The 57,818-nt window shown below is 39.1% G+C and overlaps 4 protein-coding genes across 4 annotated transcripts; 3 read left to right on the forward strand and 1 right to left on the reverse strand.

The window, feature by feature from the left end:
- The first annotated feature begins 18,092 nt into the window (after positions 1-18,092).
- Positions 18,093-21,133, forward strand: LOC110702835 (WAT1-related protein At3g18200-like). The gene is made up of 7 exons (XM_021880577.1): positions 18,093-18,325; positions 18,473-18,535; positions 18,635-18,751; positions 19,110-19,371; positions 19,653-19,811; positions 19,894-20,045; positions 20,673-21,133. Exons 1-7 carry the CDS (start codon positions 18,132-18,134, stop codon positions 20,836-20,838), a joined length of 1,113 nt encoding a protein of 370 aa, XP_021736269.1. The 5' UTR covers positions 18,093-18,131; the 3' UTR covers positions 20,839-21,133.
- Positions 21,134-23,638: 2,505 nt separating this feature from the next.
- On the forward strand, positions 23,639-25,957 carry LOC110702958 (glutathione S-transferase T3-like). The gene is made up of 2 exons (XM_021880722.1): positions 23,639-23,781; positions 24,623-25,957. The coding sequence occupies exon 2, from the start codon at positions 24,632-24,634 to the stop codon at positions 25,775-25,777; it is 1,146 nt and encodes a 381-aa protein (XP_021736414.1). The 5' UTR covers positions 23,639-23,781; positions 24,623-24,631; the 3' UTR covers positions 25,778-25,957.
- Positions 25,958-26,371: 414 nt separating this feature from the next.
- Positions 26,372-27,706, forward strand: LOC110703011. The gene has a single exon (XM_021880769.1). It carries the CDS (start codon positions 26,372-26,374, stop codon positions 27,704-27,706), a length of 1,335 nt encoding a protein of 444 aa, XP_021736461.1.
- A 5,235-nt stretch (positions 27,707-32,941) lies between these two features.
- LOC110702959 (T-complex protein 1 subunit delta-like) lies at positions 32,942-35,003 on the reverse strand. Its single transcript, XM_021880723.1, has one exon. It carries the CDS (start codon positions 34,857-34,859, stop codon positions 33,255-33,257), a length of 1,605 nt encoding a protein of 534 aa, XP_021736415.1. The 5' UTR covers positions 34,860-35,003; the 3' UTR covers positions 32,942-33,254.
- Between the last annotated feature and the right edge of the window lie 22,815 nt (positions 35,004-57,818).

Consider the following 57,818-nt stretch of genomic DNA (forward strand, 5'->3'; position numbering starts at 1 on the left):
GGGCTTGTGGTATGCTCGTGGGCCTACGACAGCTGGTGTGGGCTTGCGGCAAGTGGCCAGCAGGCCTAGCCTTGTGGCGCAAGGCTGGCAGCGTGGCCTTGCTGCCCAAGGCCGGGCAGCTGCCCTTGCTGACCGAGTAAGTTGGGGCAGCCCCTTACCTTGTTCTCCAAGGCCAAGGTGGTCCTCCCACCTACTCCCTCTCTTGTGTGTTGACACTTGTCATTTGATTATTGTTCATACTATTTAATTTAATTTAGAATTAAATTAATACATTCTTTTTCACATTTCACCAACTCTCCCACATGCAAAGTTGATGGAAACTCTTGGGAGTATTTCCCTATAAATACCCACCTTAGGTATTGGGAAAAACTCATGAGTAGAACTCAAAAGGAATCTCCCAAAGTGTGAGAAAGCCTTAAATTCGATAAAACTCTAGTTATTTTGGTCTAGCCCCGTCTAAGCTACGGGGTAGGGGCCGGTTCGGTGATCGAAGGTGTGAGACGTTGGAGGTCTTGCAATTGCGAGGCTTGAAGTTTTTCAAGTCTGAGCTCGATTAGTGAGCGAAGCACGCGTCAAGGGTGAGCTTCTTTCTTTCTCTTCTCTTTATATGTGTTTGTGTTTTCTTTTTTTGCATGTCATTTTTTTATGTTGTAATTATTATGCATGCGATCCGATTTATCGAGTTTTATTACCGTGCGGTGTTGGACACCACAAAACCCTACAGATATAACATACGAGTATTATAAATACTTTTTATAAACCGTACCAAATGTTATCGTTTGTATAGAGTATAACTAGTGGTAGTTAACTAGTTACACCTAGACCTGGCAATCCTGACCCGACCCGTGACCCGAAATTGACTAGAAAACATAAACCCAAAATTCACCCGAACAAGAAACTGACCTAACTCGACCCATACCCGACCCAAAGTGGAGTTGACTCGAACTTGACTCGATACACGAATTGACCCGACCTGAATTAACCCGACTCGAAGTTGACCAAATACCCGAAGTTGACCCGACCCAAAATTGACCCGATACCCGAAATGACTCGACCCGAATTGACCCGACCCGTTCTTGACCCGAATTGATTGACCCGAACAGACCCGAAACCTGAAGCGACCCGAACTATACCCGAAATGACCTAACCCAAAATTAACAAACACTCAAAATGACCTAACTGATTTAACGCAATTACTTTACCCGAATAAACACTTATAAAAAATAACATAAACATTATAGTCTTTTATGTATAGTACTGTTAGAATGTCCGTGTCATTTAGTACTCGTAATTCATAAAGAGTTCCACTTGATTAGGAACACTTGTTATAGTGACCATACTTATGAAACAATACAGTCTTGTTTATATAGTATTGTTTGAATTGTCTAATGAATATATTATTATAATACTTTATACTAAAGGTGTGCATCGTGCCGGGTCATGCCGCCGCGGGCCGTGCCTGGCGGGCCTCGGTCTCCGGCGGGCCGTGCCGTACCGTGCCACCGTGCTGGAGGAGGCGTGCCGTGCCGTGCCACCCAATTTCGCAGGCCAGCCCACGGCACGGCTGGCCCATGTGCCAGGTGGGCTCGTGCCGGGCTGGCCTACGTGCTGGCCTGCTGGGCTGGCCTGGCGGGCTGGCCTACGTGCTGGCCTGCTGGGCTGGCCTGGCGGGCTGGCCCGGTGGGCTGGCCTGCTGGCCTGCTGCCTTTCCTTTCCTCTTTTTTTTTTTTAATTTTTATTATTTATTAATAGTTTATAAATTATAATCTTATATTATTAATTTTCTAAAATAAATTAAGTTTAATATTTATGTTTTATTATTTTTTATATTTAATATTTATATTTATATATTTAGTTTATACTATTACTTTATAGTTTAACGTTTATAATTTATTATAATTATATTTGTATTATTAATTATTAATTATTATAATTTTTTTTTGTTATTATAACTTAACGGGAAAAAAAGGCAAATTGGACTTTGGATGTGAAAAATGCATACTTCATATTATTATTACTTGAAAAAATTGTACAATGATAATAATGATAAAAATCGTACAAGGATATTAAACAAAAATTGGATAATGATAAAAATCGTAAAATGATAATATTGATAATGATAAAAATCGTACAATATACAAAAATTGTCTATTCTTCTTCTTCTCCTTGTTCGTCTTCGTCTTCGTCTTCAGCTTCGGTTTCAAGGTCATCGGCTAGTTGTATAGATTAGGAACTAGCCGAACCCGAACGGTCGGAAGCGGAGGTTCCTTCATCGTTGTCGTTGTCGTCGTAAGAATGGTCTTGTGAGCAATTTTCCGTATCCAACCAATCTTTGAAACACACGCACATTTCAAGTGTTTCGAGTTTTAGACTTGTTCTTCTATCGTCTAAAACCCTTCCGGATGCGCTGAAAGCTCGTTCGGAGGCAACGGAGGAGACTTGGATACAAAGAATGTCTCGTGCCATTGCTGCCAAAGTTGGATGTTTCGTGCTTTGTTGTTTCCACCATTTAAGGAGGTCGAGACTGTTTATCTCATCATCGTCCATGCCCTTGGTGAAGTCGTAACTCGGGTACATTTGCAACTCCGAGACATCGCTTTGCGTTCTCCTTATTGATGAATCACCTGAAACCTTGAAATCAAGTTAGTAGCTTGTGAAAATAAATGTTTGGCCTTCTTACTTACGTTTTTGGATGGTTGGGAAGGGCCTGAGCGAGGAACGGTGCCATATTTGGTTTCATAGACTCTAAATAAAGCAAAAAACTGATCCTTCACATTAGTCTTATAGGTATCTACATCATCGTCAAGAAGCATACATTGAAAGTAAATGTCAACTAACATAAATGTATTTTCATACTTTTGCCTAGGATCTAATATGGAAGCAAAAATATAAATCAAAGGAATTTCAGTATAATATTTACGCCACTTTGTTTCCATTGCTGGAAGATACTGATCATAATCACTTTGGTTGCGATGATCAGCGAAAAGTTGGGCGAGTAAACATGCATTTGAAAGAAAGTTTTGAGCACAAGGATTATAAACAGAAGAAAAACAATACGTCATGTTATATAATAACTGTAAAAATCGCATATATGTTCACATTTATCCCAATCATCCTTATATATAGCATTGTTTGGAAATTTTTTGTTGTAAAAAATTGTCAACGGATTCTTATACTCAATTGCCTTGGTTAACATGTCATAGGTGGAATTCCACCTAGTTGGGCAATCGGTTTTGATATTTATTGCCCTTATCTTTTGTTGTCTTAGAAAACTCTTCCATTCTTGGTATCTCATGTATGAGCTATTAATAGACATAATAGCATCTCTAATTTTCGTGTAGTATGGACCAATTTCTCTAATTCCATCATGTACACACAAGTTAAGAACATGGCAAACACATCTCGTATGAAGTGCGTCACCATCTAATATTATATCGGTCAAGTTTTGTTTGACATAATTAGCAGTATATGTCATTGTGATTACATTGTCAAATGTCATAGACATGATTTTTTCTCGAAGGTTGTATTCATTTATTGCTTCCATTAAATGGTGAGCAATGTTAATACTGGTGTGGGGGTATTCCGGCATTTTGAAATGGATTATTCGTTTTTGTAACAACCATTGATCATCTAACCAATGACAAGTCACACATAAATAGTGATATTTATAACCACTATCCCAAGAATCAGCAGTCAAAGACACTTTACAATTAAGTTTACTCAATTCGTCTTGTAACCGTGTTAATGTAACTGTTAAATGGGTCACTTTTGGAGAAAAGAAAAGGTTGTTCGGCGTGTACTATCATTTTCCCTAGTTCATCCCTATCCCTCTCATAATTGTAGGTAAAGTCGTGTGGATGGAATTGGGAAATTTTTGGCTGGGTTAGATCACTAGCTGGTTTTGCACAAGTTCTCATGTGTCTACTTAAGTGTCCCTTCCCGGATTTGGATTTTGCCGAGTATGTATGACCACATGTTTTACATTTTGCTCTTGTGTGGTCTTTATTTAGGAGGAAATAACGTCATACATCATTTTTGCGACTTTTGATATGTACCATCTCACTTTCGGTTAACCATTCCTCATGTGTGTTTGGGAATTTGGTGTTTGTACATCGGGGATTTGTTGGTTAGTAGTAGAACCGGAGGCATTTAGGGTATCTTTTTGGCTACCTTGGCTAGAATAAAAATTTTGTGGGTCAAAGAAATTAGGTGGGAATTGACCGAATTGTGGAAATTGGTTTGGTGGTGGAAATGGTGTCCTTCCAACAAGTGTATTCTTCCGATAAAGGGTTCAGAATTATTACAGAGCTAATTCTTCAGTAAGGTCAAGTGATCGGAATGCCTAGGTGGAGGCCGCTTCCGATCAGTAATATCGAGGTACAATTGATATTACAGCTTGATCTTAACTGAACCCTTCGGGTCGAACCCAATCGAATCACTGATCCGAAACGACAAATTAATCCGAAAGGATTTGATGAGTCGACAGAGTTTTACGAATACAGACGTCGGACATTGAGCCTAGGGCGTCGAGGTCGAGCGTCGCAAAATCACAATCGACAAGTATGAGCGTAGCCATAGCTAGGCTAGGCTACCTAATCATAGGCACTAGGCGCGCCATAGCATCCCTAGCATCATGCCTAGGCGCTGTCGCAGCCCTAGCGTGATGGCTAGGCACCATGGCTGGCTATCGCTAGCACCAGGCGCGCCAACACAGCCCTGACATCATGCCTAGGCGCTATCGCAGCCCTAGCATGATGCTAGGCGCCATCGCAAGCCAGCAGCATCACTAGGCGCACCTTGCGTGGCCTAGGATGGCTGGGCGCCATAGCAGCCCATCGCAGGCCTATGCGCATCACTAGGCGCACCATGCGTGGCCTAGGATGGCTGGGCACCATCGCAGCCCAGGCAGCATCATTAGGCGCACCATGCGTGCCCTAGGATGGCCTGATGCCATAGCAGCCCTAGCATGATGCTGGGCGCATGGCAGGACCACACGCACCAAGCACAGCTAGTGTAAGGCACTGGCGCATGCGTGGTGCGTGGTGCCTAGGCGAGGCATGTGCGTGCATGGTGCACATTGCCGGGGCTGATGCGTCTGGCTGTGCGAGAGTGTGTGCGAGGGGCTGGCAAGATAGCAAGCAACGCACCACATGCGAGGGCCTGGGCGCCAGCATGGTGCTAGGCCTCGCACAGCAGCAAAGCATCACCACGCATCAAGACTGTCGCATGATGCGTGGGTAGTGCGAAGGAGGCTGCGAGGCGTGTGTGCGCATGGTGCGAGGGACAATGCGGCCAGTATGTGTGGCTCGCTAGCAGCACGCATGCTGGTTGTGCTAGCAATGAGGCGCGAAGAGTGTGCGTGTGTGCATGGGGCTGCTGGGGGCCAGTGCCAGCACTAGGTGCTAGCAGCGCCCAGCGCCAGCACATAGCACCACCACAGCCCAGCAGAAGCATGCACTGGCTGGCTGGCCGGGTGCTGGGCAGCAAGGCCACGCTAGCTGGCAGCCCCAGCTGGCACACTAGCTGGCAGCCAGCTAGCACACCTTGACCCGGTTTTGGGCATGGTGTGTGGGGACCAATACATGGCCTTGGGGATCAAGGCAATGGTCCCCCCAAGCCTTGGTCCTCACTTGGCTTTCTCTATAATTATGCCAAGTGTCGATTTGTGATTGAGTTGATTAATTATTTAATTTTGGAATTAAATAATTGTCATTTTACCAACTCTCCCACATTGATGGGAGATTGGAAATCAAGGGATCATTTCCCTATAAATACCAAGCTTGGTATGTGGATTTGATACAACATTGAGTGGAATTAAAAAGGCAACTCTAAGAAAAGAGTAAACCTTTGATTCGTAAAACTCATAGTTATTTTGTCCGGGTCTTGACTAACCTTCAAGACTTAGGACGCTCAGGTCGGGTCGAGGGTACGATCCGTCGGAGATCTCGGCTTTTCAAGATTTTGAAGTAAGAGCTCTTTGGGAGCGAAGCACGCGTCAAAGGTATAATTCTTGTTCTTAATCTTGTTTGATTAAGTTTATTATGCTTGTTTAATTGCTTTAATTAAGGGGCGGGTCTTGGTGGGTTTCCTTCCACGTAGTGACGGGTCATCACGAAACCTACAGCGGTATCGGAGCCACGCTCCTTTTAATTTTTGCAATTATTGTTTAATTAAGGTGTTTTAAAGAATTTAATTTTCTGGTTCATGTTCATCTAATTAGATTAGATGCTCGTTTTAATTATTTTTTAAAACTCGATTTTATTTTCGATTTGGCTGTCGAACTCAGATTTTGGCTCAAAAATAGTGAATTTTGGGTGAAATCGACATTCTGGAACTGTTTCAATCCTTCTAGGGTTGTCCAGAAGCCAAATTCGAACCAGAAACCCAATTTTTCTGGGGTTTTTCGTTTTTCAACGAAAATTTTAATTCTTTTTAAGCCTTGATTAATCTAAGCATTACAAGGTTAGATTAAATGCACTTTTGCATCACTAATCTGCTGGTTTTAAAATATCCTTGAGCATAATAATGGAGTGTTTATTAGTGCTTAATTTGATATACCAAGTTATCACATAAACTTGTTTTTCACAATTTTGCAAATAAATTGCAATAAGGTGTGAAAACTTGTTGTGATTTTGTATTTTAAGTACCCAAATAATGTTAAAGTTCTAATCTTTAAAGGTTTAAATGATTGGAACCCTAACCCTAAATTCCATGTTGAACAAAGTTTGGATTTTTTCATGTTTTGGTTGATTAAAATCCATCAAGTTCAAATTACTTGTGAGTAAAATTTGATTAATCTTCATATTGGAAGATGTAATCTTGGTATTTTACACAAGTATGCAAGTTGGAAAATTTTTATCATTGGATGGTTAATTTGTTTTTCCAACTCCCTTTTGTCAAATCCATGATTAATTTGCATATTGGCAAGATTAATTTTGGACATAGCTCATTTTATTTTAAGCATAAAGTTTGACCTAATTTTTGTTCAAAATTGAAATTTTGGATAAATTTAGGCTTGTGCACCAATTAAAATAAATTTATTTAAGTTAGACTTAATTTTTAATTTTATTTTCCCTAAAATTAATTCTGAAATATAATTTGGAATTAATTCATGTCACACGTAAATTGGGATTAAAATCCCGAGTCATAGCACGCAAATCAAGGCAAAACACCCAAGTGCCACCAAGGCTAGCCGGGCTGCCTAGCAGCCCACATGTGGCTGCCTGTGGTGCGCACAATGGTGAGCCATGATGCTGCTGCTATGCGCTATTGTGTGGCGGGGAGGCATGGCTGATGTGCGTGGGGTGGCTGGGGCTGGCTTGCGAAGGATGTTGCTGGGCAGCAGGGCAGCAAGCATCAGCCCAGCGCACCACGAGCATCAAGAGGTGCCTGCCCAGCAGGCCAAATGCTCGCAGGCACCACCGTGCTAGCAAGCATGCGCAGCATGCTAGCAGGCAGCTGGGCTTGCGGCACTGCTTGCTAGGCACAGCAGGCCTCACCCACGCACCATGGCGCCATGCCATGGGCTGCCTAGCAGCCATGGTGCACACCCACCAAGGGATTTGTTGGATGATTTTGCTTAAGGTTGAGCTATGATTTTGCGTTTTTTTCGTGTTAATAATTTTAATTAATTATTTTAACGAGGCTAAAAACCTCGATTTTTGATTTTGCAAAATTTTGACAAATTACGGGTTATGCCGACTTAATTAATCAGATTAATTAAGTACGGATGCGGAATTTAGTGGGAGCTTAATTAAATGCGTTAGCATTTTGCGTTTAGAAATAATGGATTAAACCACTTTGACTAGTTTTAATTAGGCGCGTTAATTGGATTAACGACCTAAGTTAGTTACTAGTTTTGCGTGTTTAATTATGTATTTGGTAAAATTGCATGGGCCGTTCACAAATAGTGAACGGGTGAATGAAAGATTGCTTTCAAAACAGGTTCTTTGAAAATGGCAACTAGTGGGGCCCGACTAGGATAGAAAATACGGACTGCGTTCCGTTATGTATTTTTGTAAATCTAAATACGGTCTGCAAACTGTTAAGTATTTTTGTACTATTAGATTAATCTTAGTCGTTCTAGCTAGCTTCTTTTATTTCATTTTGGCCAAGATATCTCAAGACGGCGTTTTCGACGAAGACGAGCCAAGATGAAGACCCGTGGAAATTGAAGATTTCAAGGGGTCATGCTAGTTGCCAAATGCATCTAATTTTATGCCTTATATATTGTTACTATATATGATTGCTAGATGCATGTCTAGGTTTTCTATTATGTTGCGACGATTAGTTAAGTTCACTTAAATCAACCAACATAGAAACCCTAGGTCCCTTAATAATATTGAGCTAAAATTTGCCGTTCCAAGAACAACACTTACCGAACTAATGCGCGTATGTGATGGATTACGCCAAAGCGAGGCATCACTACTTCCCTAAGAACGTAAGGTATACTAGGTATACAAGTTGTCTTGGTTAAGCTCAACGATATCAGTAAGGAGTCCTTAGATGTCGTGTAAAAAGAGATAAAATGTCAAGTATGCATTAGATGCGACATTTTATCAAACCGAGAGTAGCTTGGAGCTATTAGCAATTGGATTGCTTACCTTAAGATATTTAATGGTTAAGACAAGCCAAAGCATGCTTAACCATTACTTGATCTTTGGGATCTCGGAATCATTTTATTCTCGCCCATAAGGGACAATTTTAAAATGCGTGGATAAAATGTTCAATAAGTTTGAATATGTGCATAAACGCTTTAAATTTCAACTTATTGATGTATGAATGGTTTTTCACTTCAAATTCTTTCAATTGTAGAATCATGTCTGCAAGTAACTCAAACAACAACCAATTCTCTTTGCGCTCAATTCTCGACAAGGAGAAGTTGAGCGGGCCAAACTTTCTTGATTGGCAAAGAAATCTCCGCATTGTACTAATGTAGGAGCAAAAGGAATACGTCCTTGATGAGGAAATGCCCGACGCTCCCAATGAGGAGGTCACTCAGGCTGCCCTTAACCGATGGCAAAGTGCCAATCGGGATGTCAAATGCATCATGTTGGCCACAATGTCTCCGGATCTTCAAAAGACTTTCTTTGAAAAGGAGACAGCTTTTGAGATCATTTTTGAGCTTCAGAATATGTTCCAAGAGAAGGCCCGAACTGAAAGGTTCGAAACCCACAGGCAGATCCTTGAGAGCAAGCTCAAGAAAGGAGAGCCAGTCAGCCCGCATGTTCTCAAAATGATTGGATTATTTGAAAACATGGAAAGGCTTGATGCTTGGTATTCAACCGAAATGGCAATTGACATCATTCTCCACTCCCTTCACAAAGGCTATGATCAGTTCAAGATGAACTATAACATGCATAGTATGGAGAAAACCCTCACCGAGCTTCATGGTATGTTGAAGCAAGCCGAGCAAACCCTCAAGGATGAGGGCAAGCATGACATGCTCATGGTGAGGAAGGGCAAGCCGTTCAAACGTGCGGGCAAAAAGAAGAGCTTTAAAGGGAAAAAGAAGAAATTCCCGCCTAAGTCAAAGTTTGCCAAGGGCAACAAGGAAGAGAAGGCAGCTTCTTCTAAATCTGATTCCGAATGTTTCTACTGCAAGAAGAAGGGACATTGGAAACGGGACTGCCTCAACTTTAAGGAAGATAAGAAGAACGACAACGTTGCTTCTTCATCAGGTATTTTCGTTATAGACTTAAACTTCGCTAGCAAAACATCATGGGTATTAGATACCGGATGTGGCTCACACCTTTGTTCCAATGCTCAGGGACTAAGGATAAATATGAGGCTAGAGAAGGGAGAGGTCGAGCTTCGGGTCGGCAATGAAGCAAAGATGTCTGCCGTCTCCGTTGGAACTCTCAGTTTGTCTTTGCCCTCAGGGCTTATTCTAGAACTTGAAAACTGCTATCATGTTCCTAGAGTGACCAAAAACATTATTTCAATATCGGCGTTGGACGCCAAAGGATTCGAATTTCGAATAAAAACAATAGTTGTTTTATTTATTTTGATAATGTTTTATATAGTAAGGCACATTCATAAAATGGTCTTTATGTGCTTTCACTAGACAAACAGGCTTATAACATCGAGAATACTGCCAAAAGGGCTAAGACCATCGAGTCGAATCAAACCTACTTGTGGCATTGTCGTCTTGGCCACATTAACATCAAACGCATCAAGAAACTTCTTCAAGAAGGTGTTCTTGACTCATTCGACTTAGAGTCGTTTGAAAATTGCGAAGGATGCTTATTAGGCAAGATGATAAAACAACCATTCTCCAAGTTGGGAGAAAGGGCAAGTGACTTATTAGGTCTAATACACACGGATGTATGTGGACCTATGAGCACACCCGCAAGGCAAGGTTACCGATATTTCATCACTTTCACCGACGATAATAGTAGATATGGCTATATCTACTTAATGTCGAATAAATCTGAATCCTTTGAGAAATTCAAAGAATTTCAGAAAGAAGTTGAAAATCAACTTGGCAAGAAAATTAAATCACTCCGATCGGATCGAGGTGGCGAATATTTGAGCTATGAATTCGACGATCACTTGAAAGAAAATGTCATTCTTTCAGAGTTGACACCTCCCGGAACTCCTCAATGGAACGGAGTGTCCGAACGGAGGAATCGGACCTTGTTAGACATGGTTCGGTCAATGATGGGTCTTAGTGAACTCCCTATCTCGTTCTGGGGACATGCGCTACAAATAGCAGCACTAACACTGAATAGAGCTCCGTCAAAAGCTGTTGAAAAGACTCCATATGAATTATGGACTAAGAAACCTCCTAGGTTGTCTTTTCTCAAGATTTGGGGATGCGAAGCATATGTCAAGCGATTAATTTCAGACAAACTTCACCCCAAATCGGATAAGTGTTTCTTTGTGGGATATCCAAAAGAAACCAAATGGTATTACTTCTAAAATAAATCCGAGAACAAAGTGTTTGTTGCTCGTGATGGTGTCTTTTTGGAGAAGGATCACCTTTCCAAAATGACAAGTGGGAGGAAAATCGAACTCGACGAAGTTCGAGAGGACGAGCAACAATGTCAACCTGAAAAAACTGACAATCTAGATACTTTGGAAGCATCTAAGAAGATTGGTCAGAGTCAAACAGACAATGTAAATGCTCAACCGATTACCCTACTTAGGTCGCAACGACAAAGATCTCAACCAGACAGATACCTCGGTATCGTCTTAACCGATGATCAGGACATCCTAGTCATGGATGGTGATGAGCCGGCGACATACAAGCAAGCTATGACGAGCCCCGACTCTCCAAAATGGCAAGAGGCCATGAAATCCGAGATGGACTACATGTCTGAAAATCAAGTCTGGGACTTGGTGAATTTGCCCGAGGGTTATACACCCATTGGTTGCAAATGGATCTTCAAAGTGAAGACAAACAAGGATGGAAATGTATCGATATACAAAGCTAGAATAGTGGCAAAAGGTTATAGACAAGTCCACGGGATTGACTATGACGAAACTTTTTCACCAGTTGCAATGCTAAAATCCGTCCGGATCATCCTAGCGATTGCTGCATATTACGATTACGAAATATGGAAAATGGATGTCAAAACCGCCTTCCTTAATGGGATTTTGGAAGAAACTGTGTATATGACACAGCCAGAGGGTTTTGTCGATCCAAGCAACGCTGGAAAGGTTTGCAAGCTGAAGAAGTCCATTTATGGACTAAAGCAAGCCAACAGAAGTTGGAATCTGCGATTTGATGAAGCCATCAGCAAGTTTGGTTTTATCAAGAATCCAGATGAGTCTTGTGTATACAAGAAGGTTAGTGGGAGTGATATTGCATTCCTAGTCCTATATGTCGATGACATACAACTCATTGGAAACAACACAAAATTATTGGAGTCCGTAAAGGGCTGGTTGGGAAAGTGCTTTTCAATGAAGGACTTAAGAGAGGCACAGTACATATTGGGCATCAAGATCTATAGGGATAGATCTAAGAGGATGATTGGATTAAGCCAGAGTACTTACATTGATAAGGTACTGGCTCGATTCAACATGGAAAAGGCCAAAAGAGGGCATTTACCCATGTCCCATGGCATAACTCTCAGCAAGAAACAGTGTCCACAGATCCCGTATGCTTCGCTAATCAGATCGATCATGTATGCCATGATATGTACAAGGCCAGATGTATCATATGCCCTGAGTGCAACGAGTCGATACCAATCGAACCCAGGAGAGGCGCATTGGACTGCGGCCAAGAACATCCTTAAGTACCTGAAAAGGAAAAAGGATAAATTCCTGGTGTACGGAGGCCACAAAGAACTAGTTGTTGAAGGTTACACCGACGCTAGCTTTCATACTGATAGAGACGACTTCAAGTCACAGTCAGGGTATATATTATGTCTGAATGGAGGAGCGTTTAGCTGGAAGAGTGCCAAGCAGAGCACCACTGCAGACTCTACAACTGAAGCCGAGTACTTGGCCGCTTCGGAAGCTGCCAAGGAAGCTGTTTGGATTCGCAAGTTCATTAGCGAACTTGGTATTGTACCCTCAATTAAGGGGCCGATAGACCTCTATTGTGACATTAATGGAGCTATCGCTCAGGCCAGAGAGCCGAGAGAACACCAGAAGGTCAAACACGTGCAAAGGCGATTTCACATGATAAGGGAATGGAAATCCGAAGGTGAAATCAGAATTTGTAAGATCGGCACAGATGATAATGTAGCCGATCCTTTGACTAAACCTTTGCCTCAAGTGAAACACAACAAGCACATTGAGGCAATGGGAATCAAGCATGTTGGATACTAGCTTTGAAATTCCATGTACATGTGTTTTAATTAAATAGGATATTTAATGTAAGACACTGTATCAAAACCATTCATTAATGGAGTAATTAATTTTTGTGCAAAATTATCATTCACTCCATTACTATTTAATTGTGGTTTAGAATTAAATAATGAGTCCATTCGATTTACGGAAATATTCAAAACAGGGTATCAAGACCATGTCTTGGATAAAGAAACACCTGTTAAGTGAACATTGAATATTAAATCGAAAAGTATCCCTAATAGAGGTCATCTAACAGATGGACGATTGATGACCGCCATAGATTAGTGTGTAGTATGATTTACAGCACCGTTTCTTGTGCTGCGAGGACGTGACGGTCATAAATCATTTGCACAGGTACAGTTTTGAACTGTACTGGATAAGACCTATGAGAGTACTTTAAGAAAATTTAAATTTTGTCATAAGTACATTTCTCATTATGACTATCGGAACTTATTTCCTCCGACCATGAGTACTGTGAAGTTTTCTTGTTTGAGTACTAGGCTCTTTGATGTTTCCAAATGTCTGTCGTAACTAGGGATCATAACGGGAACACTCGTGAGTCTATGTCCTCTTAGTAAGAAGAACTTACAATACAAGACTGGGATTGTCCCCCTACTAACAATAGGGAAAATGTTTTGTTGTTTATAAGGCCGCTCGAAGAGTGAGATTGTGAAAATGCATGGTCGTGCTCAGATGGATTTTAGAAATCATCTGCTTATTGACAGTCGAACTCGGAGATCGAGAAACACTTCTGAACGTAATAAGGATGACAAAGAATCTTACCTTATAGTTCACGAAGAAACATTAAGTGACATAGGAAATGAGCTATACACAATATGCACACTTGTCCGAAAGGACAATTGGGAGATTGAAAGGAATGGTGCCCTTCCAACAAGTGTATTCTTCCGATAAAAGGTTCAGAATTATTACAAAGCTAATTCTTCAGTAAGGTCAAGTGATCGGAATGCCTAGGTGGAGGCCGCTTCCGATCAGTAATATCGAGGTACAATTGATATGACAGCTTGATCTTAACTGAACCCTTCGGGTCGAACCCAATCGAATCACCGATCCGAGACGACGAATTAATCCGAAAGGATTTAATGAGTCGACAGAGTTTTACGAATACAGATGTCGGACATCGAGCCTAGGGCGTCGAGATCGAGCGTCGCAAAATCACAATCGACAAGTATGAGCGTAGCCATAGCTAGGCTAGGCTAGCTCATCATAGGCACTAGGCGCGCCATAGCAGCCCTAGCATCATGCCTAGGCGCTGTCGCAGCCCTAGCGTGATGGCTAGGCACCATGGCTGGCTATCGCTAGCACCAGGCGCGCCAACACAGCCCTGGCATCATGCCTAGGCGCTATCGCAGCCCTAGCATGATGTTGGGCGCCATCGCAAGCCAGCAACATCACTAGGCCCACCATGCGTGGCCTAGGATGGATGGGTGCCATAGCAGCCCATCGCAGGCCTATGCGCATCACTAGGCGCACCATGCGTGGCCTAGGATGGCTGGGCACCATCGCAGCCCAGGCAGCATCACTAGGCGCACCATGCGTGCCCTAGGATGGCCTGATGCCATAGCAGCCCCAGCATGATGCTGGGTGCATGGTAGGACCACACGCACCAAGCACAGCTAGTGCTAGGCACTGGCGCATGCGTGGTGCGTGGTGCCTAGGCGAGGCATGTGCGTGCATGGTGCACAGTGTCGGGGCTGATGCGTGTGGCTGTGCGAGAGTGTGTGTGAGGGGATGGCAAGCTAGCAAGCAACGCACCACATGCGAGGGCCTGGGCGCCAGCATGGTTCTAGGCCTCGCACAGCAGCTAATCATCACCACGCATCAAGACTGCCGCATGATGCGTGGGTAGTGCGAAGGAGGCTGCGAGGCGTGTGTGCGCATGGTGTGAGGGACAATGCGGCCAGCATGCGTGGCTCGCTAGCATCACGCATGTTGGCTGTGCTAGCAATGAGGCGCGAAGAGTGTGCGTGTGTGCGTGGGGCTGCTGGGGGCCAGTGCCAGCACTAGGTGCTAGCAGCGCCCAGCGCCAGCACGTAGCACCAGCACAGCCCAGCAACAGCATGCACTAGCTGGCTGGCTGGGTGTTGGGCAGCAAGGCCACGCTAGCTGGCAGCCAGCTAGCACACCTTGACCCGGTTTTGGGCATGGTGTGTGGGGACCAATACATGGCCTTGGAGATCAAGGCAATGGTCCCCCCAAGCCTTGGTCCTCACTTGGCTTTCTCTATAATTATGCCAAGTGTCGATTTGTGATTGAGTTGATTAATTATTTAATTTTGGAATTAAATAATTGTCATTTTACCAACTCTCCCACATTGATGGGAGATTGGAAATCAAGGGATCATTTCCCTATAAATACCAAGCTTGGTATTGGGATTTGATACAACATTGAGTGGAATTAAAAAGGCAACTCTAAGAAAAGAGTAAACCTTTGATTCGTAAAACTCATAGTTATTTTGTCCGGGTCTTGACTAACCTTCAAGACTTAGGACGCTCGGGTCGGGTCGAGGGTACGATCCGTCGAAGATCTCGTCTTTTCGGGATTTTGAAGTAAGAGCTCTTTGGGAGCGAAGCACACGTCAAAGGTATAATTCTTGTTCTTAATCTTGTTTGATTAAGTTTATTATGCTTGTTTAATTGCTTTAATTAAGGGGCGGGTCTTGGTGGGTTTCCTTCCGCGTAGTGTCGGGTCACTACGAAACCCTACATATTATTCATGTTATAGGGTTGAAAACCGGAAGTACCATCGTGCCTAAATTGGTCAAAGCCTAGGGGGACGTTACCGGGGTTATTGGTTAGAATGGACGGACTCGGAATTTGGGGGCTCGGTTGATTAGGTGATTCCCTAGAACTACTACCACGGACAAGTCGGGCTTCCCCCCTAGATGATGGGTTGTTCGATGCCATAATTAACAATAATAATTTTAAAAATAACTAATTATAACAATAATAATAACAATAATAATAATTAATAACAACAATTATAACAATAACAATAACAACAATAATAATTAATAACAATAACAACAATAATAAATTAAAGATTAGTTAGATCTTACAACCGTGCTTCAACGCTTTCCACTAATTACGATTACAAACTTTTAATTTTTTTTCGATATTAAGAAATAATATATAGAGAATTTAAGAGAATTATTAGAGAATATAAGATATTAAGGATTATTAGAGAATATATGAGATTAAGAGAAGAGATTGTGAATTTGTGATTTGGGAAGTGAATGAAATTTGGTATTTATAGGGAATTTGGGAAAGAATGGTGGAAAATATGGTCGTTTTATGGCCGTTGGCACGCAGGCCGTGCCTGCGGGCCAGCATGGCGGGCCCAGAGGCGGGCTCGTGTCGGGCCGTGCAGGAAAAACCAACTCCCTGTCCGTGGCACGGCCCACGGCACGCCCGGCGACCAACGTGCCAGGCCGGGCCAGCTGGCGGGCCGTGTCATGCCGCGTCGGAGATTGTGTCATGTTAGGCCGCCCGCGGGCCACTCGACCCGTGCCCAACTTTACTTTATACTTATTGATAATTATAATATATTATTGGTCAAATTTCTACATCAACATAGATGAAGATTGACCCAACCCGAATTTGACCCGACAATTGAACCCGAAGACTAACCCGACCTGAATTGACCCGACCCAAAATGACCCAACCAGAACTCGACCCGACCTGAATTACCATTGACCCGAAACTGACCTGAAACCCGAATATACCCAACCCGACCCAAACCTGACCTGAATATTGATTGACCCGACCCAAACTGACCCGATCCGTACCGACCCAAACGATCCGTTTGCCAGGTCTAGTTATACCTAGGTGTAACTTAAAAAGTTCACTTATTTATTAAATTATGTTTATTTTATATATAAAAGAAACTGGGTCTTGGTAATCCGAGAAAGAGGGTGTATACCACCTAGGTGTAACTAAAAAAGTTCACTTATTTACGTTATGTATAAACTCTTAATTAAACTTGGTTTACATTAATTTATTATGGACCAGTAATATTAAAGACACTATGCTCGTTTTATTAATGAAAAAAAAGGTCAACATGTTAAAATAAAGATTATTATGTTAAGATAAAATCATTGTGTTATCATAAAGGTCATACGAGGGTTTTTTTAATGAAACTTTTAGTATACTGGTCAATATGAATAATAAAGGTCCCTATATTAAAATTAGAGTCACTATGTTCAACATAACATCATACTTTAGATTCACAATAATATAAAATGTCACACGAGTTTTAATAAAGGTTACCATGTTAGAATTAAAATTACTATATATGTTAAAATTAGGGTTACTATATTTGAAATACAGTCAGTTACGTCCTTATAAATCTTAGGTGCATAATAATATTATTGTAAACCAGGTCTACGCAAGTTTTTTCTTACATTAGGTTTATTTAAAAAAAAAAAAAGGGTGTTGGTGATCCTAGAAAGAGAGTTTAGACCACCTATAAGCCTAAAAAAGATTTCATTTCAAAATCAATTTACAATGAATAAAGTAGCTCATGAAGATTGCAAATTTGTTAACAATCTTAATGTTGCTGATTTTCTCCCATGTAGAACAACTCATATGTGGACAACATCGGATTTCAGTATATTACTTGATGAAACTGATATGATATCATTCAATAGTTGTTTTTTTTTTAAGAAAAGAAAAACAAATAAACAACCTTGTAAGAAAAATTATTGTCGAAAATACAATCAATAACAATAAGTAATGATAATTTATGAAGTCAACGGTACAAATCTCACTCATAAATTTGTTGTTGGTACGTAATAGAGAAATCAATTTGGGCATAACACATTGAACAATGATTGGTAATTCACCTACCTGTACAACATGCCATGCTTCAACTTTGTCTCCTAATAAAGATTCAATGTTTTAGAAAATTTGTTATGCAATCACTTGAGAATAATTCCATGCTATGAATTTGAGGAACCTAATTAACTGCCAAATCAAATCAACAAAAACAACTTTTTATTTATTAAATTATTTTACTTTTAATTTGTAAGTTGTAATTCATAAGATAGTATGCACATGAAAATATTCTAAATTTGCATTTAATTATATTGTATGCATTGCATGATGGCTATGCTATGATGTCAATTTGGGATTTATTATTTTATTTTTTCATTAATAATTTATTTATATATTTGTGTATATTATATAATTTATTTATTTTTTCGGGTTGAGAAGTTGGTCCATTAATATTATATAAGAAAACTTGATCAATATAACATAAGCTTCAAGCACAAAGTGAAAAAATATAGCTGCTAATTTAGCCAAAAAAAAAAAATGGCAAATTTGAGTAAATGTTCAGAGAAAATGAAGTTGTTAATGGGATTACTTGCACTTCAATTATGTTTTGCAGGGTATCACATAGTCTCTAGAGTTGCTTTGAACATTGGTGTTAGTAAAGTTGTATATCCAGTTTATAGGAACATCATTGCTTTGCTCTTATTAGGTCCTATTGCCTATTTTCTCGAGAGGTAAATGTTCGTGTTGCTTCTTGTTGTCCCTTACTTGCATTATGTGTGTCTCGTACGTATAATAGACACTTATGTTTAATCACATATATTACACTTATGTGTTCGATATTGGTTATGAATCGTGTACTTCCATCATATGTATTGCAGGAAAGAAAGACCGCCTTTAACTTTCTCCTTGCTGGTGCAATTTTTCTTTCTAGCACTTCTGGGGTACGTCGTAAAAACTGGTACCACTTAAATTACTAGCCCTGTTTTTTTTTTCCAAGATGTTTAAAGAAAGTCTTACATTATTACTTGTTTGTGCAATAGAGTCACTGCAAATCAAGGATTCTATATTTTGGGTTTGTATTATGCATCTCCTACTTTCGCATCAGCAATGCAAAATTCAGTTCCTGCAATTACGTTTGTTTTGGCCACTTTTTTAAGGTAATTAACTGGTTCCTTAACTAAAGAGTAGTTCTTCTTGACTTCAATTATCTCCCCCTCAATAAATAAATAAAAAATAAATAAATAAATTATTAAAAAAAAAAAAGGCTAAAAAGGAATGCTTTACGTAATTTGTAAACGTTTAAGGAGACTGTTTATAGAATTTTATGGAATTACTTAACAACACCCGTTATTGACCTCTTTGTCTTATGAGTTGCAATAAGACAGGCTTACTCAAAACCTGTCAAAATTTGAGTCATTATTCACTTTGACAATACTATGTTTTATTTGGTCTCTCGGTATCGTGAGTCTACTTCAAAAATTGATTGTATTTCTTATAATGTGTAAAATTTTGTAGACTAGAAGAAGTGAACATATTCAGGAGACATGGGCTAGCAAAAGTTGTGGGAACGATTGCAAGTGTTGGTGGAGCAACCATCATAACTTTGTACAAAGGCTTTCCTCTGCTGCACCTTACAGAGCAGCCTCATGCGAATAATTTTGTGGCAGAAAATGGAGATATGGCAGTAGTATCTCCTATTACAACGCAGAACTTTACTTGGGGCTGCATTTTCCTTCTTGGACATTGCTTCTCCTGGGCTGGTTGGATGGTTTATCAGGTTATCCTCTAAAACTATAACACTCGGTTAGTTGGTAAAGTATTGGCGGTGAAATTAAAACAACTGAATTCGTAAACAGGAAATCTCCCTCATTTTTCTGCGCATCAATTAACAGTTGCATATGTTTATATTATGAATTTTAATCTGTTCGAACGCCAATATACAAAAATTAGTAGGTCTCATATACAACCAGAGATTGGTTACAGAATTCATTAAGATAGTTTCAACCAAGTTAAAAATGATTAGTATATAACAGATCAAAATGAATTCATTTTTGTCAGGCATCAGTGCTGAAGAAGTACCCTGCAAAACTATCCCTTACATCATACACATGCTTCTTCGGATTAGTACAATTCCTGGCTATTGCAGCCTTCGCAGAGACAGATATCGAGCACTGGAAAATTGCATCAGGAGAGGAGGTTTTAACCATTCTGTACGCGGTAAGTAATTCTTGCCTATTTTTAATAGTATCAACATAAACTTAACTGATTCTTACATGTATTATCAAATAAAAATGTGCAGGGGATCATAGCATCTGGAGTGGTGATTTCCCTACAAACATGGTGCATTCATAAAGGAGGCCCTGTATGTGTAGCTGTATTCCAACCTGTACAAACAATATTAGTTGCTATTATGGCTGCTCTCTTTCTTGGTGATCAACTCTACTCTGGAGGGTAAGTCATTCTTTTAAGATTAATGTGTTATGCATGATTATTTCAATATTATTTTTCACATTTTTCTGACCACTCGTAACAAATATAAACTCAATTTTGCAAAATTTTCTTTTCAATACTTTTTTTTAAAGAGAAAATATAGAGTAGTTTAGTGATTTTGATCAACTCCCCATAAAATTTTCATCTTTTAATTTAAGTAATGTTAGAAATTGCAGTCATAAACCATTACTGTTTTTAATTATATGACACTTTAAAAAATAGGAGTATAAATAAACTTTTCAAAAATATTTTGTATATTATAATAAGTTTATAACTATGGACAAGAGTGCACAGTGCTCATTATGCACTAAAAGATGCAGGTGCATATGTAAAAGAACATTTCACAACGTTAAAAGAACATGAAAAATATTTTTTTATTTATTATAATATCTACAAATGTTAAACATGCTTCACGTTCTGTTACACAATTAATGTTTTCGTGCACAATGAGCATTATGCACTCTGAGCCACCATCTAAATAGCGATATTAACCCATCATATCTGTCTTTGTAACTTGAGTCATACCCCATGCTTGTTTTCCCCTCTTCATATGTTTAACAAATTCATTATTATTTTTATCTAATGCAGGATATTAGGAGCAATAATCATAACAATAGGCCTTTACATGGTATTATGGGGTAAATCAAATGAATACAACATGGTAAACCAAGAAACTGAAGATCAATTGACAAAACATCTTATAGATAACAAAGAAGAAGCACGAGAAAATTCAGTTACATCTGACATCCCTTGAAATCAGCAAGTTGATAATGATTAATGAAATATATAGATACTAAAGAAATGAAGGAGAAATTCAGCATGACAGCAAATACAAATGTAAATCATGTTTTCTTGTCTATATGGTTGTGTGGAGGCCTTTGAGCCTCCAAATTTAAGGTTTTTAATTAGAGAGCTTAACCCCCTCAATTGTATATTCTTGTACTAGTATTAGTTTATTAGAAACTTTGATTGCGTTGATTAATTGAACCAACATTTAATTTGATGCTAATCATTAATATTATTGATTGATGTATTTCCCACCCAAACTATTGATGAATTGTGGAATTTATTATACGAATCAAAAAATGATCATATTTGTGCAAAATGATGTGTTAGAATATTTTGCGTATAATAGAGCAATCTTACTTTTGAAACCCATTGAGTTTTAACTTTATCTAACATGTTCTAATAGCTTTTGCAAAAGAAAAGTGAGAGGGAAGCTAGGAAGGAAAGGTAGTGGGTAGGAGAACAAATGTGTTCATGAAATACTCGTGAACAAGTTAGAGCAAAATCATGAATTTTATTGATAATTTAAGCCAAGATTAAACAAATTAACATTTGACGCGTTTAAGTTTTTAAATAGCTTGTTTATAATTTAAGCCAAGATTAAACGAATTAACGTTTGACGCGTTTAAGTTCTTCAATAGTTTGTTTAAGTTTGTTGGTATGTTTGTTCATGATCGAGTATAACTCACTTAAAGCTCCTTTAAATAAAACAATTGAAACCCTAAATTTTAATTTCTTTAGTATTTTCCAAATCTTTTATAGGAAATTTAAGTTACTTGTGTGATTTTTCTATATTCGATCTAGAAAAAACTTGAATTAAATTGAATAGTTGTATACTTGTATGAGAACTTTTAAATATCTGAAACGCTTTCATAAATAATGCTATATAATACATTAATTCCTTGCATACGTTGATTTTAAAACTACATACAGTATTTCTCACAATACCGTCCACATAAGCTCGAATCCGAGCTTCATTTTTTTCTAGCGTAGAACCGCTAATACCATTAGTGGTTCTATAATGGTATTGGTGGTTCTAAGGTTAATCTACATCTTAATAAACTACTTTACCATTATCCTCATTAAAAGTATATTACTAAAACAAAAATACGTAGTGCAACAAAACAAGCTCACAATATTATTAGCAATATAATCATATGAAATATTAACTATGGAAGAGTAATTTTAAAAGGTTTGTATGTAGCTGTAAATCTTCAGTTTACGCATAAAATACATTTGAAATCATGGCAAAAATATTGGCTTTAATTTCATCAAGGTGCAATTCTTAAAAAAATTCCATATTTCTTATCCTAGTTAAAAGAAAATATTGAATATAGAACCTTCAATGGTATTAGAGGTTTTTCATATAGACATCTAATATATTAGCAGTTCTATATTAAGTAGACCATCATCATTATTAGTGGTAAGTTTACATCCGAGCCTACGTAGATGCTATTGTAAGAAATAGTTTAAAAACCAACATATGCAAGGAATAAATCACTCTTTAAATATGTGCAAAAAGTACATTAATGCACACTCATTATATCAAGCTTGGGCTAAGTTCAATCTCAAACCCAAAATGCAAACAAACACATTCATGAACAAAAGTCAAATAAGCCAACCTTAAATAAGTATTTTAAATTCATTTACTAAAAGAAAACACTAACATTATGTTTGGATGGATAGAAATGGAAGAAAACTAGGAAAGGAAGAGAAGAGAAAAGGAAAAAGAATACATCATCCTTTGTTTGGATTTCTAATACAAGGAAGGAAAGAGAGGGAATTGGAAGTATTTATTTCCCTTCTATAATAAACCAAATTCCTCCATTGTTGGAGAGAAATTAAAAGGAAAATAAAACTATAAAGGTTCACCTTCTCCCTCCCCTCACCTCCCTTTCACTTCCCTCTTTTTCCCCTTCCTCCCTTACCCTTCACTATTGTTATCCAGGCTTAACAAATTTAGATCGAAGATTCATTTGAAGCCCGAGGGTAAAAAGGGGATGAGTCGTACTTTCTATTCCCTCCATATCCAGAAAATGCCCTACATGGCTCATTATGCTTTTCAAGTTTATGAATCAGCTTAACTTCAGATTTTGCTTGAAAATATTTATACGAGCAGATAGATTTTCTAATTTTCTTCTAATTATATAGTTAAGTTCAACGTGCATACATAGATTACATACAGGGGCTAATCACTAAGACGCTAAACTTGGTTAATGTCAAATAATAAATAAAAAAAATATTAAAAAAAAAAACCCTGCCTATAAAGCAGTCAAGACATGAAACTTGGCTCTAATGTCATATCAGGCCTATTAAGATAAGGCCTGCCATTAAGGTAGCACAGTTCAGTTGGTCCTAACCTTAAATGACCCCTAACACAGCCTTAGAGCACTCACAACCATGAGCAAAATATATGCTCATGGGCATTTCTTGTGAGCAAATATTTTGCTCATCACCCACAATGGTGAGCTAAACCAAAAATGCAAGAAAAAGCCCATGGGCAAAAATGAAAATGTCCATAGCATGGGCATTTCTTCTGATGAACAGTGATCTCGGTGGGGCCCACAAGCTGGAGGAAAGCTGGAAAAAAAAAAATACGGGTACTGTTCATGCCAGGCTGCCAGCGAGTAGGAGCGCGACACGTGGCATGTTCAGGGTGTTGGCCAATGACAAAATTAGCCGTTTTACAACGGTTATAATCTTCCCATTGCATTTTCTGAAAAATATTTTCAGTAAAAAAAAAAAAAAAAAATTTACCAACGGTCATAAAATTAAATTCTCTATAAATAGACATGCATTTTGATATATTTTGATATATTTTCGAAATCACTTAAAATCCTCCACTTTTTTATTTTCTTAAGCATTTTAAATTTGTTGAAGAGCATTTTTGTTGCAACACACCCATATTGAGGTAAATTTTTTTTTTTTTATTATTTAAATAAAGTTATGTAATAAAATTAATATATATGTGATTTTTTGAAAAAAAAAATATTATGTAATTGCATTATGTAATTGAAAAAAAAATATATGTTGTTTAATTGCATTATGTAATTGAAGAAAGTTGTTGATATGTTCTCCATACATTACTAAATTTGTAGTAAAAAAAGTGTTGCATTTATTGGTTACTTTTTTTTTTTTTTTGTAATATTAAGTTATGTATTAAAATTAGTATATGTGTGTTTTTTTGAAAAAAAAAATATTATATGCCATGTTTACTTAATTGAAAAACCCAATTGAAGAAATTTGTTGATATTTTCTCCATACATTACTAAATTTGTAGTAAAAAAAGTGTTGCATTTATTTGATATATTTGCTTTTTTTTCTAATATATAAATTTAGTTATGTATTAAAATTATTATATGTGTGTTTTTTTGAAAAAAAAAAATATAAAACCATGTTGTTTAATTGCATTATGTAATTGAAGAAAGTTGTTGATATTTTCTCCATACATTACTAAATTTGTAGTTGCAAAAGTGTTGCATTTATTGGTTACTTTTTTTTTTCTAATATATAAATTTAGTTATGTATTAAAATTAGTATATGTGTGTTTTCTCCATACATTACTAAATTCAAACATTACTAAATTCGTAGTTAATAAAGTCTTCCAATTATTGGTTAATTTTTTTTTTAATATATAAATTTAGTTATGTATTAAAATTAGTATATATGTGATTATGTGAAAAAAAAAATTATCTTTTGTAAAAAATTAGTAAATTTTAGTACAAATATTTATCTTTTGTTTTGTGATGCAGAATCTTTTAATGGATCCAAACAACCCAAATTTCCGCCAACAATTTTCTGGTTTTAGTGATGATTTGCTAACTAATCCCGAGTTTCAATTGTTCTTGCAAAGAATGGGCAATACGTCTTTGCAACCATCTCCACAGTATCAGACACCCACTCAGTTTCCCCTACGAAACCATGTTATTGAAGAATGTACACCTGAAACTGTACATGATAGCAACACACAATTCAATGAGAGCGAAGAGGACAGCGTACCAGAGACGCCGCAATATCCTCCACCAGTTCCCGAACTGAAATCCAACCAGGTTGTTGCACGAGCGACTCGAATTTGGTCAGTTGCGGAAGATGAAACTCTGATTGGGTTGTACTTGGAGATCAGTGAGAATGCTATTAAAGGCACGAGCCAGAAAGCAACTTCCCTTTGGCGCGATGTACACGCAGCATATCAACTTGCTCATGCGGAGAAGCCGCATATACTTCCACCAAGACCTATGAAGAGTCTGACGTCGCACTGGAGAAGGTTGGCAGCAGACACACTACAGTGGATATCTTGCTATGATGAAGCAGGTAGACTTCCGGAGGGAGGGAGTGGTTACAACGAAGCTGACCGTATAAAAAGTGCGTCGAAGCTTTTCCATCTCGCCCAAGGTCGTAATTTCGCTTTTCCTCACGCTGTTGAAATGCTTAATAGAGATCCAAAGTGGAGGCCAAAGCTGAGATGGTCCTTGTCAAAGGAGGAAAGAAAAGTTGTTCGTGATGTTGAGGAGCAAGGTAGTGCTGGAAGTGGGAAGAGGTCCAGAGATGATGGAGGGGATGAAACCCCTACGGATGGTTTTTCATCTGGAGGAATACAACGACCTGAAGGTGTGAAGAAAGCAAAGGCCAAGCGTAAAGGGAAAGAAGTAGCTTCGGACAGTGGTTCGTCTGAGCTTAGCGAACGAATGAAGGAATTGGCAACAATTCGCGAGAGGGGGGCCATTCTGAAGGAAGAGCGGATCAAAATTGAAAGGGAGAAGGAACAGAGGAAAAGGGAGGAACTTGACATTCATAAGATGAAAACCTGGTTTGATATGGTGCAAGCTATGAAGAATTCGCCTACTCCACTCACTCCTGAAGAAGAGTCGTACAAGAATTTCTTACTGGGTAAATTACAGGGCTTATAAGCATGTTTGGTTGTAGTAGGTGTACGCTTGTATTAGTTAAGTTTTTAATTATGCGCAATGTAGTCTTTTATGTTTAACATGTATTAGTGGTGTGTTTAATTTCACTGTCATATGTAAACTTGTATTCTGATTTTCCAATATTGAATGACAAGTTGTTTAACAAGTTGATTTCAGTTGTCATTGTTACCGACATAGTTGCATTCAATTGTTGTCATTGGGTAGTCACTTTTTTCTGATTTCACTTTAACTTTGGGTCATTCATGGCAACAAAATTGCAATAACTCTTTATCATTCAGTAGTCACATTTTTGTCATTGTGTAGTCACATGTTTCTGAATTAACTTTGTCAGTATGCTTTAACTTTAGGTCATTCATACCGACATGGTGTAGTCACTTTTGTTCTGAATACACTTTGTCAAGATTTGTCATTGTCAACTAGCATAGTATACCTATTCCGTGGCTGAAAATTTGAATGCTTTAGTTGGTGTGGTCATTCAGATTTGTAACCACATATTCATTTGATTTATTTGCTATATATAGTAGGCATGGCACATATCCACAACCACACCAATTAAGAAAATTATAATATTAATACATGATGTATTCCAGACCATCATCAAGTTCAAGTTCAAGTTCATCTTCTTCCAATAATGAAGAATATGATCAACTCGTTGATGAACTCTTCACATACCAACCCACATCTTTCCTCATGCCCCAAACACAATCCCAACGTACTTCAAAATCACGTAGAGGGGGTACGAACAGAAGAGATTGGGAAATGGGACATGCCAGGCTGTTCAATGATTATTTTTCCGATAATCCTGTGTACAATACCACCCAATTTAGAAGAAGATTTCGTATGCAACGACCTTTGTTTTTACGTATAATGAACAAGGTCGTTGAAGGTGATGTTTACTTCCAGCAGCGTAGGGATGCAACTGGAAAGTTAGGCATATCACCTCTGCAAAAATGTACAGCCGTGATACGAATGTTAGCCTATGGCATGGCTGCAGACGCTGTTGATGAATACGTTCGAATCAGTCAGTCAACCGCTCGAGTTGCCCTACAACGTTTTTGTGCCGGGGTCATTGACCAGTTCGGAACCGAGTACATGCGAAACCCTACAACTGATGAATTGGCCCGGATACTGCATCAAAATGAACTACGTGGTTTTCCAGGCATGATAGGCAGCATTGATTGCATGCATTGGGAATGGAAGAACTGTCCAACGGCTTGGAAAGCGCAGTACGCCGGTAGGAACAAGAAAGCAACGCTAATACTGGAAGCCGTTGCGGATCAGGATTTATGGATATGGCATTCCTTCTTTGGTATTCCCGGATCTTGTAATGATCTTAATGTGTTGTACCGTTCACCAGTGTTCGATGAGGTTCTGCATGGTCGAGCTCCTCCGGTAAATTTGACGGTTAACGGCCATGAATACAACATGGCTTATTATTTAGCCGACGGCATTTATCCGAAGTGGGCAACTTTTGTTCAGGGTATCACATTCCCTCAACTGGCCAAAGATAAAATGTTCGCTGACCACCAGGCTGCCGCTCGAAAGGACGTTGAAAGAGCTTTCGGTGTGTTGCAAGCTCGATTTGCAATAATACGAAAACCGTCGCTGGCGTACGATGAGGACATACTGCGGGACATAATGAAAACATGTATCATTATGCACAACATGATTGTTGAAGATGAGCGCCACAACTACACTCGAGCCGAAGTTCTAAGAGCCTTCTACGAAGAAGATCAACAAGAATCAACATCTACAACGCCACCGTTTGAATTCAACGTAGGCCGACCTACCAACTTTGATTTCAACGCATTTCTACAGCGAAAAGCTTCCCTCCGTGACAGAGAAATTCATCTATCTCTGAAACGTGATTTAGTCGAACATATTTGGCAACACTACGGGCCACGTAATTAGGGAGAAATTAGCACGACTTAAATAAAGCCAAGTACTATGGCGTAGCTACTTTTACTTGTTGTGTTTATTTTATTTCTAAGTTTAATTACGCATGACGTTGCAAATGTAATTGGTTTCTAGTATTGTACCGCTTTTAAAATAAATAAAAACATTTAAGAAATTTTGAGCTTTTTTAAAAAAAAATTTTATATAACGTACTTAATTTTACGACAAATTTTAACGATAAAAAGGACAAAAATAAAAAAAATAAGTTACACAAATTTTAACTAGTTTTTATTTATTTGGAGTAACATTGTTAAAATATAAATGAAATAAATAAATAAAGAAGTGTTGTGTAGGAGAGAGAAAGTAATGGTGGGGTATTGAAAAAGTAAGAGAGAGAGAGTGGTGGGTGGGCAATTTTTTTGCTCACCATTGGGAGAGAATATGTGAAAAAATTTGCCCATGAGCAAAACTTATTTCTTGAGAGAGAAAGTGGGTAGAGAGAGAGTGGGTGAGCATTTTTTTTGCTCACCATTGAGAGTGGTCTTAGGGCCAAACTCCTTGGGACTGATTGAGACGGAAAAAAAAATTAAAAAAATAAAATAGCCTCTGGTGAATTTGATTCTACATTTCTACTCGTGAACAATTCTTACCATCAAACCAAATACTAGGTTTTTTGGTTTTACCATCCTGTTTGCACATTCCTAAAGAGTAATACCATCGATTGTATACACTAAAGGCAGGGATTAGAAGTCTGCCGTTACAGACAGCATATCAAGGAAATTAATCGAGTATGACAATTTAACAGCTCAAAGGTTAATGTTAATTTCCCAGGTGAGACAAGTTTGAAAGTAATTGAGATGGAAACATAATAATCATAGTATCTCCAATTAAATTCTATCTTAAAACAGTATCTGAGAAAGAAAAGAAAAGAAACAAAAGGCATCCAGTTCAAACAAAAAGAGAATTCCTCTACTCATCCAGCATGTAAGAATCGAGTATATGCAATTGCAGATCTGCAGAAATTCCCTGCAAATTCACTAACAACCTCCCTCCAATTTCACTAATTGACTTACAGGTTTAAATAATACTTCCTTCGTTCTATTAATATTGCAACAAGGATGAAATTACACATCCCAAAGCACATTTTATATGCTAAATATCTATATTTGTGTAAAAGTAAAAATTATAAAAAGCTGATATTGTGAAAGTATTTTATGAGATGAATCCAACAAGATCACACATGACTATATTTTGCTTAACCTATAAATCATATTATACGGTCAAACAAGAGTGATGAATAGTGCAAAAGGTCCATTATTGCAATATTAATAGAACGGAGGAAGTATAAGGGTTGACAATATTAACAGATCTTGCTGAAATTCCTTGAAATTTTAACACTTGCAGAAATTCCCTGCAATATCACTAATAAAGTTGCTATTGTCACTAAAAGAATTACTCCCTCCGTCCCAAAATAGTGCCACAAATCTTTTTACAAGAATATCAAGAACTTCCTTCACAAACTTGCATTGAAATTCCCATCCAACATATAAAAAAAAAAAAAAAAAAAAATTAAAGTCAAATTATATCTCGTTAAGGACTCATATCAATGTATATTTCCTAGAAATCAACTGTTCATAATTTTTCAACAAAAAGTTTGATGAGATTCATGCTCACAGGGTTATCTTAAACGTGGAAAACATTTGTGGCAATTTATTTAGGACAGTTGTACTCATTTGCCCTTCAAACAAATCATAGGTGTTGGTTCAGTGTTTACATTTTACAGACCAGGTTAAGTCAAGGGAGACAGATTTTACTTGCCGCATAACTCATAAGAAAGTTAATCTGTTGTCTAGGAACCCGTATATAGTTGATCTCCCACATTTAGCATCTATGTCATAAGTAAACCAAACAGCTTTTTAAAATGCCCAAACAACACATTATCTCCAGTGAACAAAATCTAACATCTCAATGACACGCCAGCTAAATTGTGTATCATAAACTAATTCAATCATGCAAACAGCTAATAAATCGTTTATTCAAACATTAAAAGCCCTTCTGGCTATTAACTATCAAAAATCTCTCCAGTGGCTTGACTCTCTTTTAACACCTCAGGATACCTTAATCAACAAGTAAATGGAGCCTCAGGTAAACTTTAGATTCAGCTTCATGAAACCAATTCAATTTCCGTGATTGTCATCCAAGTAGGAAGCTATTGCTAGATATTGAAGAGTCACCTCAACATAGTTCATCACATATAAACACTTAACTAAAAAATCTTTCATTCACATAATAAAAAATTCTCTAATTTTATCAAAAGAAAATTATATCAAACTTGTCACAATACCTCAAAACAAAAATCAGAACAAATTCAAACAATAAAAGAAATTAAGGGAAGATTAAGCATAAGGGATTAAAATAATGGCATTCTAGTACCTTCTCTCTTCCAACATATTCGTCATCATCCAAATACAAATTAATAAAGAAACAATAAAAAAAATTTAAAAAAGAATTGAAAGGAGAAATTTAACCGTGTAATAGAAAAAGAGAGATGTTCACGAGGAAAGATTATTGGAAGAAACAGAATAGTTTTGGAGAAGACACGGAGAAAAGTGAAAATTTGATAGTGAAGGGAATATCAGCTACAGGGGAAAAGTAAAACTCAATAAATTATGAGCCCTCCTATTCTTTAAATTATGGAGCAATACTTCCTTCTTGAGAGAAATTAGACTAAAGTATAAACATTTTCATCCTATGAGAACGAACACTTGTAATGCAGTCATGAGCTAAAAAAGAGGGTGCAGTAATTTAAACAGCTCAGTCACAAACACAGTACAGTTACCATAACCAATTGGCGATTCTTTGTCCCTATAAGTATGTTCCATTTTCCAATTTGGATGTCCCTAAAAATTGCTCCATTTCCTTAATAGGAATGTGGTCCCATTACCATACCTTTCATCAACATGTGGCCTTACTATTTTACCTTTTAATCAAATCCACTCAGCAAAATATTAAAACAGAGTAACATGAGTAACAACATTATTTACTGTTATCCCTCATCTTCTCCATATCTGTTCCCATAGAATTCAAGATAGCCCTAGATTTTAACAAAAACTAGAGCTTTGATGCATTTTTCAGTCATCACCCTACTTAAGCAAACAAAAATAAGATCTAAAAATATCACTCATTGTCAACTGCATGGCATAAATTGATCGATAAACAATCACCTCAGATCCTTCTAGAACAACTCAAAGCACAGTGGGGAAATTCATATAACAAATAAAGTAAAGAGGCTATACACAAGACTGTCAGAATCAGCATGATATAAATCCCTATTATCAACGGTAACAAACTGCTAATACATCATTGTGGTTAGAATCACAATGCCCCAGCCAGTTTTTGTTCAAAGATACCAGTCTGTCCACCTTTAACAACTTAATTTACTTAATGTATCAACTTCAGCTTTCCAGTTAATCCATAGACAATTGATTACAGGATTATTCATGGCTCAATAAGCATGATCTAGAATCCTAAATTCCAGATACTGTGGCCAGTTCCATGTGTTTAGACATTATGCATAGCTTGGATAGACAGGTAAATATAGAGAACTGACAACTCTCCAGTCTACTGTGAATGGTATGAACTTAAGATTTGAATATAAGGCAAGCAGGATATGGTCCGTATGAAATGGTTATGTAAGGGAGAAGGGAATCATGTTCTAAAGCGATGATGGATGGGGTAAAACTTTTCAAGTCAAAGGCAGCATGGAACTGCAAGGGAAAGTTAGGGTTAGTGTGTCCTACCTCTATTGCTGATCAACTGGTCTTTTACTTGTAAGCTCTCATTGAATTTCAGATTTATTTGTCACTTGGCTTTTAACTACGTCAAAAATAATTAAGGGGAGAAAAAAAAAATTAAAAAAAAATATATATATATGTTACTCCGACATCTTGCTGTTACTCCGATCTATGTTACTCCGACACCTTGCTGTACTTCAAGTGTCCAGTGCGGATCTTCCGACACTTTGACATGACAACCGAATATATAGTGGCCTTATATGATAAATGTCAAAGGAACCGACATTGTGTCGGACACGTCACCCAAATACGAGTATGTGCAACATAGGATAGAATAAAATTACATAGATAAATATGTGCTTGCCCATTGTAAAAAATAAATTATTTGAAACAAGATGTGTATTACAAGCAAGTAAAATATGGATTCTACTTGCCTGAACTTTATTTATAACTTATACTCCCTCCATTTTCCCAAGTTCTACTCACTTTTCATTTTTATCCATTTTTCTAAGTTATTCTCACTTTATTCCTTTTACGACAACTTTTTATTTATTTTTTATCATCCACAACCCCACTTTCTAGGGCCAAATTTTATTTAATAAATCTCTTACTCTCTATCTCTCTTTTCTTTAATACTAAAGTACCCATATGCAACAACGCATGGTCCTCATGCATCATTACTTTTCCTTTGTTTACGTAGCTACAAGTAACACTTATCAAAACGAAGCAAGTACAACTTTACTTTTTGGGTCTGTAACTAGGTTTTCCTAATACATACATAGCATAAATATATATGCTCCAACCAAGATGAACATATTCCAACTTCTTCCTTACAGCAACAACGCAAAACAACATGCAGGACTTTCAATTTTTTGTCATAATCCAAAGATTTCAATCCAGCCCAAAAGCCAAAGCAGAACCTTTGACTTGACAGGCAACTGAGACGCTTTTCAAACCCCAGCAAAGTCCATGCCCCAGTAAAGAATTCAAAAAATTTTACTCCTTGTGCCTTTTCAGTCCACACAATCCCTTCCCCCCCTCTCTAATTCTAAAAAAAAAATGGAAAAATATGCAAACATTCTCTACAGCATATGCTTCCAACAATTCTCAGTATCACACATCACAGTCCTAGAAAAACAAGTTTACTCTTCTAAGTATTCACATTCTCTAGACTTAAATCCAAAATACATGCTAGACTTCCCTTAATTAAGCATGGAACCTAGATAAAACTGGAGGATACATCAAACAAGATAACATTAACAGCAGAAACTGTGTAAATTAAGCAATTGTCTGGTGAAATAAGCACCATAGTAAACACCATAGTAGATGACTCTCAACTGAAACGACAACTAGAATATTCCAGCCTTGTGTAATAAACACCATCAGAACCACATTCTATACTTAAGTCACAATCATAATAGTAAATCTGTTTAAGGAATATGAAGTACAAACTTTGTAACACACAACATAAAGAGATTTTTTGCATCAGAATCAATACAATCCACATCTGAGGAGAGAAACGAGACTATATCTCTAGTGACCAAGAGAACTAACCTACGAAACTGATTAAACTCAGATGCACATGAAAAGACCTTCACCAAACATTATAAATCAAAAGTAACAGTAAACATCAGCAGAGAACAGCACTCAAAATTTTACAATAAAACCATAGCTTATCATGTGGACAGCACAGTGCCAAATCAAAATCCTAAAACAGCAAAATAAAAGAAACGAATTGGCATTGATCAGCAAAATCATACCACATAAGTCTACCGCACAGTAACTATATCATCAATCTTCAAAATCATCCTAACACACTCTGTTGCCAAGGAGATTGCACTTGTACTGACCAGCAATGGTTGCACCACATTCTCCTCTAAGATATTAGTGATCTGCCCCTTCCTTACATTGATTCCGGCATTGATCTCTCCTTGAGCATGCTTGTTTCTCAATTCGGTAACAATTGAAATTGGGTTCAAACCTGCATTTTCAGCCAAAGTATACGGGATAACCTCAAGAGACTCGGCAAAATGCTTAACACAGTATCCTTCCATTCCTTGAAGAGATTTGGCCCATGCCCCCAGCTGCCTCGCAAGCTCAATCTCTGGAGCCCCACCACCAGCAATCAAAAATCTCTTACTCACCAAACATCTCACAACACACAAAGCATCATGCAAACTCCTCTCAGCCTCATCGAGTACCAACTGATTCGATCCTCGAACAAGAACAGTAGTAGTTCTTCCCATATTCTTAATCCCAGTAATTTTCACAATCTTCGACTCCCCAACAGTCACCTCCTCAACCATATCAGCATGACCCAGCTTCTCAGCTCTAAAATGCTCGACATTCGCAATAGGCAAGCAATTCAATGTCTTGGTAATGAACTCGATATCATCCCTCTCGATATCCTTAATCACCAATATCTTCGCTTTAGCTAAGTAATGAAGCGCCAAATCAGTGACAGCATCCCTCAAAATACTCTTTTGAATCAAAAGCACATTACACCCAGCAGCTTTAATCTTCTTAATCATCCCCAAAAGGTAATTCCTCTCCTCCTTCAAAATCCGATCCATTTGGGTATAATCAGAAACAACAATACTCTGCTCGATATCAGTCTTAGGAGGAGAAATCTGAAACTGAATCACACCAATCTTGGCATTCTCCATCCTAGTAAGCCCACCACTAGAATGGGAAACCTTCTTATCAAAGACCAACCCTTTAACCAACTCAGTATCATCAACAGTTCCACCATGTTTCTTAACAATCTTAATATCTCTCAAATCAACCATATCAGGTTTCTCAGGATCAACAACAGATAAAACAGCATCAACAGCAAGAGGAGCTAATAAAGAAGAATACTGACTTACAACCTTACTATTCAACGAAGTAGAGGCAGACTTCACAAGCGAATCTCGATCCGAAAGCTCCAACGGCACCGCCATCGACGTAAGAACATGAACGGCATGAGTGGAAGTTTTGTGGAGCGCGTCAGATATCACGGTAGGGTGAATCCCATGAGAAAGAAGGAGAGAACACTGCTTAAGAAGCGCACCAGCAAGAACAACAACAGTGGTAGTGCCATCACCAGCAACAGTATCCTGAGATTTGGAGAGTTGCACGAGGAATTTTGCGGCAGGTTGAAGAACATCCATTTTGTTGAGAATGGTAGCGCCATCGTTGGTGATGATTACTTCTCCAGAAGCAGTTTGGATCATCTTGTCCATACCTTTGGGACCCAAGGAAGTGCGAACGGCGTCGGCGACGGCTTGGCCTGCCGCCATGTTTTGCTGGCGAATGTCTTCGGTGCGCTTGTTGTCGACGAAGGTCTCGACCTTTGCGGAGGAGCGTTGGGGTTGTACTGAGGGTGCCGCCATTGTTGCGGAGGAGAGAGAAAAAAGTGAGTTTTGAGCCGCAGGGGAGTGAGAAGAGAAGGTGTGTAAAACCCTAAAAATGAAATGGCGGAGGAAATATGGGAGAGAGAGTTTGTCTTTGGAGAGAGGCTACTACACAATTCTTGGGAGGCGGTGGTAGTTTACTTCTAGAGATTGTGAGAGCATTGCCACTAATGGGCATTTTTTTTGGTTGCCCAATCTCTCTCTAACCACTTTCTCACTCCTCCTTCCTATGGGCATTTTCTTAGTCATTTTTATTCTACACCAATGGTCAAAAATTATAATCCCCACCATTCTCTCTCCTATTTTTAACCCTATACCCCACCAATATTTATCTCTCCTACACATCATTAAATTTGTAATTTAGTATTTCTTAATTTTATTGTTAACAAAATTTTGTATTGATTAAATTATTTATGAGTAGTACAATATTAATTATTTTTAATATTAATTTTTGCAAAATGTATTTTTTAATAAAATAATAATATTTATTCTTAACTAAATTTTTTATTGATTAAATTATTTATGAGTACAATATTAATTATTTGTGTCATTATTTTATGCGAAATTTCATTTTTCATTAGTACAACAATAACGATTACAACATTGGAACATAATGATCGTACGTCAATCATACAAACCAAATAAATTAACGATTACAAAACTATTTACTCAATGGTTGTATAAAACAAAAACTACAATTGGACTTGACTACTTTTTGGGATTTGACCGTTCAATGGTTGATAAAACCAACCACTTGACTCATAATTGTATAAGACAAAAATCTACACAGTAGCTAGTACTGCACTCATAATTGAACAAAATATATGAAACTGTAATATAATTTGATAAATTTTTGGAACATAATTAATAATAAAACTTAATTCATTGCAACATAAAATAAACAAAATACTTGACTGAGGGTATTGAGGTGTCTCAGGCACATTTTCTTCTTGGCTATCATCGTACTGAGAGTTACTTCCTTGGTAGACAGGAGGTGATTGCTCGTAATCAGTGTTTTCAGTTGGAATTTGTGGAGGTATTTCAAGTTGTGGAGGTATTTGTTGTTGTGGAGGATTTTGCAGAGAGGTGTTGCTCAATCTTTGTAGGAAAAGTTGAAATTGAGGTTGATTCATGAAATTCTCATCAAAATCATTACAATTTTGAGAAAGTATTGAGTAAAAGGGGTTATTGGGATCCATATCTATTTTTTTTATTAATTTCAAAAACTAACACAATAATAACAATAATAATAATAATAATATTATTAATAACAAAAATAATAACGAACAACAATAATAATATTAATAAGCTAAAATAATAACAATAATAATTATACTTCCAATAATAATAATAATAATAATATTTATTTTAATAATAATAATAATAATAATAAAAGGATGACTAATTATGAGGGAGAAATTGAGAGAAAATGTAAATACAACAAATTTATGTGAATTTTGAAAATATGAAAATATAGGCAAAATGGGTCTCTATTTGTAGAGAATTTTTTTTTCTAGCCGTTGGTATATTTTTTTTTTTAATTTTATAAGCACAAAATACCCGTTACAAAATTGTTACCGTTGCAATTATCAGGAATTTCCTGATTGGTCCAACTCACCTGACAGGACGCGTGTCAGCGCCTGATTGGGCGTGCTGACGCACCTGTCAGGGCTGCCAAAATCATTTTTTTTTGCTTTTCCTACCGCGTTTTGAGGTGAAGCAAAGCATGCGCTTCCTCAAAACGCTGCGTTTTGAGGTATGCTTAGCAAAAAAAAATTTAAATGCAGCTTGCACGTGGGGCCCACTTCTTCTTGGTCAGTTTTTTAATTTTGCCCAAACTTTGATCAAAAATTGATTTGCCCATGGGCATTTTTAATTTAGACCATTGATGGGGAGTTATTTTTTTTTGTTAAACCCCAAAAATTACCCATCGGCATTTTTCTCCCCATTGGTGAGAGTGCTCTGAGTTTCAATTTCAAAAACCAAATAAATACGAATTTCAATTAAAGTTAATTTCAGTAAATTTTCACCTTTGCTATCACTTAAACACTCCTATTTCACTTTTGCTACCCATCTAAAATTTTATTTTGTTTTGCTACCACCAAAAAGCAAAAAAAATATGTTTTGCTACCACTTAACATAATTGGCTACTATTTTTGTTAGTGGGGCCCAACCATCGTCTAGCCACCTTCTATGCACCCTTCCCTCCTTCCAGCCACCCCAGCTCCCTGCTCACACCAACAATCAACCACCAACAACCACCCAATCACACGCACAACCACCAACAACCTCCCTCCACCGTCACTTCCATCATTACCAACAATCAACTCCAATTTCCGCCAACAACAACACCCAGGCATTAGCAGCCCACAATCGACCACCATCCCTGCTGATAACACCGCTGCACAACCACCCGGTGACAAGGTAAAGTCGTATCACCTAATCAAAAGTAATTCATAAAACCACTAACTAAAATAGATAGGGAAGTAGGGCCGAATCCACAGAAAAACAATGTTCTTTTACTCCTAACTAATTATTATAATCTAAATTATTGAGTAACAAATATGATTTTATGTAAATTAATCTAAGGGGAATAATTAAACTAAGCAAATAAAACTAAGAGAATAAATAAAAGCTTAGGGCATAGGTTCACCAATAAATAATATTCCGGGATGAAAGACAACAATCAATTATCAATGCATAAATTAACCAGATTATAAAGGACTTTCACTACGTATTATAATCACATAATTAATCTATTGGTATTAAATCGCGTCTCTCGAATCTTGACTTAACCATTTATAAATTAAACTGCCTATTGAAAGTAACCCTAAACATCATTCTCATCTCTCGAATCAATGTTGCGTAAAGCAGCGCTAATCTAATCGCAAAGCATTATATCAATCAATAGGAAATTAACCCAAAACATTAACATCAACAATAATAAATCATCCCTTCATATTATTCATGGATCCCCAAGAGCCCTAGAAATAAACTACTCGTACATAATTAAATCTAAACTAATCAAAGCAATTAAAGTAAGCATAATTAAAAAGCAAGAAAGATAAAATTAATAAGAAAGCAAATGAAAGAAAACTAAATTAAAAACAATAAAACAAAGACATAATCAAGTAATGAGCAATCAAAAACAAAACTAAACATGCAAAGAACAATGTTTTAAAGAATCTAAACTTAACATAAGAAAACTAAAAAACACTAAAAGATTCCCACTAAAATCCTATATCTGAAACAAGTTACGAAAATCTAAACTAAAATTAAAGAAAATAATAAGCTGACCTACCTCCCTACAATACTACTACCCCTTTTATAAACACAATTCACCGACACAACTAAAATCAAGTGGGCCTAAACAACTAGCCCACTATGATGAAGTGAAAAGCTCGCAGCAACACGCTCGCCTGACTGGGCCAGCTACTGCCCTACCGGGCCGGGTCAGTTGATTGGCCCAGCAGCGTCCTCTTGGGCTTTGAAGTTTTTTTTGTATCTAGGCCTTTTTGAATGAGTTCAATTTCCTATTAGTAGTTTGGTCCGTATTTCTTATGAGAACTTTGAACCCTTCTCTTCTCTAATCGAGCCCTTTATTTATCGAACCAAATTTCTTTAACTCGGTCTTGGGCTTCATATAAACTGTCATAAATACGATCAAACTCCAATATCTTTGTAGTAGCTCAATAAGATCAGGAATTATCATAATTTTACGAATTCCTACAAAATAATATCAACTCTACAAAAAACACTAGGACACGTATATTAGTAATAAAAATAGCTCCGTAGAGCTCTAATAAGCACAAATATGACAGTGGGATGGGGAATAAAAATATATATAAAATAGACTTATCACCCGGTACTCCCATCACCGCTCACCCCACACACCAGCAATTAATTGCAGCGGCATCAAGTAACCAATTGCAACCAAGCAACACCATTCGGCCCCACCCCTCCCCGAAACCACCCTAAACGGGTAAAAATGAAACCCTAAAATCCGTTTAGGGTAGTTTTAAGGGTGGTGTTTAGGGTTAGTGGTGTCGATTTTGGGTGGGGGAAACAGGGTCGCTGACGCTGGGAAATTGCCAGCGGAGGCAAAAGGAGGGGAGGGCATAATGTGAAATTGAGGGGAAGAGAGAGAGCGAGTGAGAAGATGGGTTGAGAGGAAGGAGGCATTTGAGGAGGGAGGTGGGCAGCGTGGGTGGGGGAAAGGGAGGGGGGTGGGGTCACCGGCGCCGGGGGATGAGGTCGTCGGCAGCCGGCATGGGGAGGGGGAAGGGGTGGTTGACGGGGAGGTGGCTGACGGGCTGGAGTGGCTAATATTTTTTTATTTTTTTAAGTTTTTTGTTAAAGTATTAATTTGTTTTTTAATAAATTAAATCATTATTTAATGAAATAATGGGCCCACTTAACGGAAGCTAACCGGTTTCTGTTAAGTGGTAGCAAAAGTTATATGTTGTAACTTTTGGTGGTTGCAAAATAAAATAAAATTTTAGGTGGGTAGCAAAAGTGAAATAGGGGTGTTTGAGTGGTAGCAAAAGTGAAAATTTCCTTAATTTCAGTTTAATTCAGCAAATTTCAATTGGAGTTCAGCCAATTTCAATTCAGTTCAGGGTAGCGAATCAGTTCAGCAAATTCCAGTCCTAAAGAACGGAGCCTCGTACTTCGTACTCTTTATTACTAATTGTCTGCCCCATACAACACTGTTTACTTCAACTTATTTAAGCTGAATTAAAATTATTTTTACTAAACTGAAATAAATTTTGCTAAAATTAAATATTTTTATTAAATCGAAATTAATTTTGCTAAATCGAAATTAATTTTATTGTTTCTCTATTATATTTTTTTAAAAAATTACTGATTTTTATTAAACATGATTTATTTATACTGAACTGAACTTATTTTTACCTAACTAAAATTAATTTTATTAAGCTAAAATTATTTTTTGCTGAACTAAAATTAATTTTATTGGGTTTTTTTTTATTTATTTTTGTTTAAGTGAAGTGAACATAGCCTAACAAGTACGAGTGTTTCGAGGTTTTCTGTGTCCCTTGGGAGAGTTACGTCACCAAGGCTGGATTCCGGTCGCCTGTACCTGCAAAACCACGAAAGCTTCGGTTGGTCGGAGTTCCGCCTCCGACGATCAAGTTAGTAAAGATTCGGAGTAAAAGAGTGCGGTAAAGTATAAGGTTCTTATACTAAATTACTAATTTTGTTCTTATACTAAAGTGCGGGAAAGTTACTAATTTTGGATTCCGAGTTCAGGTGTTTTCTCTATTTTAGAGAATAATAAATGATGTAATGATTGAACGTGCCCCCATAATGGGGGGAATCTCCCTATTTATAAGGTTCTTGGGATTTGTGCCCCCGTTCCTAGGTTATGGAAACCTACGACTAATGGGCTGCACCGTTTTACGGCGGTCTAGGGAATTAGGCCTTGAAGGTCGCCAATCCCATATGGGGTATCTGTCTGCCACGGTAGGTCCACTTTGGGCTCTCCCTAGCGTGACACGTGTCACGCTATGGTTTGTCCACGTGGCAGGGTAAAAATACCCAAATCATTTGCCCCTCGCAGGGGTGACGTGGCGTGCCATGTGGCGCCTGTGACAAGTGTCACTCATGCATTGGCGCATATATTTATTTATTTATTTATTTATTTTTACTGTTCATCTGGAGTAAAAATTAGGGTCTGGGCCCCTCAATAATTTACCCCTCTATAAATAGTTTTTCACCCCCCTCATTTTCGCACGTTTACGAAAAAGTCTTTGAGAGAGAATGTTTAACTTTGAGAGAATTTGTCTTTTTTTAAGAAAAACACCTGCCGCCTGTTAGTGAAATTTTTTATCAGCCACCTGGTACTCCAAGTACCCCCAGTGATTCGATTTTACAAGAATTAGAGGAGGAGTTAGGGAATGATGTCTCTTGCTCTATTCACCAGGCCTCTCATTCGGACGTTGGGTCCAACAGTTCTGACGGCGAATCTGAGCCATCTACTTCCGACAGGGTCTCTATGGACTCTGATGAAAAGCGCTCTCGGCTGGAGACGACGAGAGAGTCCCTCTTCGCAGAGATGGGGGAGGGATGGGCCGAACCCTCTGCCAATCACCGAGAGCAATATGCCGCCTATTACCACCATTTTCCCGCCGGCAGGCGGAAGACTATGAATGAGAAGGTAGGGAAGTTCCGAGCTGACCATGTTATAGGACATGGTATTATTTTCAGCGTCCCTTATTCTAAGGACATCGTAGTCTGGCCAGAAGGGTCAAGCTACGGGGACGAATGCTTTGGCTGCTGTGAGGTGGCCATTTAGGCTGGTTTGCGATTCCCTCTCCATCCGGCTGTGGAGAGGATTCTAGACGGATACCAGTTGGGTGTGTGGCAACTTGCCCCCAACTCCTGGGTAAATATTCTAGGGTTCGTTTCCGCATGTGAGATGCTGGAGGTAGAGCCAATTTTTGAGGCCTTTGCCCAGATGCACTATCTCAGCCAGACCCCGGAAGCAAGCGGGTCCGGATGGTACACCCTTTTAAGCCACAAAGGCTACATGATGGCTGTCGAGAAGGAGTCCAAGTGGAAAGACTGGAGGAGCAAGTTTTACATTATCACCTCCCCTGACCGAATGAAAAACAAAAAAAATAACCGGTGGAACCGGAATCCCTCTTTGCTCTTAGGCGCAGCTGAATTGCCGCTTGTCCCAAGAAGGGCCAGGGAGCAACTCCTGGACAAGGGTCTCTTCAGAGTGACTATTCGGTCTAATGAGGAGACTGGGGAGAAAGAAGTCATTCCCCACAGCTACATTCCCCGCCATGAATGGCTGGCCGATAGGAATTACTTGGCCGCCTTTGGCTTGAGTGTTGAGAGGCCGAGAGGTAGACGACCAAATGTATTTTGATTTTTTTCTGTAAGACTTGATTGTTTTGTTCATCTTACTAACCACTTCAACTTTTTATGTAGACATAGCAATGGAAAAGCTTTCGACCTCCAAGAAGTCGGCTGCCCACTCCGCCGCCTACTACCGTTCCATTCTGGGCAACGACGACCCAAAGGCGGACAAGCCGCCCAAGGTGAGCCAATTTTGTACTTATTTTAATTGGTAAAGTATATTTTTCCGCCTGCTACTAACTCATTTCAGTTGTTGTGCAGGGAGAATCGAGCAAGCGTTCACCTACCAAGCCGGACCCAAAGCTTCAAAAGCAGTCGGCCGACGATGTGAAGACTCCTGGCAAGTCTAGGAAGCATGTTGCCACCAAGCCTTCCAAGACCAAGGCAAGAGACGGCTCCCACCCCCCTACTGGGGGAAAATCCCCTTCTGGTCTTAAGGCCTTGAAAAAGCCGGACACCCAAAGGGTGTCGAAGAGTGGCAAAAGTCCACTCGGCGTTGCCTCCGGCGGGGCAGCAGGAGAGCATGAGCTCCCCAAGGGTCGACAAACTCCAGGCGGGAGCAAACTCCCGAAGGATAAGGAGGAGACGGAGGCTCGAGGTATAACAACTTTTAATCTCTTTCCCTACCCTTGTAGGGTCAAGTTCAATCAACAGTCGCCCAACACTTCTGAGGACACCCTGTCGTATGGTCAGATTTACGTCAACTACTTATAAAGTGCTGAATGTGCAGATGTCCCCCAAAGGTCGGATATTCAGCATCTGGCGAAGACCATGCTGAGGGCCATCTCCCCCGAGGACAGGGAGTCTATCAGAGGAGTCGGCTCTCTCAACTTTGATGCCATCCTTGCCCTCCTTGCTGAGGTGCAATAACTTGTAATTTTTCTTTTTTGTGCAACTCTTTGAGCCGCTTGATATTAATGTTTTGCCCCTTTGCTGGATGCAGGCTATGCTGCGGGTGAACGACCTTAAGAAACCATTCAACGAGAAGACCAAAGAGGTAAAAGTAGTGAACTCTCGGGCCGCCTCTTCTCTAGATACGGTTGCGTTTCAGATTTCTCCAAATGAACTACTGACCACTGATATACTGTATTCTCAGGCGACGGCCAATCTATAGGTCAAGGCCGATCTGGATGTAGCGAAGAGGCGGATATCCGAGCTGGATAAGGAGGTTAAGGACCTCAAGGCTAAGCTCGAGCCCCTCATGGAGGCAGACAATGAGGCAGACGGACTCCGCACCCGGGTGGAGAATCTCAAGAAGAGGAAGCAAATCCAGGAGGTCCAACTCGAAAAGAAGTATACTTCAAGAGCCAAGGAGGAGAAAAAGGCCCTGGTGAAGCAGATGATGGAGGACTGCGAGGCCATCATGTAGATGACTTGGGAGTCCCTCTTCCCCGGTACTGATTATGACGGGTGGAATCCCTCTTCCCCGGTACTGACTATGACGGGTGGAAGCATCAATTTGAAGTAGCCGCCCTTGAGTTCAATGATAGGCTTTTGAAAAAAGCCCAAGAGGAGGAGGAGTCGTCCGACTCTACTGAGGGGTCATCCGGGGGGTCTGATCAAGAGGAGGAGCAGGAGAATGAAAATGACCAGTAGCCGACTGGGGTGAAAGAGGACGCGGCTATCGATATTGAGGAACTCCCTCCTGATAATTAAGATTGATGTTTGTTTCTGCGGCCAGATGGCCATTTATTATATTTTCTGGCCTGTGTGCCGTGTATCTTTGTATCTTTTACCGACCATGGGGTCGGCTAAGTTAATTAATGAATCATCTGGCCATGAGGCCGATTTTGTCATATTGCGCTTGCTTTAAAAAGTTTGAATTTTTTATATGCAATTTTTTTTACTATACCGACTGTTTTTGCCCCTGGACGGCTCTGCGCTTGGTTTCAAAGGTGAATTGATTGACTTGAAAATTTTTGATACTTTAGAGAGTATGATTGGTTTCCAAGTCAATCAATCACTATGGTGATTGCCCCAAATCAAGCAGACAATCGGCCATCAAGCAGGCGGATAAGCATTTAATATTATCCGGCCATTAGCCTCATCAGATCGATCGTTCTAAAACAAACAATGCTTAGCTGTTAAGTTTTTGGACTTAGCTTATATTTATTATTTGGCCGCCTGTATTGCCCCTGTGCAATTATAGGTGTTTAACGGTATACATACCGAAATAAGGTTGTATCTAAATAAAATAGTAGCCGGTTACCGTTTGTTATAAAATAGGCGGTAATTTTCAGCTTTTAGGTCTCTTTGTTAGATAATTCAATTCAAACAGATGCGAGCTTATCTTAATCTAGTCAGTCGGCAGGGCCGTTTGTTTTTAAGTTTATAGAGCAATGTACCACCCAAATGGGAGATGCTTTCTGCGACGAAGTCACCCAAATGAATCTCACCGGATGTCATACTCATGTTGGAGCAAACGGTTGGAATAGATTTATCCGCCTGCACATTGCACAGGCAGTGTTCCCATTGGGAGACATATCTAGTATAGCAAAAATAAGCAAATTGGAAACAAAAAGCAACTTTTCATTGATAAGCTTTTTATTTACAAAAAATTTACAAGTCTCAGAAGTAGTACTTAAGTTATCTAGATTCCATGTTCTGGCTAGCTTCCTTCCGTTGGAGTTTCCAGTCGATAGGTGCCACCTCTTACTTCTTCATAGATCCGGTAGGGACCTTCCCAATTGGGCGTCAACTTGCCTTATTCATTGGCCCTACCGGTTGCTTCCATCTTTCGTAGCACAAAGTTCCCAAATTTCAAGGGCCATTTGTGTACTCTTCGGTTGTAGGTTCTTGTCATTCTCAGATGGTAAATCTCATGACGCAAGGCGGCATTGCCCCTGCACTCTGGGAGTGAGTCCAATGGTAGCCACATGGCCTCCCAAATTGCCTCTTCATCATATAGCATGACTTGAAGAGTCGGCTCATAATGTTTGATGGGCAAGACAGCTTCAGCACCGTACACCATGAAGAATGGGGTCTCACCAGTTGCCCCTTTTTCTAGTTGTTCTGATGGCCCATAGGGCATGAGTTAACTCTTCTGCCCATAGGCCGCCAGCTCTTTCAATTTTCTTTTTTATGCCGTCTAAGATTAACTTGTTGAAAGCTTCAACTTGGCCGTTTGCTTGGGGTCGGCCGACTGATGCAAAGCAATGTGAGATCCTTTGATCTCCCAGCCAATTCTTGAGGGTAGGCGTCTCAAATTGAGGGCCATTGTCAAAGACCATAGACATAGGTACCCCAAACCGGGTGATGATGTTCTTCTAGATGAAGGAGATGACATCCTTTGTCTTAATGTTCTTGACCGCCTCTGCTTCTACCCATTTGGTGAAGTAGTCAACGGCAACTAGAATATACCACCGTCCGCCTGGCACAGGAGTATACGGGCCCAAGATATCTATGCCCCATTTGGCGAATAGTACTGGGCTATGAATGGCCGTCAGATCAGTGGTCGGACGGTGGATTAGCTTGCCAAACCTTTGACACTTATCACACTTCTTCACCATTTCCATGGCGTCTGCCTCAAGAGTAGGCCAAAAGTAGCCTTGTCGCCTATGTGAGAGGCGCAGTAGCCCAAATGTAATTCCTCTAGAATTTCTTGCCCCTTTTCAGGGGTGACACACTTAACAGAGGCTTGAGAAAGCCCTTCTTGAAGAGTTCTCAATTTTGGGTCTTAAAGTTGGCCTTACATTTTTACATTATGGCCATTTCTGGATATGTATCCGGTAGGGTGCCGTCTAGCAAATAGGCCCGGATGCCATCCATCCAGGTTGAGCTTCGGTCTAGTACTCCAATGGAATCTTCTTCAATACTTCATTTTTCCATTACTTCCTAGAATGCTGACCGAGGAGTATCACAGGAGGCGGATGATGCCAATTTTGACAAAGCATCCACCTGATTGTTCTTTGAGCACTTGGCTTAAGTGAAATTCATCAAGTGTCCCAGCTTCAGCTTTGACCGCCTGCAGATATTTGATCATAGCCAAATGGGTGGCCTTATAGTCACCATAGTATTGGCTAACGACCAATTGTGAATCAAAGCAGGTGTTAATCTTTCTTGCCCCTGTCGCCTTGCACATGCGGATGCGGGCTAGCAGGGCTTTATATTCCGCCTCATTATTTGAGGCCTAAAACTTGAAGCGTAGTGCATATTCGTACTTGTCCCCTTCAAGAGATTGACATATAATTCCTGCACCACAACCGTTCATAGTAGAGTTCCCGTCTACATACACTTTCTAAACCTGGTCAAGATTCTCCGGCTCATATGGCCTTGTCATTTCGACAATTAAGTCGGCAAATGCTCGTCCCTTCACTGCCTTCCTTGGTTCGAAAGAGATTTCAATACTTTGCATTTCAATAGCCCATTTGAGCATTCGGCCGGATGACTCCAAAGTTGTCATTGGCCGCTTGAGAGGTTGATATGTGTAGACCACAACCGGATGTGCCAAGAAGTATGGTTTCAACTTCTTAATTACCATGAAAAGAGCAAGGCCAAAATTTTCAACTGTTAGGTACCGTAGTTCAGCATTTTGAAGAACATGGCTAATGAAATAGACCGAGAGCTGGATGCCGTCTCTTTCAGCAAGGAGAACGGCATTAAGGGCATGATCTGAGACAGCTAAATACATGTAAAACTTTTCTCTGGGCAAAGGGCTAACAAGCCTTGGCAAAGAGTGTAAGTGTTCTTTCAATTTTCGAAAGGTTGCCTAGCATCATCCCCCAATTCAAACATTTTCTTCTTTCTGATTGCTTGGAAAAAATAGAGGCACTTATCACCTGACCGGCTGAGGAATCTCCCCAATGTCGCCAGACAACCTGTTAACTTCTGAACTTCTTTGACAGTGCGAGGTGACTTCATGTCAATGACCGCCTGTATCTTCTCTAGATTGGCCTCTATCCCCCTTTGATCAATAAAAAATCCGAGAAACTTCCCAGACTCAACACCAAAGACACACTTTTTGGGATTGAGCATGACCTTGTGCCGCCTGAGTGTGGCGAATGTCTCTCGGAGGTCAGCTAGGTGATCCGCCTGCTGCTTGGATTTGACTATCATGTCATCAATGTACGCCTCTACATACCGACCAATTTGATTAATGAAGAATGTATTAATCATTCATTGGAAAGTAGTAGGCGTATTTTTCAAACTAAACGACATCACAGTATAACAGAATAGCCTCTGATCAGTGACGAATGCCGTCTTCCCTTGATCTTTCTTCCACAGGGGTATCTGATGAAAGCCAAAATAGGCGTCTATAAAGCTCATCAAAGCATGTCCGGCTGTAGAATCGACCAGACTGTCGATCTTCGGAAGCGGGTAGCTGTCCTTCGGACATGCCTTGTTCAGATCAGTGTAATCAACACACATGCGCCAGGTACCATTCGACTTCTTTACAAGCACAACATTCACAACCCAATCTGGGAAGTGACATTGCTGAATGAACCCGGCGTCTAACAACTTTTTCACTTCGGCGGCTGCCGCCTAACTTCTCTCCTCGCCATGATTTCTTTTCTTTTGCCTCACAGGCTTCTTTTTTGGATCCACGACAAGCTTGTGGACAGCAAGATCCGGGCTGATGCTTGGCATCTTTTCCACTTCAAAGGAAAAAATGTCCTTTAGTTCTTTCTGCAAGTTTGCACCAGCTTTGCAAAAGCAACTGTCTCAACCTTAACAGTTTGCTCCGGACGGGAGTCATCCAGAGCAATATCTATGTGCTCACCTACTGGCTGGGGACGAAAGTCGTCTAACCGTTCCCTAGTCAGTGATTGCTATTACTTTTCTTTATTAACAGCCACCAGCTGGTCAGCCTTTCTTTTCTTACCGGCTGTTGGTGGAGCGGGCTCTTCCTCCTTGACATCGCCAAGGTCTATTGGCTCCTCGCCCTGGCCCGCTACGACCACTATGGGCTTGACATCTGAGAGGTAGCACTCTCTAGTCGTCTTCTGATCCCCATTTAGGGAGCCAACAGATCCGTCGTCCTTTTCAAACTTCAGCAGCATGAGGGATGGGATAATGACGGCCTTGGATTCGTTCAGAGCTGGACGACCCAGAATGAGATTATAGGCGGTTAGCTCCTCCACGACCAAGAACTTGAGAACCATGTGGCGTCCCTTTCCTTTCTCTACTAGTTGGATGGGTAAGTCAATCCGACCGACTAGGTGCACAACTCCACCCCCAAAACCAACCAAGGGGTGAGTAACCTTGTGCATGCTGCTGGGCTTGTACTTCAGCTTGGACAAGCACTTGTAGCTGATGATGTCAGACGAGCTACCAATATCTATGAGGATCCGGCCAACCAGTTGGTTGGCAACCTTGTATTCGATGACAATAGGGTCATCATGCGGCCGGCGGATTTCGCCTTAGTCCTTCTCAGAAATGATAACTTCAAGGTATGTGCTGGAAGACGCCTGACCTTCACCAACTGAGTTAACATCCATCTTTCTCAAATGGTCCTTAGTGCCCCTGATGGTTGGGCCCCATCTGGCAAAGCCGCCTACTATGGTGTAGATCGACTCTTTTTTAGTGTCCGAACTACTAGTAGGCTGGGCAGTCTTTTTGGACGGCTGCCTGGGGTCCGTCTTCAGAGTCACCTATGACTTGAGGATGTAGGATTTCAACACCCCCTTATCAGCCAATCGGTCCAACAGCCGCTTGAGACTATAGCAGTCGTTGGTGTCATGGCCAATATCCTCATGGAAGTGGCAATACTTGTTTTTGTTCCGATTTTTTACGAAACCTTTCATTGCAGCGAGCTTCTCTATGGTCACCCGGTCTTTTATCTCCATGAGGATGGAGTAGTAGTCTTTGTTAAACTCATACCTTGGAACGTACGGTTTAAACTCTTTGCTTTTCTATCTCAGGTAACTCCATAGATAGTTCATCTATGCTTATATTAACTTTTGTTGTCCCTTTGGGAAGAGACTCGGCTGTGCTAGAAGTTGAACTCTTCATAGCTGTGGTGAAGGAAAGAGTTTTAGGAAGATTTGAAGTGGAATTTCAGATAAAATATTTGGTTGAGAGAGAAGATACACCTTGCGTATTTTCAGTAAAAAGGGATTTAATGATCTCAACCTATATTTATAAGTTGAAATAAATATTTTGATCACTTTTTAGATTATATAATTATCAGAAATTACCTAGCAATCACCTCATAAAAGCTATCAACAGTGTTTTTTGATAGGCTTTGTCGAATTGTTCAGTAATTTTTTACTTTCATCGCTTAATTTCCAATTATCAAATTGAGCCCTAAAATGCTTCGTTTAAGGTTGCGCATCTCAATTTCAATTGAAAATCAATTTCTTTTTAACAGACTCTGCCAAACCATTTGTATCAATTTATGTCTAAACGAAATCAAACGACATAATTTAACTAACTCTTAAATGCTTGGAAAAGCCATAAACACCTTTAAGGCATCCTTCACCCTATCTCATCACCAATTCACTATCTGATCTTCCAAACTTTTAAACCTCCATTCATTGAACTTTGCGAAGTACAAAATAACTTACCTTCCTTTGCAAGAAGTGCTCAAATCTTTTCTGGTAAAAGAGTATTCAATTGAGGCTCGTGAATTATATGAGTTAATAAGCAGATACCCTCAGAACTTCATATCTGACATTCTACGGCATATTTCGTCTTCGACCACCGAAGAAGGCGTCTTGAAAGGCACATCCTCAATAGGGCCAGCATTTCACTTTGATCTTTCATCTTCTGATGCTCAACAAGATTTTCGAAAGGAAATTCAACCTAAGTTAACCAAGTGTATCCTAGGTAAAGGTTCACCCCGCCCTGCTGCATTCAATGAATTACATCCAAATGCCAATTGGTTTTTAAGCCATAATACAATTAAAGGTTGGGTGCAAGACTTGAAAGTCAGGGGATGTTTTATGCGGCTTTCCAAATTCCACTCCTAATGGGAGAAGAAGAGAATTTTCGGCTTCCTCGGACTGGCGATGTATGGTAAGATTCCATTCAATGGTTCGTTGACATGTGCTCTCATATCTCTATGGGACCCCGTGTTAAACTGTTTCATCCTGCGCCAAGGTTGCAAGATGATTATACCCCTTGCTGACATGGCCTTCCTTTACTGGTCTATTACCCTATGATGATGAAGGCCAAGAAATCTGAGTGTTCAGCCTGATTGAAGGCATTGGACCTTTATACAACATAAGTCACAACCTTCTAAAGCAGATATTGGCAACATCCAAGAGTAGAAAGATTAGCTTTAATACCTATATCTCATACTTTGCATCATCATCATATTCTACTAAGGTATCGCAGGAGGATGAGGTACTTTTTATTTTATTCGCCCCTACTCATTTAATAATGTGTAAAGATCTGGTTGCATTTTTGCACTGTTATTGTCACTTGCAGTGAGCATTTCCCATAGTAAATCTTTTGTAGCGCTAGGTCCAATCTCATTAGGACAATTGTACAGATGCCTGTTTAGATGTAGGGAAGCTCTAAACGAAGGTCATAGCTTAGAAAATGTGGGTGGACCATTATGGTTGGTCACCTGTTAGGGTCATCTATACACTACTTAGTGTATGGAGAAGACTGAGGAGGAAGTAAAGAAAGAGATGGCAACTAAGACAACTTTGTACTCATCTAAACTTGACTATAGGGAGAAAACTTTGAAAGTGGATTGTTGTTCATATGCAGAGATATGCTTCAACTATATTGACCACCATAAAGTTCCTGAACCCAATCTTGTTATGCATTGTTTGTTGGAGTTAGACCCTTTACCTGTTAGTTGGTACATAATGAGCCGGAAAGATAACCGGGATCCTAACAGTATATGGGTCTTTGATGCAACCCAAGAATGGCTCAAAAAAGTAGGTATGAGGATCACCTTTGAGAGGGACTCCCCATTTTGGTGTTCTGTATTAGCTCCCGGAGATATACCTGCAGAAGAGCTAGAACACTTTGGTTTTGAAGCCTACAATCCTTAGATGGTAGCCAGAACATCTGGTTTATGCCAGTCTCTTGTTGTTCCTTAGTTTACCACATGTAACATTCCTTGGGATTCTCGACCAAAATTTCATGAAGAGGATGTTTGGAAGAGTGACTCCCTCATATATCCTACAATCATTTTACAACCCAGGAAGTCAAGAAATGTGGTTTCCTTGAGTTATCTTGAGTGGTGGTATCATGGACCACTTCAAGCTCTTGCTGTTGAAGATGCCAAGGTACACTTTGCTGTGAGTGTGGACAACTATAAAGGTATGATTCCTTCTTAATGTTTTCTTCACTTACTTCTTACTTTTTTACTCACAATCTACTTTTCAGGTAAGAAGAAGACTTCTTCACTCAAAATGATGGGCAAAACTACCTACCATCAGATTGATCGCTCATCTAAGATAGCCGCAGAGTTTAATTATGAACATGTGGCCCTGGATGATTCACACAGAAGAATCATTCATCCCCACACTAATAGAGTTGGATTGAGAAAGATGGTATCTCTTTCGACTTCAAGTTCCTTACAGAAGTCAAGGAGAAACAGGCATAGGAACATCCCCATGTCAAGTCCAGCACAAGATCACAATCTGCATTCAAATAGAACCAGAGCTATAAACTACTGACATCCCTCTTACCAATAAGTGCATTAGCTTTGATTTGTCCAATCTTCTTGTATCTTGTCACTCACTATGACATCCTTCGTATTAGGTCTGGCTCCCAATACTAAAAAGAAACGGGAAATCTCCATAGAAGATCATGCCTTCCAACCCTATTTCGATTGATAATGATGAAGAAGAGTTAGGAAATACAACAAGCCCTTCAGATCTCTTAAAGAAAACTGCTGCTTCTAGCCTGTTGTTGCTATAGAAGTCACCACCTCGTGATCCTACACCTTTCTCTCCAACAAATCAAGGACCAGATAAGAAGAAGAGAAAAGGTAGTGTTGATTCTACTAAGAGCCAGAGTGTTGTCTCAAACAAATAGCCATTAGGGTATAGTTCAACATCTGGAGGTGAATCTAGAGCTTCAAACATTGAAGATATGTGGGTACACAAACAAGTCCTTGTTGATCAAACCTCGAAGTTTTTGTTTCAAGAACAATTCCAGTTTCTTCTCATAAATCAAAGTAATCCAAAGTTCCTATCTTCAAACCAATAGACCAGCCTGCTCAAATTGTTGATGCTAATGTAATGTTGATGCCCCCCTACTTTCTAACCCATCATTTGTGACTTCAGAGTCCACACCTGAGCCAAAACAACCTTCTGTTGATGTTCAGGACGAGGTGGCAACTGTTCAAGATGGCGCTGAACAAGGAAAAAGTGACTCTGTCCCCAATCCAGCTTTGGAATCTTTGCCTAAATCCACACAACCCTATATGAATGTTGTAGAACAAGAGGTAGAGATTCACGATGAAATCGAACCAAAAATCACAGAGTCCATCCCTGTAAAGGTGTAAAGTGACACCACAGATGTTCAGACTAGGGATGCTAAGCCTAAGACTAATATTGCAAAATCAATTCTTTATGAGGAAGCTCTTTCAGAAAAGAGAACATCTCCAGATCAAGGTAAATGACAAAAGTCTTCCTTTTTTGCCTATTTATTGGTGTCTAATATGCTTTATTGTCTTTCAACATTGACAACCTTTGATCAAGGAATTCAAAACAACAAGACTTTAACAGTGTAAGCATCAGATGAAAGTAAGCATTCTAGCTTTGTAATGTTATCCTGCTTATTTAGTCTTTACTTGACTAACGCTTTGTTGAACATATATATCCCAGCATCTACATATCTAGAGATCAAACTCCTTGAAGAAGTCCTGGCTCTTTGTAAGAGAGTAGAGTTGCAAGAAGCACCAAGTGCACATATTAAGCTTTCTTTAGAACTTATGGCTCAAGTGCGTTACTGGGAAATAATGATCCCGTTGTATGGGAGGACTTATCCATCACCTCTCAAGCATGCGCTATTGAACTGGCCAACAAAAGATCATCTCATCCTCCTTTAATGATCTTTGATATATCCCAACAAGTGTCTGAAGTTTTCCAGCAACGAGATCTTTTAAAGAAGAAAGATCTGGAGCTAGATGTGGATATGGATCACCTGCGAACCGAGATCGATGAGCTTATGGAAGAAGAGAAGAAACTTCAGGCTAAGAGAGCTCTGGCTGAACAAAAGCATCTAAATCGCAGAAGAGAGAAGAAACAATTGAAGCTCCAAATATATGAGAGTGCTTCAATAGTTCAAGAAACTTTGTCTTAGTTTGAACACCATGATAGTCAAATGACGTTGATAGTCAAATGACGTTGATAAACAAATGCAAGGTTATACTGGCTGAGGTTAAACGCAAAGCAATGGCTGAAAAGTCCCTTTGTTTGTAAGCAATATATTTCATTTATTAAAAGCCTCTGATGATGGATGCTTTTGTTGTAAATTCTTATACTATTCACATATACTTGGGTTGTACTATTTTATGAACTTTCCATTAAGTGCCCTTGGAAACATTTCCCCATCTAGGTCTTGAAGTAAGTAGGCATTCCCAGACATGACTTTGTGAGCTCTGAATGGACCTTCCCATTTGGAAGACCATTACCAAAGATATGATCTTTATAGTCATGTTCAGGAAGTTTCATCTTCCACACTAAATCTCCTTCCAAAAAGATATTATGTTTCACCTTTTTGTTATAATATTTTGCTACTTGTCTTTTCTAGGCTTCAATTTTAGCTAGTTCTTGGAGTCTTTCACCCTCAACATCCATCAATTCAATGGACATAGATTGTTGATATTCGTCCTGGCTTTTCTTAGCTATCCTGGTAGACTTAGCGCTGAACTCTGCTGGTACAACAATTTCATTCCCATACACTAGTTGGTAGGGAGTAGTTCCTATTGCATCTCTCTTTGACATTCTATAAGCCCAACTAGCATAGTGCAGAAGAGTATGCCAATTCTTAGGATTTTCATCCACCATCTTAACAGTCCCTTTAGAAATTACTTTATTAGTGGCTTCAGCCTGTCCATTTGCCTGAGCAAAATAAGGGGTTGAATGAATCTTTTAAATCTCAAATTCCTTGAGATAGGAATTAAACTCATGTCCAATAAACATGGTTGCCTAATCCACGGTTATGGATTCTGGAATCCATATCTTGTAAAGATTTTCTCTTTCAAGAATAAGATTACCGCCCTTGCATTATGCTTTTGAAGGCTTGGACCTCAATCCACTTTGTAAAGTAATCTGTAGCTATCAGGATATACTCATGGTGAGCTGATGAGGGGGGTTTAACAGGCTCAATTGCATCCATTTCCCAACCTCTAAAAGGTCAGGGCTTAATAATGGGTGCAATTCTATTGCTGGTGCCCTACTTATTGGTCTAAAGCATTGACATTGTTTACAACCTTTTGCATACTTCAAACAATCTTATCTAACTGAAGGCCAATAAAATCCCATTTTATGGATTAACCACCTCATTTTAGTCACTGCTTGGTGTGACCCACAAATTTCATGATGAACCTCAGCTAAAATGGTTAACACTTTCTTTGTGCTAACACACCTTAGTAAAATGCCTTGAGGATCTTTCCTGTACAGCTTACTTCCCATAAGAAAGTATTTAGTAGGCTGCTAGCCTAACTTTTGCTGGCACTTTTCCTTTTGAAGGGTATTTCAAGTATTCTTTAAACTCCTCTCTCCAATCTATTTCTTGAGTAAGGATACTATACTTGTGCACTTGTGCCTTCACTTTTTCAACTAAAGGTTTCAATTTGTATGAATTTATATGGATAACTGATTCATCAAAACCTTCACAACCAGGCAGCGATGCTTGTTTTGCCAAAAAGTCAGCCTCTTTGTTCTCTTCTCTCGGGATATGGGAGACTTGAATGTATTCAAAAGCATTGATAAGCGCTTGAACAATAGATGAAAAGGTCATCGCCAAAGGCGAAATTCCTTTTGTATTATTTGTTTACTTGGGCTACCACCCATTGTGAATCGCTTAACACCTTAACCCTTGTAGCTCCCATATCTTTTAGAGTCCTCAAACCAATCACTAAGGCTTCAAACTCTGCTCTATTATTCGTGCATTGAGTTGAGAAAGTGATCGTCATCTTAATTACTACACCAGAAGGTGAATAAATCGCAATTCCAGCTCCTGCTGACTCTCTCTTACTAGATCCATCAAAGAACATCGTCCACAGTTTCTCTTCTTGGACCATAACATTCTCCACAGGTGGATGGTTAGCTAAGAAGTCAACCAACGCCTGTCCTTTCACAGCCTTTTGAGGTACATAAGTCAGCTCGAATTGTGATAGATGCATACTCTATTTACACAACCTTCCTTTGATGAAAGGATGATTTAATAGGTACTTAAGCACATCTGTTGGTGAGACAATCTCCAATGGAAAAGCCATAAGATAATGATTAAGTTTGATGGAAGCATCATACAAACTCAAACACCATTTCTCAGCGTTAGTGTATCTGGTTTCAGTATCATGTAAGATACTACTTAAATAGAAAATTGCTTGTTCATGACCCTGTTCATTCTCTTGGTTTAGCATGCTTGCAATTGAATCTTTTGTAGTTGAAAGATACAACCTTAACGGCTTTCCATTTTGTTTGGGAGGAACTAATACTGGTGGAGCAGCCAGCTTCCTCTTAATTTATTCAAAGGCTTCTTAATGTTCTGGTTCTCACTTAAACACTTCCCCTTGTTTGAGTTTAAGAAGATGAGAATACACTTTCTTTTTTCCAACCAAATTAGTGTAAACCTTCGAACATAGTTAATTTGTCCTAGAAACTTCTAGAGTTCCTTTTTATTGGTTAGAGGTGATGCTCCAAGGACAGCCTTAGCCTTGTTCTGATCGACCTTAATTTCATTCTTATGGACCAGGAATCCCAAAGAGTTACTAACTTTAACCCCAAAGGAACATTTAAGGGGGTTCATCTTTAGATTGAACTTCCTCATCCTTTCAAAAGCCAGAATGAGATGTTCCAAATGCTTTGATAAGTCATGGGATTTTAGCATAACATCGTCTATGTAAACCTCCATAAAGTCGTCAATCATTTCATCAAATATGAGATTCATAGCTCTTTGATACGTTGCCCCTGCGTTCTTAAGTCCAAATGGCATCGGCACATATTCATAGAGTCCCAAAGAACCTGGACATCTAAACGCAGTCTTCGAGAGATTATTTTCAGCAATCCTTATTTGGTTATACCCAGCAAAACCGTCAAGCATTGATACAAACTTATGTCTTGAGGAGGCGTCTATCAACATATCTGCTACAGGCATAGGGTACTGATCCTTTAGGGATGCACTATTGATATCTTTGTAATCTATGCATATCCAGATCTTGCCATTTTTCTTAATCACAGGAACAATGTTAGGTATCCACTCTACATATTTGGTGGGGTGTATGAATCCTGCCTCCAAGAGTTTAGCAATTTCTTCCTTTATTTTTCAAATTAATTCTGGTGATAAATGTATTATATTTTGGACATAGGATTGTAACCAGGTTTAATGGGAAGCCTATGCTGGATAATAGAAGGATCTATACCAGGCATTTCGTGATGCTCTCATGCAAAACAATCCTTATATTTATGAAGTATTAATTAATGATGACTTATCTTTGTCGAGTAATTCCTTACTTACATAAGTGAATATAGGACAGTTACTCGTTCCAAGATTAACTTCTTCTAGAGGATCATGGACTTCCTGTTTGATATCTTCACTCTTAGCCCATACTTTTTCATTCTCTTCTCCACCATAAAACTCCTTGTCAGAGTTTGGCGATGATCGAGTATGGTCATCAGAGTTTGTGTAGTAAGATAAACATTCAGGAGTCTCCATGTTTGTGTTAACCTCTATATCATGCATGTTGTGAATAATAACTTGCATATAAGTTTTGAAGAGCTAAAAAAGTACCAGATCTGAATTTGGTTTTTGTGTAATTATCCATAAAATTTGTTCAAACTACAAATATTCATAGAAAAGATACTAAACATATCCAATCTTAAGTACTCTAAATTCAGAACTGAACTCTACAGGTGAATTGTGTTTGTCTTCATCTGCATATGCCTCTTCTATCTTAGTGATTGCACTTGATACTACCTTCAATTTAGGAACTGATTGGGAATGAAGTTAGAGTACAATCTCATCTTTCTTTGGTGTTGATTTCAAAGAATCTTGGGAAAATCTTGGTTAGTATCAATCATAAAAGCCTCTACATCAGCACAAACTACCTCGTATTCATCACCATTCCATAATATTATTTTCTGATGTAAAGATGAAGGGATAGCATATGTTTGATGCAACCATTCTCGACCTATAATAGCAATACAAGATGCTTCTCCTCTTACTATAAAGAATGCTGAAATGTTCCTAGTGGTACCTACTTGGATTTCAATACATGCCAACCCTTCTGTACGTTCAGACTTACCATTGAAACCAGCTATATCAATCTTAACACTAGCCAAATTTTCCTTGCTTTTACCAATTTTATGAAAAATAGACAAAGGCATTAGATTTGTAGTGGCCCTAGTATCGACTAATACTTTTCTTAGCTCATACCCTTCGAAACTTACAGTCACAAAAAGAGATTTGTTATGTGCATTATTAACATTGTAATTTCTTAACAAATGTCGAACGACTAACTGCTCCTGATCATGTGTTACTGTTTTTCTACTAGGTGAACTAGATGTTGCTTTATTCAACTCAGTAGATATAGTAAAGAATTTATACTTACCTGGAGCTTCTGCCTGATCCACTTCATCTGCCCATGAACTAGTGTTAGGCTTCACCACTTGAGCTCTAAACTCCACTGGTAAAGTCACGGTATTGCAATTTTCCTCGCAATCCTCCTCTGAATACTTTGATAGAAATTCCAGATCTGATTTTGAAACTTCTAGATCAAGACCTTCTAGGTCATAGTCTACTAACTTGGATGCAAGTTGATATGTGGCCATCAGTTCTTTACCTAAGCTTTCTTCCTTATGATATTCTAGAGCTTGGTCTTTCTCTGGAATGCTTTCAATCAACTCCTTCACTATGGAATAATTATGGATATCATCGCTAGGCAATTCGGTAGACTTTTCACCATCCATACATTGA

This window comes from Chenopodium quinoa, unplaced genomic scaffold (genome assembly GCF_001683475.1).
Source record: "Chenopodium quinoa cultivar QQ74 unplaced genomic scaffold, ASM168347v1, whole genome shotgun sequence".
Taxonomy (NCBI): Eukaryota; Viridiplantae; Streptophyta; class Magnoliopsida; order Caryophyllales; family Amaranthaceae; genus Chenopodium; species Chenopodium quinoa.

Coding starts and splice junctions, on each gene's coding strand:
- LOC110702958 (XM_021880722.1), top strand. CDS start 24,632: ATGGATCCAAACAACCCAAATTTCCGCCAACAATTTTCTGGTTTTAGT.
- LOC110702959 (XM_021880723.1), bottom strand. CDS start 34,859: ATGGCGGCACCCTCAGTACAACCCCAACGCTCCTCCGCAAAGGTCGAG.
- LOC110702835 (XM_021880577.1), top strand. CDS start 18,132: ATGGCAAATTTGAGTAAATGTTCAGAGAAAATGAAGTTGTTAATGGGA. Junction 18,326..18,472: donor ATTGCCTATTTTCTCGAGAG/GTAAATGTTCGT, acceptor TATGTATTGCAG/GAAAGAAAGACCGCCTTTAA. Junction 19,812..19,893: donor TTTTAACCATTCTGTACGCG/GTAAGTAATTCT, acceptor AAAAATGTGCAG/GGGATCATAGCATCTGGAGT.
- LOC110703011 (XM_021880769.1), top strand. CDS start 26,372: ATGATGTATTCCAGACCATCATCAAGTTCAAGTTCAAGTTCATCTTCT.